At 41.7% G+C, this 53319-nt stretch overlaps 2 protein-coding genes across 3 annotated transcripts; both read right to left on the reverse strand.

The window, feature by feature from the left end:
• Positions 1-2946: 2946 nt before the first annotated feature.
• LOC147321737 (uncharacterized) lies at positions 2947-35557 on the reverse strand. 2 transcript variants are annotated; one of them, XM_086305855.1, is made up of 6 exons: positions 34969-35557; positions 29528-30124; positions 27925-28521; positions 11667-12263; positions 5916-6512; positions 2948-5574 (listed from the first exon to the last, which is right to left on the reverse strand). In XM_086305855.1, exons 1-6 carry the CDS (start codon positions 34984-34986, stop codon positions 4996-4998), a joined length of 2985 nt encoding a protein of 994 aa, XP_086161981.1. In that variant the 5' UTR covers positions 34987-35557; the 3' UTR covers positions 2948-4995. The 2 variants fall into 2 exon arrangements, with proteins under 2 accessions (XP_086161980.1, XP_086161981.1); XM_086305854.1 differs by lacking the exons at positions 5916-6512; positions 27925-28521; positions 29528-30124; positions 34969-35557 and adding exons at positions 15506-15611; positions 18022-18306 and having other exon boundaries at positions 2947-5574.
• An 8444-nt stretch (positions 35558-44001) lies between these two features.
• Positions 44002-53052, reverse strand: LOC147321738 (uncharacterized). Its single transcript, XM_086305885.1, has 4 exons — positions 52898-53052; positions 51316-51912; positions 49741-50338; positions 44002-46651 (listed from the first exon to the last, which is right to left on the reverse strand). The coding sequence occupies exons 1-3, from the start codon at positions 52913-52915 to the stop codon at positions 50306-50308; spliced, it is 648 nt and encodes a 215-aa protein (XP_086162011.1). The 5' UTR covers positions 52916-53052; the 3' UTR covers positions 44002-46651; positions 49741-50305.
• Positions 53053-53319: the final 267 nt, after the last annotated feature.

A 53319-nucleotide genomic window follows, 5' to 3' on the forward strand; every position in this document is an offset into this window, starting at 1 on the left:
AGAGCAGCATATGTTAATCGGGATATCCCTTCAGCTTTAGTAAGTAACACTCTACCTTTCAAAGACAAGTCCCTTTGCAGCCACTGGTTGAACCTTTTTAGGGTTAATTGGAGTGAAGTTTGACGAGCATCTTGATTTTTGGTCTTTGGATATTAACAGTCCCAAGTATGTGACTTCTTGTTTAACAGAGATATTACAGATAGTATTTGCAGGACAGTCTTTAATTGCTAGTAACTCACACTTTTTAAGATTTAGGCATAAACCAGAGGCCTCAGAGAAATCACTAATCACAGTAAGAGCTGGTGGGATTTGGTTTGCATTCTTCAAGAAGAGTGTGGTGTCATCGGCTAACTGGCTGATGATGAGCTCCTTATCAGCTATGGTGATTCCTTGTACAACACTGTTTGAAATATTAGTTGCAAGAATTTGTGTACAAAGTAAAAATAAATATGGTGAAATAGGACATCCTTGGCGAATACCACGTTTCAGGTCAAATCTCGGGGTGGAGCCGTTAATCATTTTAATAGAACTATTGCCATTTGTGTATAAGGTTTTGACAGCTTTACAGAAAAACTTGCCGAAGCCAAATTTTTCCAAAGAGTGGAAAATAAATTGATGTTCAATTGTATCAAAAGCCTTATAAAAATCCAGGAAGAGAATGAAGCTATTGTCAGGTACCAAATCAGAGTAATCAAGTAAATCCAAAACCAGTCTAATGTTATTAGAAATGTGTCTGTTTCTCATAAAGCCTGATTGTGTCTCATCAATAATTGTTTCCAAGACCTCTTTAATTCTGTTAGCAAGTATTAAAGCCATAACCTTATAGTCATTATTAAGCAGGGAGATGGGTCTCCAATTATCAATAAAGAGTAAGTCTTTGTTTGGTTTTGGAATAAGTGTTATGAGACCCTGAGTAAGAGAAGGAGGGAGGATGTTATTCTCTATACTTTCTGTAAAAACCTGCAGTAAAAATGGAGCCAGGAGATTAGAAAATGATTTATAAAACTCTGCAGTCAAACCATCTGTGCCGGGAGATTTATTGGCCTTAAGTGCAGAAATGGAATTACAAACTTCCTCCACAGTCAGAGGGCTGTCACAATAACTTCTATCTTCCACAACAATAGTTTTTAGGTTTTTAATATTATTGAAAAATCCTGTTGAGACAGCCTCATTATATTTTGAGTCGTATAGTTTAGTATAGAATTCGGCACAGAAATGTGAAATTTCTCTAGGATTGTCAGAGACAATGCCATTAATATTTAGTTAATGAATAGAGTTTGTTTTGGATCTGTATTTTTCAAGTCTGAAAAAGTAAGCAGAATTTTGTTCGCCCTCCTCCAGCCACCTCTTCCTGGATCTTATGAAAGCACCCTCAGCCTTGCGTCGATATAAACCGTCCAGTTTATTTTGAAGTTCTAGTAAACTTAATTTATCTTCCTCTGAGATTTCTTCTGGGGACTTCTAGTAATAAGAGGCAATTCTGCTTATTACTTCTTGTTCTTCAGCTTTCCTTAATTTAGCAATTTGACTCCCGTATCTTCTCAAGAATTTGCATGCTTCAAATTTAAAAAGTTCCCAATTGGTACAAAAGGACTTCTCTCTGTTAGCTTTGTTCCAATAATAAACAATTACTTTATTAATCTGCATGTTAACTATTTTATCTTTTAGTAAAGAATTATTTAACTTCCAGTAAGAGAATTTATGAGGTATAGTATCCAGTGTAAACATTTGGACGTTAATGTGAATTGGTCTATGATCAGTGAGGGGGGTGGCAAGTATATTAATGGTAATATTATCTTTATCAATACAGTCAGAAACAAGCCAAAAGTCAACACGTGATTGCCTGGATCCTGTCTTATTGCTCCAAGTAAAGAGTCTATCATCTGGAAATTTTTCTCTCCAAATATCCACAAGATTAAAGTTTGCACTGTATGAAGACTGCTGCCCTGGAGGCCACCTATCAACCGTATTGTCTAAAGCAATGTTAAAGTCTCCACCAATTAAGAGGACTGAATTTGGGTATTTGGAGAGCCAGAAATTAATTCTTTCTTCTAAGGAGTCAAGTAATTTATCATTTTCAGTTTTATTATTGTAACCATATATATTTACTGCAATGAAAGTACTGTTATTGTGTCTGATTAGTGAGCAGAGGTAGTGTCCTAAGGTGTCACAGTCAGAGTGTAACACATCTCCAGAAAAATAATTTTTAAGCGTGGCAACTCCAGCAGAACGCTCAGAGCCATGGGACAACCAGACTTCATTACCCCATTGTGATTTCCAAAAATTTGTATCAGCAGGTGTGGAATGACTCTCTTGGAAAAAGCAAAAATCTGTTTTAAATTGTTTGGCAAATAAAAACAAAGCTTTGCGTTTACATGTTTGTCTTAAACCCCTGGTATTAAGAGAAACAAATGAAAAAGACAAAGTTATTAGAAAAAAGAAAGAGAAAAAGTAAGTTCTAAACTTCTACAGCTAAGAACAGATCTATAGGATAAGGGGACCGGGTGCTGCACAATTTAGGTAGTAGAACAGTAAAAACCCTGAGTGACTAAGCTTATAAAAACACAGTATTTAACTATCTACTGTACTATGGTTTAAATATAGCTTTTCATAGATAAACACACTCTTCAACACAAAATAAAGCTTTAACCTGAGGGTGAAAATATCAAGTTCACCATGTAAACAAGCTTACAGAAATGTCATTTCGGAGACTGAATAAGCGTCTCTATGAAGGAGGGAAAACTTCTGATCCACTGATGAATCCTCGGCCTCCCACGAAATAAGCCGGCTTACCCTCCTTACGAGCTTTGTCTATCATCGGCCACAGTTTGTCACGACGTTCTCTGTCCTCCCTGGACAGATCTTCAGCGAACCTCAAATGATTGTCCTGCAGGTAGGAGGATGTCTTGGCTGCTTTCCATACAGCATCTCTGTAGATTCGGGAGGTGAACTGCACGATGATGCCTCTAGGTCTGGTGCTACCTTGTCGCTTGGCTCCGAGTCGGTGTACGGTGTCGATGACGTCAGGCAGCCTATGATTTTGTTCTGGCAGAACAGACTGGCATATCACAGTCACCTTTCCCCTTACGTCTTCTTTCTCAGCCTGCCAACTGTGCCACGCGTGCCTAGGGTTGCCGACCCCTGGTGTACAGTATCTTATGGATATATTACTCCAGTGTTTTTTCTCAAAGTTTTCTATGAAACTTTGCTGTTGAGGAGTACTTGGTGAGGGCTAGTTCTTTTAGGTTCAGCAGCTAACAAGATGGTGTATCGGTCAGGATACAGGAGGACAACAGGCTTCCACTTTGCTGGATTGTCACCGCCAGCTGTTTTATTGCCACACAATATTGCAGAACATAGACATAAAACCCCAGAGCCTTTTATACATTTGCACTGTCTACTGCTGTAACAAAATACATTTCCCACGCTCGGGACTAATAAAGGTTATCTTATCTTATGCAACCGAGTCTCCCATACTGGCATCCTTACACTGGCTGCGAGTTAAAATGAATTCAAAACCTAAGATTTTATTATGTGTTTTTAAGGCGTTGCATGGGTTAGGACCCTCAAACCTTTCTGATCTTTTAAATTGGTTCGCTCCTGCAAGATCACTGAAGTCTGTGGTTTAAAAGCTCTTAGCTGTCCCAACATCCAGATTAAACACAGAGGATAAGAAAGGTCTGGCCTCTCTTATCTGGAAACAAAATTAACAAAATTGATTGAAAAACCTGTTGCAAAAATTCCTTTTTATTTTGTTTTGTGAAGCTACAAACTGATGAACTAGATTACTGGTAGAATGATGTATAAATTAAACATGGTTTGCCCTCTTATGCATATTGTATTGATGTATCATGACTAGTGATGTGCAATACCACTGATTTACTTTCGGATCCGATACCAAGTAAACTTCAGGGTGGTATCGACGATACCTAGTACAAAAACTTATTTTATTTATTGTATCTCAAATTTTAGTGTCATCATGATAACAGGACATCAGACTACTTGTTCTTATCACATAATAAAGCTGAATTCATCATGGCACCTTTAAGTTCAAGAATTGCTATAATCTCTGCAACGTTCAGCTTTCAGAATTTGTCTTAAACAGCATAAAAGCATGGATCCATCACACCTTGTATCAGGAAAACGTTGATGAACTCTGAACAAATGAAACCACAACTTTAAAAAAATGAGCTCCCAAAATTAATTGTTTCGACATCTTAAACACAAAATCATAAGTTTTAATACCTACAGCAAGTTTAAGGAAAAATAAAAGATTTTAAAGATGTTTCAAATTTTTCTCAAATATAAAACAGCAGATGGAACTTACATGCATCTTCTATGGAATTGTCTAAAAATATCTAAATTCTGGCTCTGCATCAACAAGAAAATGAACTTGATACTAAACTGTAAGATCTGTAAAGATCCGGGTCAATTCTTACCACAGTTGCTGCCTCTGAATAAAAATCTGGACAAAAAGGGATCCACATTATTAAATAAGCTTATGTTTAATGTCAGGAGATGTGTTATTGAACTGGATTATGGAGCAGCCCCCCTACTGTAACTCAGTGTTACAAGGAAACTTCATAACTTTCAGGTCAGATTTTTAATAAGCTGCAGGAACCCTGTTCAGTGTGAGTGGAGAACAGCCAAGTCTCCTCCTCTGATAAACCTCCATCTGTGCCACTGAAAATAGTTCATCTGACTTTGACTGTAAACATGTTTCCATTTGTCACTTCAGCCTTTACTCTGAAATACAGGAAATGAAATCACAGCTCAAACTTCTTCATCCAACTGCTGGAACAAAGCGAACCACTCGACATGAACACTGAAGCAGAACAGTTTAGAAAGCTTAAAATGAGACTAGGGAACCATTTTCATTCATAGTTGCCTCATCAGATCTTTATAGGAGATTCACTCTGAACTCTGTGGAGCCTGATCTCAAGGGTTTTGAGTCTGACCCTGAAACCAGAAGAGGATCTTTCTGTCTCTTCATATTCACTGTGATGGGAGTGATTTCAGCCCTGAGTGATCACGCTGATGTTTGCACAGAGCAGATAATTTAGTGAATGTTTTGGGACATTGGTAACAGTGAAACAGTTTTTTAGTAACGTGGGATCGTTTGTGTTTGGAGTATGAACTGAGATTCCTGAAGCTCTTGTCACACTGGTCACAGCTGTAGTTTCCTTCCATGTGTGCACATTCATGCTTGTTACGATTAGCTGATTGTGAGAATCTTTTGTCACAGTGTCTGCACTTGTATGGTTTCTCCCCTGTGTGGACTCGTTTGTGTCTTTTAAGCTCACCTGCAGTAATGAAAGATGACCCACACTGATCACAGAGGTGCTTTTTTGTCCCACTGTGAATGAGTTCATGTCGTTTTAATCCCCTTAATGTGGTGAAGCTTCTCCCACATTCTTTGCAGTATTTCAGTTCTTCTCCAGTGTGTCTACGTTGATGTGTTTTTAGGTCAGCTTTCCAACTGAAAGTTTTTCCAGAGAGGTCACAATGAAAGTCTTTCCCACCACCACAGTGATGACAGGGTTGAGAACTGGATCCATCTGTGTCGCTCTGCTTCTAAACAAAGACACAAAGACAGTGTAAGTCAGTCCTTCACCATTTTTATCCTGAATGTCGCCTGAAATAAAGAGCAAATAAAAAACAAACAAAATCATAACTGAAATGAAAATCTGAATAATCACTCAGAGCTGCTGAGATTCGGGCATTTCGAGCAAAATAAAATTATATTAAAAAACTCGATTCAGGATTTTAATGAATTGATGTCATGTTATCCAAGCCAGAATCGATTTTAATCGTAAATCGATTATCAAAACCCACCCCTAGCTGAGACAATTTAATGAGCAGAGTTGTTCCAAACAGTCAGGCTAAAATGACAAGATAACAATATAAATACATACCTCACAGTAACTGCACTTGTTGAGTCTCTTTCTGGTGTGGATCTGTTGGTGTCGTCTCAGGTAACGTGGAGATTTAAAAGTCTTCTCACACAGGTCACATTTATAAGGTCTCTCCTCAGTGTGGGTAAACATGTGTTCTTGTAAGTCTCTGTCTGTGACAAACTGTTTGCCACACTGATCACAGCAGTACACATCATGTCCGGTGTGAATGCGTAGGTGTGTATTTCGGTTAACTAACCGGCTGAAAGTTTTCCCACAGATGTCACAGCTGTATGCCTTAATTCCAGAGTGGGTAACTAGATGATTCTGTAAGCTGCTACTGTGAGTAAAAGCTTTGTCACACTGATCACAGCTGTACGCTTTAACTCCACTGTGGATGAGTTGGTGTGTTTTTAGGGAACGCTTCCAGGAAAAAGTCTTTTCACACAAGTCACAGCTGTACGGTTTCTCTCCAGTGTGGATGACCTGATGACATTTTAGTGTAGACTTAGCAGGAAAATCCTTCCCACAATCATCACAGGTGTGTGTTTTCTCTCCCTTTCTTGGTTGAGGTTTGTCGGCCTCCTGAGAGCGCTGACTTCTCGCTCCATGTTGGTCCTGCAGTGACAGAGATACAAACAGAGGCAGTGAGTGAAATGCAGTCGTGGAACAAACTCAACCTTCAAACTCCCTCCATTAACACTAGTTTTAAACCTGAAGGTGGAGTGTGGCACTGAACACCTTAAAGGTCTCTTATCCCCACCTGCTGGTAGTTCTGACACATTACATTCAACCTGGTGTTAAAAATAATTCATGACTTTTCAAACACTCTAAAATATTTTTTCCTTATTTTCCTTACTTTTACTCCCCACACAAAAAGGACTTTCTACTCATTGTATTTTCAAAACAGACTTTTTTACTTTTGGTTTGAGAAATTTGAGGGGAGTTATTTCATCACTAAGGGCATCAAACATCAAACCAATTTGAGCCTGAAAAGTAACACATGAAAGACAATCCTGATCGTGTACTAATCACCAGGGTATGAAACATAAAAAGAGATGAAAGAGGCAAAACTGTGAGTCATAGTCAGGAGTTAAAGTGAGACGTTAGGGCTGCACAATTAATCGTTAGAAAATCGCGATCTCAATTCATACTTATGTGCGATCTCATTTACAAATGACAACGATTAAAAAAAAAGAAGAAACAAAAGATGACGATTGTACCGCATTTTGATCCGGGACATGAAAACAAGCGCTCACTCTTCCTGCTCAACAAATGACATGGGCGGAGCCTTATACCACGTGATACAGAAGCCAGCTTGCTGATGCAGGGGAAAAAACAACGGAGAGCATGTGAGAGATGACGAAGCTGTAAAGGTCAAGAAAGTGACAGGAGAAAATCCGTCCCGGTCAACCACCCAAACATCAATAACGGGAACCTTATACAGCGCCGTCGAACTCCCGCAGGCACAAAGAAATTATGGAGGCTTTCACTTATCACCTGGCTAAAGATATGGCTCCCATCAACACTGTGCAAAACGAGGGATTTAGGAAAATGATCAACACCCTAGACCAGGGGTCGGCAACCTGCGGCTCCGGAGCCGCATGTGGCTCTTTAGTCCTTACAGTGCTGCTCCGCGTGGTTTGGGAAATAAATTAGAAGTATTTAGCTGAAGTGTATTTTATTTATGTTAGTTCTTTGTTAACTTGTAGTTCTAAATTGGAAGATTATTGTGATTGAACTATAAAATAAAATTATATTCTATTTTTTTTCCCCGCTCAAAATAAGCGTCACACTGGCGGAAGCCGATATACCCCCCGAAACGCCGTGCAATTTATCGAGACTTTCAACCCCATGTAGGACAATTATGGATCTTCGGATCCACATTATGTCAGCAGCTGTTCTCCACCGTGAACTATGTTAAAAACAAACACCGCTCATGCCTCACAGATGACAGCTTATAGTCCTGCGAGAAGATGAAAGTGACTTCGTACAACCCCGATCTGCAGACGCTGTGCGCAGAGGTTCAGGAGCAGAAGTCCCATTGTAAACATATCAGGGCAGACCCGACGATGTTTGTACACTCAACAAAAATATAAACGCAACACTTTTGTCTTTGCTCCCATTCCCCATGGGATGGACGTAGAGACCTAAAATTCATTCCAGATACACAATATAACCATCCCTCCCAAACAGTGGTCAAAAATCAGTCCAAATATGTGGTAGTGGGCACATCTGCCATATTGAGATAATCCATCCCACCTCACAGGTGTGCCACATCAGGATGCTGATCTGACATCATGAGTAGCGCACAGGTGTACCTCAGACTGCCCACAACAAAAGGCCACCCTGGAATGTGCAGTTCTTTGCGCTATTGGGGGTCTGGGGACCCAGAACCGGTCAGTCTCTGGTGTGACCACCATTTGCCTCATGCAGTGCAACACATCGTCGCATGGAGTCTATCAGATTGTCAATTGTGGCCTGTGGAATGTTGGTCCACTCCACTTCAATGGCTGTGCGAGGTTGTTGGATATTCGTGGGAACTGGTACACGCTGTCGTATACGCCGGTCAAGCACATCCCGAACATGCTCAATGGGTGACATGTCCGGTGAGTATGCTGGCCATGCAAGAACTGGGACATTCTCAGCTGCCATCTGCCCTGAACAATGTGAACCATGATTCATCCGTGAAGCGCACACCTCTCCAACGTGCCAGACGCCATCGGATGTGAGCATTTGCCCACACAAGTCTGTTACGGCGACGAGCTGGAGTCAGGTCAAGACCCCGATGAGGACGACGGGCATGCAGTTGAGCGTCCCTGAGACGGTTTCTGACAGTTTGTGCAGAAATTGTTTGGTTGTGCAAACCAATTGTTCCAGCAGCTGTCTGGGTGGCTGGTCTCAGACGATCTTGGAGGTGAACCTGCTGGATGTGGAGGTCCTGGGCTGGTGTGGTTACACGAGGTCTGCGGTTGTGAGGCCGGTTGGATGTGCTGCCATATTCTCTGAAACGCCTGTGGAGACGGCTTATGGTTGAGAAATGAACATTCAATGCACGGGCGACAGATCTGGTTGACATTCCTGCTGTCAGCATGCCAATTGCACGCTCCCTCATTGCTTGTGGCATCTGTGGCATTTTGCTGTGAGACAAAACTGCACATTCCAGGGTGGCCTTTTGTTGTGGGCAGTCTGAGGTACACCTGTGCACTACTCATGATGTCAGATCAGCATCCTGATGTGGCACACCTGTGAGGTGGGATGGATTATCTCAATATAGCAGATGTGCCCACTACCACACATTTGGACTGATTTGTGACCACTGTTTGGGAGGGATGGTTATATTGTGTATCTGGAATGAATTTTAGGTCTCTACGTCCATCCCATGGGGAATGGGAGCAGTAACAAAGGTGTTGCGTTTATATTTTTGTTCAGTGTATGAACATACTTTTCAGCATCTCTTTATTGACCACTTTTCACACACGGTTGCTGTACGTATACAGCCGGCTGTAGCTTTTCAGCTCATAGCCCGACACACACCAACACAACAGCATAGAGAGCACAGACTTTAAGGCGGCGAGGCGTGATTGCGGGTCCCGCTCAGATGCATCTGCCTCCCCTGCAGCAGCGCTGCAGACCACGCCCCGCCACACACATTAACCAGGTAAAATACATATTTAGGCAGAATTTTGCAAATATCTATTTTTCATCTTTTAGCAGCATAGTGCTTTTTTCCAGTTATTTTTTTTTAAAGTCAGGTCAAGGCTCCAAAAGCCCAAAGGCGATATAAGGGTGGCGGCTCACAACAGTTTTTCTTTGCTACATGGATCATTTTAGTTCAGCTGGGTGTCTTTCCTTTTGTTATATTTCTTTAAGAGTTCAAAATGTGTTAATTACAGAAATAAAATGTAATTTTCTCTGTAGCACTTCATGGACTTCATAAGCAACACACCTTAGTTGTTCACACAAAGCATAAAGGTAAAAACAATATATACAGTGTTATCTTCATTTGAGATGTCAAAAAGTATTTGCGCCCCCATCGTTTTCTTTTGCGTGGAACCCGGGTCCAAATGGCTCTTTGGGTGTTAAAGGTTGCTGACCCCTACCCTAGTCAAACGCTACACAGTGCCATCCTGCAACTATTTTTCAAATGTTGCACTACCTGCTGTATACACGCAGTGTCGAGCAACGGTGGAGACGAAATTGTTCTTATGTTCAGTCTCAACTATTACGAAGTTGATGTGCAGTTAATAAGTGTAATAAATATTTATATTAGAAAAGAAAATCGTGACAGAATCGTGATCTCAATTCTAAGCAAAAAAATTGTGATTCTCATTTTATGCAACATCGTGCAGCCCTATGAGACGTTGTTCTTCTTTCTTTTTTGCACAGCACCTGAACAAACAGGTAATTTCAAATGCAGCGTTTCTATCAACAAACATCAGCAAACACACAAACTGTTCGTGTGCAGTTTGTCTCACAGTGTGTTGCTGGCTAAAGGTCCAGCTGCTGTACATCACAGGGAGAGAAAAGAAAGAGAGCTAACTTCACTCAGAGATGGAGAAAGATAAGACACACAGGACAGGAGAGGAAGAAGAGAGGTTAGATTTAAAGGGAAGGACTGCTCAGTGGGATTCGATCAACTGGAGATTAAAGCTTACATGTAAGTCCTCATGTGTTGAAATCAGATATTGGGTCTGTACTAGAGATGGCACGATACCACTTTGTTATGTCCGATACCAATATCATAAATTTGGATATCTGCCAATACCAATATGAATCTGATACTGTGTGTTTTTAATCAATAAAACTGACCACCACTGGTGGTGGTCAGAGGGCCCGGTGGCGCCAGTGTCCGGCAGCCTCGCCTCTGTCAGTGCGCCCCAGGGTGGCTGTGGCTACAATGTAGCTGCCATCGCCAGTGTGTGAATGTGTGTGTGAATGGGTGAATGACTGAATGTAGTGTAAAGCGCTTTGGGGTCCTATGGACTAGAAAAGCGCTATACAAATACAGACCATTTACCATTTACATTTTTTAATATCATGCTCAAGTAAAAAAAACAAACAAAAAAAACACAAATGTATTCTGTTATACCTGTATGCAAAAAATACACTGCACCCAAAATATTTCATAGTTCAGCAATACTGACCAATCTAATGAATGTAAACCTACTCCATCCTCCCTATTCTGGTATTTTAAAGAGTAAGCAACCTAACTAATAGGGCTCTAAAACTCCCAGCAAAAAAAAACAAAAACAAAAGGCAACCACCCACCCTCCACCTCATGATACTTGCAAGGAAATCAATTATTTTTCAAGAACATTTAAATAGATTCAACATCTTCAACAGATTTGCAGACTGCACAGATGGGACCTTCCCAAAGGAAAAAGTACTACAGCTTACTAGGGTATATTAGACTTAACAGTTACTATATACAGTAATGAACTTCTATACATTTTACATCAGATTAAAACTTTGGGTGTAAGCTTCGTATAATTATTTATTAAAAGATAGACATTTTAAATGAGAATAAGAAGGAAAAGCATGTAAGTCCTCATGTGTTGAAATCAGATCTTGGGTCTGTACATGTGTCATTATGTCTTTTTTTTCAGATTATGAAACATGCTGCAAAACAATCTGAGGCAGATTAACTGTGCCGCCTCAGATGCAGCCTTTTCCAGGCAGTAGAATTGCTAACATGCTAACACAGTTTAATGAGCAGAGTTGTTCCAAACAGTCAGGCTAAAATGACAAGATAAAAATATAAATACATACCTCACAGTAACTGCACTTGTAGAGTCTCTTTCTGGTGTGGATCTGTTGGTGTAGTCTCAGGTAATGTGGAGATTTAAAAGTCTTCTCACACAGGTCACATTTATAAGGTCTCTCCTCGGTGTGGGTAAACATGTGTTGTTGTAACTGTGAGCCTGTTGTAAACTGTTTGCCACACTGATCACAGCAGTACACATCTTCTCTGGTGTGAATGCGTAGGTGTGTATTTCGGTACCCTTTCCGGCTGAAAGTTTTCCCACAGATGTCACAGCTGTATGCCTTAATTCCAGAGTGGGTAACTAGATGATTCTGTAAGCTGCTACTGTGAGTAAAAGCTCTGCCACACTGATCACAGCTGTACGCTTTAACTCCACTGTGGATGAGTTGGTGTCTTTTTAGAGCAACCTTCCAGGAAAAAGTCTTTCCACACAAGTCACAGCTGAACGGTTTCTCTCCAGTGTGGATGACCTGATGATATTTTAGTGACTCCTTCAGAGTAAACTTCTTCCCACACTCATCACAGCTGTATGTTTTCTCTCTCTTTCTTCTGTGAGGTTTGTCGGCCTCCTGAGAGCGCTGACTTCTCGCTCCATGTTGGTCCTGCAGTGACAGAGATACAAACAGAGGCAGTGAGTGAAATGCAGTCGTGGAACAAACTCAACCTTCAAACTCCCTCCATTAACACTAGTTTTAAACCTGAAGGTGGAGTGTGGCACCAAACACCTTAAAGGTCTCTTATCCCCACCTGCTGGTAGTAGAAACACATTACATCCAACCTGGTGTTAAAAATAATTCATGACTGTTCAAACAGTAAAATAATTTTTTCCTTACTTTTACTCCCCACATTAAAAAAAAAAGGACTTTCTACTCATTGTATTTTCAAAACAGTCTTTTTACTTTTGGTTGGAGGAATTTGAGGAGAGTTATTTCAGAATCAGAATCAGAATACTTTATTTATCCCTGGGGGAAATTATTTTTTGTTACAGTGCTCCATTATAAACCAACATTAAGACAAGACAGACAATATGCTAACTAAGAATAGTACAATATATACATATACATACATACATACATACATACATACATACATACATAAGTCACTCATAAATAAATAGCTGGAAAAGAAGCGTGTAGTTGTAGCAGTAACCAGTGTGTTAAGTGGATGCGTTGTACAGGGAGCCACAGGCAGGAAAGATTTCCTGTGTCGTTCAGTGGTGCTTTTCGGTAATCTCAGTCTCTCACTGAACGAGCTCCTGTGACTGACCAGCATGTCATGGAGTGGGTGGGAGGTGTTATCCAACATTGTCTTTATCTTGGACAGCATCCGCCTCTCCGACACCACCTTGAGGGAGTCCAGCTCCATCCCCACAACATTGCTGGCCTTACGGATTAGTTTATTAAGTCTGTTGGCATCTGCGACCCTCAGCCTGCTCCCCCAGCATGCAACAGCATAGAGGATCGCAATGGCCACAACAGACTCATAGAAAATCCTCAGCATTTTCTGGCAGATGTTGAAGGACCTCAGTCGCCTCAAAAAATAGAGACGACTCTGGCCCTTCCTGTAAAGTGCTGTGGTGTTTTTAGCCCAGTCCAGTTTATTGTCAATGTTTACTCCAAGGTATTTATAGTCCTCCACAATGTCAACACTGACCCCCTGGATTGAAACAGGGGTCAAGTGTTTCCTGGTCTTCCTGAAGTCCACGATCAGTTCCTTGGTCTTTGCCACGTTGAGCTGCAGATGATTCTGCTCACACCACGTGACAAAGGAGTCGACCACAGCCCGGTACTCTGTCTCATCATCCCTGCTGATGCATCCAACCACCGCAGAGTCATCAGAAGACTTCTGAAGATGGCAGGTCTCTGTGCAGTGGCTGAAGTCTGTGGTGTAGAGGGTGAAGAGGAAGGGGGAGAGGACAGTCCCCTGTGGTGCCCCTGTGTTGCTAATCACCTTGTCAGACACACACTGTGGGAGACGTACATATTGTGGTCTTCCTGTCAGGTAATCAACAATCCAGGACACCAGAGAAGCATCCATTTCATCACTAACTGTGTTATTTAAAGACTGCATGAAGATCCTCTGCAGGTTAGTGCAGGATAAACAGGTTCGTTTGCTGAACTGTGATGGATTTAAAGTAAAGAACAGTGTGTGACTGGTGCACAGTGACTGTGGTGCTCATGTCACAGTTAGATTACATCAAGTGTAGCAGAGATTCATTTAAACTGAAGCTCATGATGCTGACATTCATTCACTGAGTTCCACCTTCATACCAACAGTATAGTGTCTAATATAAAGACAGTGTACTGTCAGTGTAGAGGATGGAAATCAGCCAGGACAGCTCATGAAACATCTGCTGACATCTGGTTGAATTCAGTTGTGTACATCCACAGAGAGCAGCAGGTCAGCTGATCACAGCCTGTACTTTAAGAAAATCTACTGGAGCTCTCAACAGAAATTATTGTGAGCTGTGATTCTTTTCCCCACGCTGAGCCACTACAGCTGATTTTAGGGTTCCCACCTGCTCAATCCCACTTTAACCTCCTCCCTGCTCATGTTCCTGTTTAGAGGCAAAGTCACCCTCTACAATGTAGGCAACAGAAAATACACATATGTTTTATTTTCCTTCATTTTCTACTTAACTGATTCAAACAGAGAACCTTTATTAGAAATAAATAGTTTGTATTTGATCTACTAATCTTATTTTATTATTACATTAACAAAGCACAAGGTTCAGTTAACTTTGGATAAAAACATGTGGTTAAAAAGTTCTTCAAGGAGCTACTTTTACTTTTTTACTCTGATTACATTTCAGAGCATTTTTTCTTTTTCACTGTTACTTAAGTAAAGAAGGTGAATGAATATTTTTACTGAAGTATTTTTAACACTAATATCTGTACTTCTACTTAAGTATAGAGTAAATGTACTTTTGCCTCTGATCAATTCTATAATATTATTTATATCAGTGATGGCCAAATGAAGCTTTCTGAAACACTGAAGCTTGTATTGAAAAAGGTTCATTACTCAAAGCTTTTCAACACAGTCCTCTTTGGTGACATCTGCTGGCCAAAAATATGAAGAGCAGCTTGAATCTACAAATTATAATATAGAGCTTCATTATAATTGCCCTCTCTACAGAGCTCAGCTGAGAGCTTCTGTCTGATATCGGGCTGCTGTTGTGGTGCTTTGAACGTGTATTTTTTGGGGTCATGAAAAAACTGTTAGGTTTAATGTATGTGTTGTAGGTTGCCATTTAAAAAGCTACACAATGCCATTTAGAAAGCTAGAATGCTTCTGTTTGCTATCTAGGTAACCCACGCATATGACTACGTGCATGACATTGATAAGGGGAACAAGCAGCCTTGAGAAGAACAGATTCTACCAACAACAATCTGGGAGAGCTGCACTCTCATCATATAACCACACACAATGTATAATCACGTTTGCACAGCACAATCACTTCGTAACCAGTTATAGTAGTTTCTCATAGGTAATACAGCAACAAGCTTTATGAATATTCATGTGTGTAACCAATAAAAACAACCTGCAGGGGGAAAGCAAGTTGAAGTGGGTTGAGACAACTGCTTCCCCCTCGCGAGTGAAAACTTGAGCTCTGTGTGACCTCGTTCCTGAGTGAGTTTCTGTTTATCCAGCAGTATCAGGGGTAAAACTCTGACAAATTTCCATTTGATTATTAATAATGTTGATGAATAAACCTTCCTGATTTTAACATGTGCTGTGGTCTCTAAAAAACAACATAATATACAACACAGTCATATAACAGGTTGGGAGGATGAGAGTTTTAGACGTGACTGATTATTTGGTGAAACTGTGATATTTTCCTCACCTCCTGTGTTGAGCTCATTGTTTCCTCTGTAGTGACTCAGCTGAGTCCAGATGGCTGAAAATGTTCCTCTGCTGCTCCGTCAGACTCTTCTCCTCCTGCTGATCAGCTGGGACACAAAACAGATCTTTGTTAGGCTCCACACTGCACTGAAGAGTCAAAGTGTCTCATATGTTCATCTGACAACACAAAGTACAAGTTTCACTCTGATTGCTTGTAGAAATCTTGTGAGACGTGTTGTGCTGCAAAGTGAGGAAACTCTCTCACTCACTTATACTTCAGGAGGAACTTTGTGACATTGGCTCTAATATTCTAAGCAGCCCTTTACTATGACAGGGCCAGAAAGTCCTATTTGAAGGTTTGGGAGAAGGACCATGTTAAAGGTGGATTGGGGTTTATACACTTTGTTATGATACAGGTAAGGCTGTAAGAGCCTGAGGTGGTGTCCTGAATGAACCTCTAAAACCAGTTTTCAGCTAACGACTCTGCTTCAGTCTGGAAAACAGCAACTACAAGTTTAAAGACTCCATCAACAATTCACACCCAGCAACAGCCTGAACAGCTCCTCCTGTGGTTTCCACAAACAGGGACAGACCTGTTACTCCCCCACCCCACACTTTCCACACCTTCAGTCCCACCACCTCCACTATTCCCCAACAACCACTGATTAAAGCTCATTGATCAAATGCTGTGATTGCAGCGACTCACTCACTGTTGTCGGGATGAAATATTATTTACTGTTACTATTCATAATCATTAGTAAAGCGCTATATAAAAATACAGGCCATTTACCATTTACAGGCCATTATTATTATTGTTGCATCATTTATGATTTATCATTATCACTTCATTGACACATTTATTGAAACTGTTGATGTTATGTTAAAGTCTGTATTTCAGGTGTTAGTATAACTACATTATAATCTTATATACACATATAAGCTCGGTCAAGTTAATTAATGGTTTGAAGCTACAGCCGGCGCGAGTTCGACTGATCTATGGAGCAAAGTTCAAGTTGAAAGAATTGCCCTACATGTTTACAGTACAATTTACCACATATTGAAGGCTGGTGTGTATGCTCAGCAGCCTGCTGCATTGAAGTTTGCCTGGTAATAGATGACTCAAACGGAGTCAGGAAGTATCCGGTTGTTCAGTCTGACGTCACTAGCCGTGTCTGGGCCTAAACTCCGCTGCAGGTCCATATATCAAATGATCACTATGGCATTACTGAGAGTTGAAAAACTGTCTAAAGTCTTTCATCTTTAATAAAATGATCAGCGTTCTGCTCTACCAGGTGTAACAATTGAGTTTAACATCCAGGCATCCATGAAAATGGAATTTATGACATTTAACGGAGTTAGAAGTTAGCAGGGACTTAGCTCGCTAGCTTCTATCTAAATACAATATAGCATGTCCTGACTGTGGGGTTTTGGAAACAAATTAAAACGTACAGCTCTGTTATCACTTCCAGCATAAATGAAGACAGAAAACTAAACAGCAGTGACGTTTGTAGGGTTACTGAAGTTGGGCTAGCTGGTATATAATGACGTGCTACGTGACCGCTAGCAACACAGCTATGTTAGCATAATATAAACAAGCTAACTTTTTTTCCACTCGATAAAAGTTAACGTGAGTGTTCTCGGTGGTCAGGAACAAATGTAATCGCATGGCAGGATGCTGTAAAAGGACCAAACTTTTTTAGAATATGTCCTCGCTGGAGTTACTGGAACATGCATCTGCGGTGACGCATATTACAAGTATAAATATCACACCCACCTATTGTTCGCGGGAGATCGAGGCTGATGTTTTGCAGAGCCCATCTTCACCACATATATGTGTTTTAATAAAATCATTTGTGTTGACCCACTATGGACTTTCAGTCGTATGTCTCTTCTCAAATTCGAACCACAACACTGAACGGTAATCATGTCCATTGATTAATGAGCTTTGATCAGTGGTTTAAGTGCTTTCCTTCCTGCTTTGACTGCAGCTGTGTTTGACACAGGAAGACATTTTTACATTCTTCATGATTATACTTTATTCTTTTTGGGGGAAGTGCAGCTTTAAACCTTCACATGATTCAAGTCAACCCAACAAATCAATCTGAACGATCACAAGTGGGAAAAACTTCTGTAGACAAAATGAAATCAAACCCAACATTCAATCCACAACATGATTAAAAACATGATTCTCCCAAATCACAAAGAGCTGCACATTAACCAACACAATATATTTTTATTCTCTGTGCTTTCAAATATGAACACTGTTTACTTTCATCTCTGTTTCATTAGTTTTTGTTAACATCTTCCTGTGAATCACTTTACAACAGCCACACTCATTAAAATGAGACTTTGTAGGAGTTCACTTCCTCTCATGTGTTCATCCACAGCAGCTGGACTCTTCTCTCAACGTGTTCACAATAAACTGTGAACAGACACCGAGGAGAGCAGCAGAAGACCTCATTCAGGAGCTAAACTCAACATGAACTGAACTCACAGTAAAGTTAGCTCGGTGCTTACCTTTAGATGAGCCCACAAACCGAGAGAAACTCCGCGATGAAGCTGCAACTCTTTCCAAACACAGGAAACAGATCAGGGAGCAGAGACCCACGTGGTTCACGCTGATCTCAGCTACGATCCAGGAGACAAGGGTGGGCAGATCGATGCAGATATCGATCCAAACGGTGGTTTAGTTTGTTTTATCATCCAAATTCCCTACTTTACTCGCTTAGGACGAAACGGTAGCTCCGTCTGTGCAAACTGTGTACGGCATATGATCCCGGAACAGGCTTCTTCTTCTTTATATTGTTTGCACCATTTTGTTGTTTGGCGGTTGTTAAACAACAAAATGGTGCATTACCGCCACCAACTGCTGTGGAGTGGAACGTCGACACACAAATCCTCCCTAAATGTATACTCTGTTTTAAAAACTGGAATAAGACCTTAAAACGTTCACTTCTTGAACCCTTTTGCAGTAAACTTACATTTTGAACAGCGGGCGCGTCAACATTATCCCCCTATTCAGCTTCTCGGCGACTCAAAGGTTTGACAGTCACCAATACTAGTGATCAAACCAATATTTCCAAATCTTATTCCAGATATGACCACCTCCTCTCTCCTACTCGTTCCTGTGCTTCTCATTTCTCCTACCCTCCTTAAATTTCTTTCTCCCTCCCACTGTTTTTGTTATGTTTCCTTTATTTCTCGCCTTATTATACTCGTTATCTGTCTGACAGAAGTTAATAGCCAGTTCAGTTAACCCCATGTTTTGTGGCTTTCTTCACAACTCTGTCGTTTCATTTCCTCTGACTCCATAGTGAGCTGGAATCCATAAAAAGCCAACTATAAGTCCCATCATGTGTATTTCGTTAAATGTTTGCTGAACCTCTGTTAGTACATCTGCTCTACTTTCTGAGTGGCTACACTGTAAACTGGCCAATGAAGAGCTTCAGTCTGAACAAATGCCTGATTGTAACGGTCACATGTCTTCTACCCACTGAACAGCTGACAGTACTGGAAGCATTTCTCCAGTGTGTACTGACGGTCCACCATTGATCCTTTTCAGGGACTACAAATGCTACCCCGGTTTGACTGGCTGTATTCTTTGATGCCAGCCCCCAGGCCTCTGGTAGAGGACCTGAGCTTGAATGATAAACCACCTGCACGGGCGAGAGGGGAATTTATCATCTTTCTGTCTGGTTGGGGTTTTTTTTAGCATCTATTTTTTATTATTTGGTAAGAGTGAATTCTGGTCCACACTAGTTAGTGGTGGCAATGCCCCACCTCCTTATTTGCAAACCGTCAAAAAAAGTGAGCATGCACCAGGAGAGGAAGACTGTGTCCAAATTCAGGGGATTGATACTTGAAATGCCGTATTTGTAGGCAATTATGTCACAGTGATGCGATGAAGGCTTTCCAAAGTCGAAGAGTCCTCCGAATGTGGTGACGAACGTGTCCTACTTTTCCACACATTTCAAGGATGGGTCTGGTGTATCCTTTGTGGCCCACCATATCCGAGGATTCACTGCGAGTCATACAGGAGAATTTTTCCTCATAAGAATAGCAGACAAAGTAGGAGTTACTGCTGGAGAGGAATACACTATTAAATGAAGTATACGAAAATCTGGTCGTATAAAAGTTACATTTTTGTAGTGGTTGTGTTGTTAGACTTTGGGCATTTGCATATGGTTTTTTTTTTAAATTAATATAATCTTTGTAAAAACTGCTCGTAGACTCGCTTGTATGGTGGGTCCTGTGATTTTTCATGTATTGCCGCTAACACACAGCTGATTTAGATTTTTAGAATTAACCTTTTTGTGATATGCTTTGGTACCAAAGAGCAAACGGCTCAATTTATTAAAATCAGGCAATAACAATAACCTCTTCACTGGGGTGAAGAATCCAGCCACTGTGGCATGGAGGTAAAAGAATAAATCAATTTACACATCATATTGATTTGGGTACGGTTTATTAACCCTCATGCTGTACAGAACCTGTGGTGTCCAGATTGTAGATGGATTTAGGGATAGATATTTGATGGCACCTGTGTGTGAAGTCCAATAGACTTGGACATAGAGGATTGGGTCAGGGTCCGAGGATTCGTGCGATCTAAGGCAGGATCAATAACACAGTTTAAGTAACCACCCAATATTAAAAGATGGCGAAGGACCTCATTGAAAGCCACACGGGCCCGCGCTGTCTTAGCAGTGTGGTTGGTGAACACAGAAATGGTCATATTATTTATCTGAACCGTCTGCAGCTCCCTGGCCTTCTGGAGAATCCTAGCACAGTCCGCGTAATAGTGCAGCTTCACAATCATAGCGCGGGGACTGTTCCATCTCCGTAACTGTGCTTCTGAGGCCAGCGAATTCCTGCTGCATGGTCATTATGTCTGAGGAAAGGTCAGTTTTTAGTTGCTGTATGTTGGACCTGATAGACGTGAGATTCTCTGCAAATGCTGCCGTCAGTTCCTTTTTAAACAGTGCTGAAATTTCTTTACGAAGTTCAGAGAAGAGTTCAGCCTTCGTGAACGTCTCCGTATCGACGAGCAGCGTGTTGGGCGACCCAGGCAGTGGCGAAGTTTTACCATGAGGCGGGGATGCAGTGTTAGCAGCAAGCCGCAAGTTTGACTGAGAGGTGTTTGCGCTCTTATTAACCTTACGCGACATTCTAAACGCAAAAAGCAAAAACATTCTTGTCTCGGAAATATACAAAACAGTTGATATATCAAAAAAACCCCAAAAAAACGTCAAAATGTACTTGGAAATACTCGATAATAACTAGACTCTGTAGGAACTACTAGGGGAGGTAGGATCTAGATTCTGTGTTTTTAACAGAGGGGTTACCTCAGCATGTTTAAAATAGGACGGAACACAGCCTTGCCTCAGTGAATTGTTGATGATGGATAGTAGTGTGGGACCATTGCTGGTGAGAGTCCCAGACAGGACAGAGGGAGGTAATATATCTAAGGAGCATGATGAGGATTTCATTTTACCTATTACTGCAATTAAGTCATTGAGTGTGTTTGGAGAAAAAGAAGTAAATGACCCGGGACAACAAGGGGCATCTTCATAAGGGGAGGCACTTGAGGAGATTTTGGATCTCAAGTCCATCAACTTATTTACAAAGTAATTGAGGAAAGTGAGGTTGATCTGATCACAACCTGGTGCACCTTGTCCCTGTGTATAAGCCCTTAGTGCACAGGGAGCCACCAGCCACCCGCACAGTGCAGAGATGGTCAGAGGAAAGCGAGGAGGCTCTTAATGACTGTTTTGAGTCTACTGTGTGGGAGGTGGTCTGTGAAACCACGGAGAGGACATCGACAGCCTGGGGACATGCATTACAACAAAACAATGTTGGCAAAGTCTGGAGAGGCCTCAGAACCATCTCAGGGTACAAACGTCAGAACTCTCTGCCTGGCAGGGATGTGAGGTGGGCAAATGAACTGCATCATTTCTTCAACAGGTTTGATTCATCCATGAGGCAGTCTCCAACATCGGCTGCAGACTCACCCACACCCACTGCTGCTGTTCCACCTCTGACACCTCAGATACTTAACACCTCCTCTACTCACCCTGGTCACTCCTCCCCACCCCCAACAACAGCATCCAATACACACTTAACACAAGGCTCCAGCCTGCCTCTCTCAACCACCCAGCTTAGGAGGGAAGTGAGGAGGATTAAAGCCAGGAAAGCTGCAGGTCTAGATGGCATCAGCTCAAGGGTTGTCATGTCCTGCGCAGACCAACTGTGTGGGGTGATGGAGCACCTCCTCAACCAGAGCCTGAGGCAGCTCTGGAAAACCTCCTGTGTTGTACCAGTGCCAAAGACCTCAACAGCTATGGGCCGGTGGCTCTGACATCCCACTTGATGAAGACCCTGGAGCGGCTGGTCCTGGCTCAGCTTCGGCGCCTGGTGAGCTCATCACTGGACCCACTTCAGTTTGCCTAGCAGCAAAAACTGGTTTGCAAAAAGGCTGCAACTTCAGTGGTGTGGCTTTGTTCCGTCAGATACACAACAAAGCACTATTTTTGGTAGCACATGCTAGCGGGCCGTCGTTATTACCGTGTTTTTTTGGAAAATACGGCACACTTAAAATCAATCCTTTGATTTTTCTGAAAATCAACAGTGCCACTTATAATCCTGTGTGTCTTATGTATGAATTCTGGTTGTGTTTACTGACCTGGAAACGATTTTATGTAGTACACGGTGCTCGAAAAGGTTTTAGTATGACTTTTCTAAGCTACGAATCCGCACCGCTTGATGGATTGTTGGAGCATTACGGCTATCGTAGGCAGGAGCCTCGCGGGGTGATAAAAACTGTGCTTCAACATAATATTACCGTATTGTGTGTGTATAACCTCCTTTTAAGTTTTGTGGATATTCTACATGGTTATGCTGAAGATATGTTGGCCATTTTCCACTGGAAATGCCTTTTGGTTAAACTGTCAGCAAGGAATTAGCATTTGCACTGTTAATTTTTATATAACTGTAATGCACATAAAAACAGCTGCTTGTTTATGTGAAAATACATTGATGGGGTTTTTTGCACTAATAAAGTTGTAAAGTATTTTGTCTCGTGTCAATGATATCGTCAGTCACCTGGATTTTAGACTACCTCACTGACCGACCACAGTATGTGAGAACTCAGGGCTGTGTGTCGGAGAGGGTCGTCTGCAGTACGGGGGCCCCACAGGGAACCGTTCTGGCTCCGTTCCTCTTCACCATCTACACTGCAGACTTCTCCCACAACTCCACCCAGTGCTTCCTGCAGAAGTTCTCTGACGACTCTGCAATAGTCGGCCTCATCACTGATGGGGACGACAAGGAGTACAGTACAAAAGTGCATCACCCCATCACTAGGAGTCCCAGGCTTCTACCTTTCTACCTTTAAAACCCGCCTTCCAGCCAAATGAAGCTTTAGCTTCAGCCAAGTGGAAGCTAAATTGGCTAGTCATTCATATGTAAATTAGGTTGTTACCTGGGAATTCTGGAGGGAGGGGAGTGGGGGTGTGTGATTGAGGGGGTGGGGGAGCTGCTAAAAGCTGTGAACTTCCTTTTGTGTTCACTTTGATGCATTCTCAATCATCCATGGAAATAAATCTCCAAAAGTCACCAACTTGGAGTGTTTCAGTTTGCCATCTTAGGGAGAAATCAACACACATGGGTGTATGTCCTTTGTTGCTGAGATTTATTGATAAAAACAGTACAAAAAACCAACCATTTATACACATATTTACAAATAATAATAAAAGGTGAGTGAGTACATTTCAACATTTTCAACATTATACCAGTGGTCTGATTGATGCCACAATGGATTGCCCTGAAGAATTCTGTGGTGTACGGACCTCCTCTCCAAGGAAAGAAAATGCAGAGAAGACTCACCACTCAGCAGGCCTTGGAAATGATCCTGAGGGAAGTCGACCCTTGTGACTCGGATGGAGAAGACCTAGAAGTTCAGCCGGATTCGGACTCAGAGCTGTCTGATCAGTCTTCCGGTTAGTTTCATTTCATGTTATTTCCTAATACATTTCAAACAAGTAAGTGGATGTAGTTAGTAAGTAAGATATTTCAGACATTATTCTGATACAGAGGAGGAGGAGATACTGGAATTATAATTAGTATCTATTAGGGATGGGTATCGAAAACCGGTTCTTGTTGAGAACCGGTTCCCACTGTTTCAATTCCTTGGAATTGTTTGCCATTTTTGCAAACGATTCCCTTATTGATTCCAGTCGCCCCGAATGACATCACCACGTTGCGGAGCGTCATTTACCTGGCAGGAAACATGGCGGCTCAAACGCTAAAAAGTTTGATTATACTTTACGAGAACGGATGACAACAGGGCAACTTGCAATACTTGCCAAGTAGATATTTCATTTAAGGGAGGAAACACTACGAATATGCAAAAGCATTTCCTCACAAAACACGCGATGACCTTAAATGAATGTCGTGTTTTTAATTCCGCTCCGGACTCGTGAATCTCAACCCAGCAGCAGCGGTAACGTTTGCACGTCCTCTCCCGTTAATGCGGCAGGTAAATAATCAACTAACAGTGCATATTATGTTAGCGCGATCTGCCTTATTACAAAACCTGCCATTACTGTGCATTTAGGTGACCGTGATGAGAGAGACAGAGTCTGGCTCAGATGCTGGCAGTTCTCGCTGCAGTCTACCGGTAGCGTCTCCTTTCAGGCCAGGATAGACGAATGTCACCAAGCAGTGACTCAGTTTGTGGTCAAAGGCTTGCACCCATTTGCCACAGCAGATGCCCCCGATTAACGGTAAGTGAATGTGTTTAATTGTAGGCAGGGACCTGATCTGCTCAGTTCTTATATTTGCTTTTATACTTTTATGACTGTTTATGTCTAAATTTTATCTGCCATGTTTGCTATATATACATTTTTCTTATGTTTTTTTATGGTATTGTTTACATGTTACTGTAAGTTGACCTTGATGGTCTGAAAGGCGCCTATAAATGAAATGTATTATTATTATTATTATAAAAGAGGAGTGACTCAAGGCTTTGTGGACTGGTGCCAGCAGAACTACCTCCAGATCAACACTAGTAAAACCAAAGAGCTGCTGGTAGACTTCCGCAGGCACTAACATCCCCCACTGCAACCACTGAGGTCCAAGGTATGGACATTGAGACTGGACATCTACAGGTACCTTGGTGTTCATCTGAACAATAAACTGGACTGGACTCATAACTCAGACGCCCTCTACAGGAAAGGGCAGAGCAGGCTGTACCTGCTGCGGAGACTCAGGTCTTTTGGAGTGAAGGGCCCACTCCTGAAGACCTTCTATGACTCTGTGGTCGCCTCAGCCATCTTTTACGGTGTGGTCTGCTCGGGCGGCAGCATCTCTGCTGGGGACAGGAAGAGACTGAACAGGTTGATCAGAAGGGCCAGCTCTGTTCTAGGATGCCCTCTGGACCCAGTGGAGGTGGTGAGTGACAGGAGAATGGTGGCTAAGCTGTCATCCCTGTTGGACAACATCTCCCACCCAATGCAGGAGACTGACGGCACTGAGGAGCTCCTTCAGTGGCTGCGGCACCTACGATGTGGGACGGAGAGATTTCGCAGGTCTTTCCTCCCCACTGCTGTCAGACTCCACAACAAAGACTTCAACTGACTAAGCACACACATCCACACATGTGCAATACTCTTTCTGGCATCGTTGTATTATACTCAATTGTAAATAGTATTTGTATTCTATTTTATTCAATTGCATGTATTATTTCATTCTATTCTATTGTGTACAGTATCTCATGGATATATTATTCCAGTGTTTTTTCTTAAAATTTTCTATGCAACTTTGCACTGCCCACTGCTGTAACAAAACAAATTTCCTACGTGTGGGACTAATAAAGGTTATCTTATTTTATGCAACCAAGACTACATATCTCCCGTACTGGCATCCTTACACTGGCTGCGAGTTAGGTTTTGAATTCATTTTAAGATTTTATTATGTGTTTTTAAGGCGTTGCATAGGTTAGGACCCTCAAACCTTTCTGATCTTTTAAATTTGTTCACTCCTATAAGATCACTGAAGTCTGTGGATCAGATGCTCTTAGCTGTCCCAAGGTCCAGATTAAACACAGAGGATAAGAAATCTCTGGCCTCTCTTATCTGGAAACAAAATTAACAAAATTGATTGAAAAACCTGTTGCAAAAATTCCTTTTTATTTTGTTTTGTGAAGCTACAAACTGATGAACTAGATTACTGGTAGAATGATGTATAAATTAAACATGATTTGCTGTCTTATGCATATTGTATTGATGTATCATGACCAGTGATGTGCAATACCACTGATTTCCTTTCTGATCCAATACCAAGTAAAATTCAGGGTGGTATCGACGATACTGAACCAATACCTAGTAGAAAAACGTATATTTTTTTTTATTGTATCTCAAATTTTAGCGTCATCATGATTACAGGACATCAGACTACTTGTTCTTATCACATAATAAAGCTGAATTCATCATGGCTCCTTTAAGTTCAGTAATTACTATGTCCTCTGCCTCATGTAATTAGGAGTTGGTGTGTAGGAGCCATTTTTCTTATTTCCCTGTCTTTAACACTACTAGAAGGTTGTATTTCATTTTATGTACTGGTTATGGCAGAGGTAGGTACGGGGTTATTTAAGGTCAAGGGTAATTCTGTCCAGGTGTTGCTGATGAGAAGGGGAAAACCATTTCCTACTGTGCTTAGTCTAGTTACTTGTTGTCTGTGTTTAAATGGAACTTTAAATGGACGTTGCAAAGGAAATAAAAGTCCCCTTAGGCCCCCTCCTTGATTCAGAGTCTTTCCCTTTTGACGTAAATGGTCTCCTTGACTCTGGTCTCAAACCGGCGTTCCTCCCTGTCCAGGATGTGTACTTGTGTTCCTGGAGGACAGGCGGGTCCATGGACCAGTCCACAGCTGGACACCGTACTTGGGTTAAACTGCCAGTGAAACTGAGGCCACAGCTCAGGACAATAGAAGATTGAAAAATGCTGCCTGGTCTAATGGGTCTCAATCTCTGCAACGTTCAGCTTTCAGAATTTGTCTTAAACAGCATAAAAGCATGGATCCATCCCACCTTGCATCAGGAAAACATTGATGAACTTTGAGCAAATGAAACCACAACTTTAAAAAATGAATTCCCAAAATTAATTGTTTCGACATCTTAAACACAAAATCATAAGTTTTAATACCTACAGCAAGTTTAAGGAAAAATAAATTTTTTTTAAAGATCTTTCAACCTTTTTTCTCAAATATAAAACAGCTGATGACACTGACATGCATCTTACTATGATGGGAGTGATTTCAGCCCTGAGTGATCACGCTGATGTTTGCACAGAGCAGACAATGAAGTGAATGTTTTGGCACATTGGTAACAGTGAAACAGTTTATTAGTAACGTGGGATCGTTTGTGTTTGGAGTATGAACTGAGATTCTTGAAGCTCTTGTCACACTGGTCACAGCTGTAGTTTTCTTCCATGTGTGTATGTTCATGAAGGTTACGATTAGCTGAATGTGCAAAGCTTTTGTCACAGTGTCTGCACTTGTATGGTTTCTCTCCTGTGTGGCCTCGTTTGTGTCTTTTAAGGTTGGTTGCAGTAATGAAAGATGACCCACACTGATCACAGACGTGCTTTTTAACCCCACTGTGAATCAGTTCATGTTGTTTTAATCCACTTAATGTGCTGAAGCTTCTCCCACATTCTTTGCAGTATTTCAGTTCTTCTCCAGTGTGTTTACGCTGATGTACTTTTAGACTGTCTTTTCGACTGAAAGCTTTTCCACAAAGGTCACAAACAAAGTCTTTCCCACCACCACGGTGATGACAGGGTTGAGAACTGGATCCATCTGTGTCGCTCTGCTTCTAAACAAAGACACAAAGACAGTGTAAGTCAGTCCTTAAACATTTTTATCCTGAACGTCGCCTGAAATAAAGAGCAAATAAAAAACAAACAAAATCATAACTGAAATGAAAATCTGAATAATCACTCAGAGCTGCTTTTTCATGCAGTAGAATTGCCAAAACATCAGAATCAGTGAGCTGCAAACTTTCAGCCCCGACTGTGTCCGTGCTGTCAGGTGAGAAAGGCGACAACTCACTGATTCTAATCCGCAGGTCTGCGGTTTGTGCATAATCCGTGTACCTCCTCTAGTTTACTGTTTGAGCTGTTTGGTGGTTGTCAAAATTTTGTGAGGTTTCACCTGAGATTCGGGCGTTTTGGGAAAAATAAAATTATATTAAAAAACTCGATTCAGGATTTTAATGAATTGATGTCACGTTATCCAAGCCAGACTCGATTTTAATTGGTAAATCGATTATCAAAACCCACCCCTAGCTGAGACAGTTTAATGAGCAGAGTTGTTCCAAACAGTCAGGCTAAAATGACAAGATAAAAATATAATATAAAAACATACCTCACAGTAACTGCACTTGGAGAGTCTCTTTCTGGTGTGGATCTGTTGGTGTCGTCTCAGGTGATATGGAGTTTTAAAAGTCTTCTCACACAGGTCACATTTATAAGGTCTCTCCTCAGTGTGGGTAAACATGTGTTGTTGTAACTGCGTGTTGGTTATAAACTGTTTGCCACACTGTTCACAGCAGTACACATCATGTCTGGTGTGAATGCGTAGGTGTGTATTTCTGCTCTCAATCCGGCTGAAAGTTTTCCCACAGATGTCACAGCTGTATGCCTTAATTCCAGAGTGGGTAACTAGATGCCTCTGTAAGTTGCTACTGTGAGTAAAAGCTCTCCCACACTGATCACAGTTGTACACTTTAACTCCACTGTGGATGAGTTGGTGTGCTTTTAGGGAAAGCTTCCAGGAAAAAGACTTTCCACACAAGTCACAGCTGAACGGTCTCTCTCCAGTGTGGATGACCTGATGCTGTTTTAGTGAATCCTTCCCAATAAAACCCATCCCACACTCATCACAGGTGTGTTTTTTCTCTCTCTTTCTTCTGTGAGGTTTGTCGGCCTCCTGAGAGCGCTGACTTCTCGCTCCATGTTGGTCCTGCAGTGACAGAGATACAAACAGAGGCAGTGAGTGAAATGCAGTCGTGGAACAAACTCAACCTTCAAACTCCCTCCATTAACACTAGTTTTAAACCTGAAGGTGGAGTGTGGCACCAAACACCTTAAAGGTCTCTTATCCCCACCTGCTGGTAGTTCTAACACATTACATCCAACCTGGTGTTAAAAATAATTCATGACTGTTCAAACACTCTAAAATATTTTTCCTTTTTTTCCTTACTTTTACTCCCCACAGAAAAAAAAGACTTTCTACTCATTATATTTTCAAAACAGACTTTTTACTTTTGGTTTGAGGAATTTGAGGGGAGTTATTTCATCACTAAAGGCATCAAACTGATTTGAGCCTGAAAAGTAACACATGAAAGAATCCTGATCGTGTACTAATCACCAGGGTTTGAAACATAAAAAGAGATGAAAGAGGCAAAACTGTGAGTCATAGTCAGGAGTTAAAGTGAGACGTTGTTCTTCTTTCTTTTTTGCACAGCACCTGAACAAACAGGTAATTTCAAATGCAGCGTTTCTATCAACAAACATCAGCAAACACACAAACTGTTTGTGTGCAGTTTGTCTCACAGTGTGTTGCTGGCTAAAGGTCCAGCTGCTGTACATCACAGGGAGAGAAAAGGAAGAGAGCTAACTTCACTCAGAGATGGAGAAAGATAAGACACACAGGACAGGAGAGGAAGAAGAGAGGTTAGATTTAAAGGGAAGGACTGCTCAGTGGGATTTGATCAACTGGAGATTAAAGCTTACATGTAAGTCCTCATGTGTTGAAATCAGATATTGGGTCTGTACATGTTACATTATGGTTTTTTTTTTTCAGATTATGAAACATGCTGCAAAACAATCTGAGGCAGATTAACTGTGCCGCCTCAGATGCAGCCTTTTCCATGCAGTAGAATTGCTAACATGCTAACACAGTTTAATCTGCAGAGTTGTTCCAAACAGTCAGGCTAAAATGACAAGATAAAAATATAAATACATACCTCACAGTAACTGCGCTTGGAGAGTCTCTTTCTGGTGTGGATCTGTTGGTGTAGTCTCAGGTGATGTGGAGATTTAAAAGTCTTCTCACACAGGTCACATTTATAAGGTTTCTCCTCCGAGTGGGTCAACATGTGTTGTTGCAAGCTTGAGTCTGTTGTAAACTGTTTGCCACACTGATCACAGCAGTACACAAGATGTCTGGTGTGAATGCGTAGGTGTGTATTTCTGCTCTCAATCCGGCTGAAAGTTTTCCCACAGATGTCACAGCTGTATGCCTTAATTCCAGAGTGGGTAACTAGATGCCTCTGTAAGTGGCCACTTTGAGTAAAAGCTGTGCCACACTGATCACAGCTGTACGCTTTAACTCCACTGTGGATGAGTTGGTGTGCTTTTAGGGAACCCTTCCAGGAAAAAGACTTTCCACACAAGTCACAGCTGAACGGTCTCTCTCCAGTGTGGATGACCTGATGACGTTTCAGGTGACACTTGGAAATAAAACCCATCCCACACTCGTCACAGGTGTGTGTTTTCTCTCCCTTTCTTCTGTGAGGTTTGTCGGCCTCCTGAGAGCGCTGACTTCTCGCTCCATGTTGGTCCTGCAGTGACAGAGATACAAACAGAGGCAGTGAGTGAAATGCAGTCGTAGAACAAACTCAACCTTCAAACTCCCTCCATTAACACTAGTTTTAAACCTGAAGGTGGAGTGTGGCACCAAACACCTTAAAGGTCTCTTATCCCCACCTGCTGGTAGTAGAAACAAATTACATCCAACCTGGTGTTAAAAATAATTCATGACTGTTCAAACAGTAAAATAATTTTTTCCTTACTTTTACTCCCCACATTAAAAAAAAAAGGACTTTCTACTCATTGTATTTTCAAAACAGTCTTTTTACTTTTGGTTGGAGGAATTTGAGGAGAGTTATTTTATCACTAACTGTGTTATTTAAAGACTGCATGAAGATCCTCTGCAGGTTAGTGCAGGATAAACAGGTTCGTTTGCTGAACCGTGATGGATTTAAAGTAAAGAACAGTGTGTGACTGGTGCACAGTGACTGTGGTGCTCATGTCACAGTTAGATTACATCAAGTGTAGCAGAGATTCATTTAAACTGAAGCTCATGATGCTGACATTCATTCACTGAGTTCCACCTTCATACCAACAGTATAGTGTCTAATATAAAGACAGTGTACTGTCAGTGTAGAGGATGGAAATCAGCCAGGACAGCTCATGAAACATCTGCTGACATCTGGTTGAATTCAGTTGTGTACATCCACAGAGAGCAGCAGGTCAGCTGATCACAGCCTGTACTTTAACAGGGCTCTAGAGTGCGACCAATCTGGTCGCAAATGCGACCAAATTTTTCAGTGGTGCGACTAAAAAAAATATTTGGTTGCACCTGTGCGACCAACTGTTCGGGTAACAAAAATAAAATAAAAATCTCTGCAACTCTCTGTGTGGTCAACAACAGACACACATTATGCCCCTATCGTGGACTAAACTAGAGATGGACCGATCCGATATTACGTATCGGTATCGGTCCGATACTGACCTAAATTACTGGATCGGATATCGGAGAAAAATAAAAAATGTAATCCGATCCATTAAATATCACGAAAGCACCTCACAAAACTTGCAACACGCCGTAACTCACCTCAGAACGTTAGCACGTCGGAGCAGTATGCATCACGTGATAGAGCGGCTGTGGCATGCGGGACCTGTCGGTGGTCTGGATAGCATGTGGAGCTTCGCTAGCAACCTGGCATTTCATCTCCGACAAAGTTATCCCGAGAGAAGTAAAGCAAGTGTGTAAGTCCATCTCTGAATGTTTGTAAAGCATTCCTGCGTTAAGCTTAACAAACGATATATGGAGCGACTGCCTCTCCTGCTGCTACTTCAATCGTGAAACTGCTTAACGATCAGCTGATCGGCTTTTCTGTCGCGAGTCCGTGTCTCTTGTTTGTTTTTGGCCCACTTTGCACCAGAAAGAGGAAACCAGCGGCTGAACAACAGCAGCACGTTTAAGCTTGATCAGCTGTTGTTAGAATTTATTTAATATTACTTTCTACACCAGGATCTTTTTCTACGTAGCTGACGCTGGTAACTGTGCAGGGGCGGATCTAGCAAAGTTTAGCCAGGGGGGCCGATAGGGCATTAACAGGGAAAAGGGGGCACAAAGACAGACTTTTCTTTCTTATTCTCATTTAAAATGTCTAGCTTTTAATAAATAATTATCTGACACCCAAAGTTTTAATTTGATGTAAAATGAATAGAAGTCAATTACTGTATATTCTGTCTCTGAATTTAAAAGTCTTCTTAAAACATATTTATTCGCTGAAGCCTTTGGCATTGATTAGAGGGGTTGACTCAATTTGTTTTAACATGTTTTAATTTATTGTATCTATTTATTTTATCGTATCTCATTTTAATTTTCTTTACGTATGCTATTAACATGTACAGCACTTTGTGAAACCCTGGTTTTATGTTAAAGTGCTTTAGAAATAAAGTTGGTATGGTATGGTATGGTATATAGTGACTATTAAGTCTAATATATATACCCTAGTAAGCTATAGTACTTTTTCCTTTGGGTTCAAGGTTCAAGGTTCTTTATTTGTCACATGCATAGTTATACAAGTATAACACACAGTGAAATGTGGGAAGGTACCATCTGTGCAGTCTGCAATTTTGTTGAAGAAAGATGTTGAATCTATTTAATATTTCTTGAAAAATAATTGATTTCTGTGCATTTTTTTTTCACACTGCATCAAATTAAGGTTGATTACGTCGATTAAGCATCATGAGGTGGAGCGTGAGGGGTGGTTCCCTATTTTTTATTTATTTATTTTTGTTGTTGCTGGGAGTTGGAACCCTATTAGTTAGGTTGCTTAATATTTACGCTAAGTACTCTTTAAAATACCAGAATAGGGAGGATGGTGTAGGTTTAAGTTTATTAGATTGATCAGTATTGCTGAACTATGAAATATTTTTTTTTTGCATACAGGTATAACAGAATAGCTTTAGTGTAGTTGTTGTTTTAAACTTGAGTATGAACTTATACAAAATGCAGCAAGATATTAAAAAAAAAACCAGTTTTGTTGATTAAAAAACACTATCGGATTCATATCGGTATCGGCAGATATCCAAATTTATGATATCGGTATCGGTATCGGACATAAAGTGGTATCGTGCCATCTCTAGACTAAACCAATCAGAGATAGTAAGGGCCGGGACCTCTCTGATTGGCTGTGGTCCAGTTGAAAGTGCAGGTGGAAGTGGGAGGTGAGTAGCTTGAATAAAGCGATATCGATTCATTAAATCCTGAATCGACTTTTAAATATAACTGTGTTTTGCCAGAAACGCCAGATTCTCAGATTAAAGCTCACAAAACCATTTCAACAACCACCAACCAGCAAATGAGAGCAGGTACACGGATTCCACACAAAGACGTAAACACAGACCCGACGCATCAGAATCACCTTCGTCTTTCTCGGCTTTCTCACCCGACGACCCGTAGACGGACAGGCTGTCGGAGCTCTGTGTTTACGTCTTTTTGCGCTGATTCTGAGCTGCAGGTTTTGTCTCTCCAACCAAAATTCACCGAGCCAGCAGCAAAAGAAGCAGCAAACTGCGCTTCACATTTGATCAATGTCATCATGAATTTTGCTGTTTTGCTTCCACGACTATTAAAATCACACTTCATGCACAGCTCTCTCTCTCTCTCTCTCTGTACTTCAAGAACAGTTTCCCGTCTCCAATCTCTGTTTTCTGTATTAATCATTCGTTTATTACCCAGCAGTCTACCGTTGTTTACAGCGCTGTCTTTTTCTTTTTTTTCACTTAAATGACCTCGGACAAGAAAGCCTAATTTTTCTGTTGTTCAATACTGAAGTAATTTAAACTTTATATGCAGAATATTGCAGAATATTTTTAAGGTTATCTGCTATAAAAAGCCAGACCAGAAAAATCTCCTTCATGTTTTTCTGTGTTTTATTCTCAGTTACTTTGACACAAAGGCATCTGCTGTGATGTTCACAATTCTGATGAAGTCTCACATGTATCAGTACTGATAAATGATCAGAATTATAATATTTCTGACTGTCTGAGGCTAAGTTGAATCGAATCGGGACTTTGAAAACCGGAATCGAATGGATTATAGAAATCAGTGATGATACCCAGCCCTAGTGAGCAGCCTAGGCACGACAGAAGTGGATGTAGCTGTAATAGGAAAAGAAGTATTGATAACTTTTCTGCTAAGTTAAGTTTAAGGCCTGATCCTTCTGAAATTCATAGCCAGTGCTCTGACATGGTGTCATCAATCTTTGAAAGCTGAAAAAGCACAGTGTATCCAGAAAAACACATTATATTATATCAATTATTATATAATTTGTATGCGCCTAACTTTTGTGCCGGTACGCCTAACTTTTTAAAGTTAGGCGTACCGGTACGCCCATGGCAAAAAGTTAGTCTAGAGCCTGTACTTTAAGAAAATCTACTGGAGCTCTCAACAGAAATTATTGTGAGCTGTGATTCTTTTCCCCACGCTGAGCCACTACAGCTGATTTTAGGGTTCCCACCTGCTCAATCCCACTTTAACCTCTTCCCTGCTCATGTTCCTGTTTAGAGGCAAAGTCACCCTCTACAATGTAGGTAACAGAAAATACACATATGTTTTATTTTCCTTCATTTTCTACTTAACTGATTCAAACAGAGAACCTTTATTAGAAATAAATAGTTTGTACTTCATTTACTAATCTTATTTTATTATTACATTAATAAAGCACAAGGTTCAGTTAACTTTGGATAAAAACGTGGTTAAAAAGTTCTTCAAGGAGCTACTTTTAGTTTTTTACTCTGATTACATTTCAGAGCCTGTACTTTTTCACTGTTACTTAAGTAAAGAAGTTGAATGAATACTTTTACTGAAGTATTTATAACACTAATATCTGTACTTCTACTTAAGTATAGAGTAAATGTACTTTTGCCTCCTCTGATCATTTCTATAATATTATTTATATCAGTGATGGCCAAATGAAGCTTTCTGAAACACTGAAGCTTGTATTGAAAAAGGTTCATTACTCAAAGCTTTTCAACACAGTCCTCTTTGGTGACATCTGCTGGCCAAAAATATGAAGAGCAGCTTGAATCTACAAATTATAATATAGAGTTTCATAATAATTGCCCACTCTACAGAGCTCAGCTGAGAGCTTCTGTCTGATGTTGGGCTGCTGTTGTGGTGCTTTGAACGTGTATTTTTGGGGATGATGAAAAAAATGTTTTGTCTATTTGATTATTAATAATTTTGATGAATAAACCTTCCTTATTTTAACATGTGCTGTGGTCTCTAAAAAACAACATAATATACAACACAGTCATATAACAGGTTGGGAGGATGAGAGTTTTAGACGTGACTGATTATTTGGTGAAACTGCGATATTTTCCTCACCTCCTGTGTTGAGCTCATTGTTTCCTCTGTAGTGACTCAGCTGAGCCCAGATGGCTGAAAATGTTCCTCTGCTGCTCCGTCAGACTCTTCTCCTCCTGCTGATCAGCTGGGACACAAAACAGATCTTTGTTAGGCTCCACACTGCACTGAAGAGTCAAAGTGTCTCATATGTTCATCTGACAACACAAAGTACAAATTTCACTCTGATTGCTTGTAGAAATCTTGTGAGACGTGTTGTGCTGCAAAGTGAGGAAACTCTCTCACTCACTTATACTTCAGGAGGAACTTTGTGACATTGGCTCTAATATTCTAAGCAGCCCTTTACTATGACAGGGCCAGAAAGTCCTATTTGAAGGTTTGGGAGAAGGACCATGTTAAAGGTGGATTGGGGTTTATACACTTTGTTATGATACAGGTAAGGCTGTAAGAGCCTGAGAAGGTGTCCTGAATGAACCTCTAAAACCAGTTTTCAGCTAACGACTCTGCTTCAGTCTGGAAAACAGCAACTACAAGTTTAAAGACTCCATCAACAATTCACACCCAGCAACAGCCTGAACAGCTCCTCCTGTGGTTTCCACAAACAGGGACAGACCTGTCACTCCCCCACCCCACACTTTCAACTCCTTCAGGCCCCCAGTCCCACCACCTCCACCATTCCCCAACAACCAATGATTAAAGCTCATTGATCAAATGCTGTGATTGCAGCGACTCACTCACTGTGAATGGTAATCATGGTCATTGATCAGTGGTTTAAGTGCTTTCCTTCCTGCTTTGACTGCAGCTGTGTTTGACACAGGAAGACATTTTTACATTCTTCATGATTATACTTTATTCTTTTTGGGGGAAGTGCAGCTTTAAACCTTCACATGATTCAAGTCAACCCAACAAATCAATCTGAACGATCACAAGTGGGAAAAACTTCTGTAGACAAAATGAAATAAAACCCAACATTCAATCCACAACATGATTAAAAACATGATTCTCCCAAATCACGAAGAGCTGCACATTAACCAACACAATATATTTTATTCTCTGTGCTTTCAAATATGAACACTGTTTACTTTCATCTCCGTTTCAATTGTTTTTGTTAACATCTTCCTGTGCATCACTTTACAGCAGCCAGACTCATTAAAATGAGACTTTGTAGGAGTTCACTTCCTCTCATGTGTTCATCCACAGCAGCTGGACAATAAAGTTTATTGTGACCCTGATACTGCAGCAGATCGCTCTCATTCATTTCCTGTTATCACTTCAAATAGAAATGAGGCTGTAGAGGTTTGGTGCAGGCAGAAAAACAGCTGCAGGGACAATGAAAAGACTTTTCTGCTCCAACTTCTCCCAGCATGCTGAGCTAATGATTAGCTGGTGTTTTTCTCCAAACACTCTCTCACTCTTCTCTCAACGTGTTCACAATAAACTGTGAACAGACACCGAGGAGAGCAGCAGAAGACCTCATTCAGGAGCTAAACTCAACATGAACTGAACTCACAGTAAAGTTAGCTCGGTGCTTACCTTTAGATGAGCCCACAAACCGAGAGAAACTCCGCGATGAAGCTGCAACTCTTTCCAAACACAGGAAACAGATCAGGGAGCAGAGACCCACGTGGTTCACGCTGATCTCAGCCACGATCCAGGAGACAAGGGTGGGCAGATCGATGCAGATATCGATCCAAACGCTGGTAGTGGTTTATGATCGATACTTTAGTTTGTTTTATCATCCAAAATCAGGATTTTACTCGCTTAGGATGAAACGGTAACTCCGTCTGCGTAAACTGTGTCCAGCATGTGATCCCGGAACAGACTTCTTCTTCTTTGTATTGGTTATTAGCGGTTGTCAAACACCAAAATGGTGCATTACCGCCACCATCTGGTGTGGAGTGAAACGTCGATACCAGAATCCTCCCTCAATGTATACTCTGTTTTAAAAACTTTCACTTCTTGAACCCTTTTGCAGTAAACTTACATTTTGAACAGCAGGCGCGTCAACATTATCCCCCTATTCAGCTTCTCGGCGACTCAAAGGTTTGACAGTCACCAATAGTAGTGATCAAACCAATATGTCCAAATCTTATTCCAGATATGACCACCTCCTCTCTCCTACTCCTTCCTGTGCTTCTCATTTCTCCTACCCTCCTTAAATTTCTTTCTCCCTCCCACTGTTTTTGTTATGTTTCCTTTATTTCTTGCCTTATTATACTCGTTATCTCTGTCTGACAGAAGTTAAAAGCCAGTTCAGTTAACCCCATGTTTTGTGGCTTTCTTCACAACTCTGTCGTTTCATTTCCTCTGACTCCATAGTGAGCTGGAATCCATAAAAAGCCAACTATAAGTCCCATCATGTGTATTTCGTTAAATGTTTGCTGAACCTCTGTTAGTACATCTGCTCTACTTTCTGAGTGGCTACACTGTAAACTGGCCAATGAAGAGCTTCAGTCTGAACAAATGCCTGATTGTAACGGTCACATGTCTTCTACCCACTGAACAGCTGACAGTACTGGAAGCATTTCTCCAGTGTGTACTGACGGTCCACCATTGATCCTTTTCAGGTACCACAAATGCTACCCCGGTTTGACTGGCTGTATTCTTTGATGCATCTGTATATATTTGTACATAATTATAATACTGATCAATGTAAGTCTGTACTGTATGTAAGTTTAAATTAAATTCCCTATTCCTGTTCTTCTTCTCATGTAATGTGAAATCTACTGTGGCATCAGTATATTTGGCTCCAGGGGAATTTATCATCTTTCTGTCTGGTTGGGTTTTTTTTTTTTAGCATCTATTTTTTATTATTTGGTAAGAGTGAATTCTGGTCCACACTAGTTAGTGGTGGCAATGCCCCACCTCCTTATTTGCAAAACGTCAAAAAAAAGTGAGCATGCACCAGGAGAGGAAGACTGTGTCCAAATTCAGGGGATTGATACTTCAAATGCCGTATTTGTAGGCAATTATGTCACAGTGATGCGATGAAGGCTTTTCAAAGTCGAAGAGTCCTCCGAATGTGGTGACGAACGTGTCCTACTTTTCCACACATTTCAAGGATGGGTCTGGTGTATCCTTTGTGGCCCACCATATCCGAGGATTCACTGCGAGTCATACAGGAGAATTTTTCTCATAAGAATACCAAACGAAGTAGGAGTTAATGCTGGAGAGGAATACACTATTAAATTAAGTATATGAAAATCTGGTTGTATAAAAGTTACATTTTTGTAGTGGTTGTGTTGTTAGACTTTGGGCATTTGCATATGGTTTTTACAAAATTAATATAATCTTTGTAAAAACTGCTTGTAGACTCGCTTGTATGGTGGGTCTTGTGATTTTTCATGTATTGCCGCTAACACACAGCTGATTTAGATTTTTAGAATTAACCTTTTTGTGATATGCTTTGGTACCAAAGAGCAAACGGCTCAATTTATTAAAATCAGGCAATAACAATAACCTCTTCACTGGGGTGAAGAATCCAGCCACTGTGGCATGGAGGTACAAGAATAAATCAATTTACACATCATATTGATTTGGGTACAATTTATTAACCCTCATGCTGTACAGAACCTGTGGTGTCCAGATTGTAGATGGATTTAGGGATAGATATTTGATGGCACCTGTGTGTGCTGCTTGCCGTCAGCTGTTACCTGCTTTGTTTTTGCTAGCTTTGTTTACATCTGTTTTCTTCAAAAATGTCTGTACACTTCTGGTTTATGACTTCCAATCGCTACTAAATATCAGAGCCACTGAGGTAGAGCAATTCCGACTGGCCCAAGGACGTGAAGATTTTCATATCCCACCTGTGTTCGAGACTGTACCACTGTTCCTCCGGTGCGATCCACAATGCCATCCCACCAGGAAGAAATGTCAAAGAAGGCGAGGGCAACAGGGCAGTGTATTGGTAAAATTCAAAAATTGCATGGCTGCTTCACCAACGGCTAATCCTTACGCTCTTCTGAACAAATTTGCCCATGAAGTTGTTCATCTCCGGGCGATCCCTGGAATTGGTGCACCTATTGGAATTGGCCAGCAACCCTGTATTAGCTAGATTGACTCTGGTTAATGCGAGGTGCTAAAAAAAGATAAAACCTTTATTTTGAACGACTTCTTCACCACTCATCGCTTAAATCTTCTTCTGGTGACGGAAACTTGGCTAAACTTGGGTGAGTTAAGCTCGCTTTCGGATGTTGTCCCTCCAGGCTGTGAATATCTGAAGTCGCCATGAACTACTGGCCAGGCTGGAGGGCTCGCCATAGTTAATAAAGCTATTTCAACTGTCAGCATTGGAATGCTCTTCTGCTAGATTAGGGGATACATTGTCCTCAAAAACCTAAATTTTTTGTGGGGTTCCCCAGGGGTCCATTCTTGGCACAGTTCTCTTTTCAATTTATATCCTCTCTATGCGCTCAATTTTTTAAAAAACATGGCATCTCACACCATTGTTATGCAGACAACTCACGGATTTACCTGCCACTGAAACATAAATCTGTGAGTCCTTTGAAGGGATTGCTGGATTGTTTGGAGGATGTTAAGGTGTGGATGGCTTTAAATGTTCTCAGTTTAAACGAACAGAAAACAAAGATCATTGTGTTTGGTCCCTGTGACCACTACGACTTTGGGCCCTTAGGAATTTATTTTGAAAGAGCCCTTGGGAGGAACCTAGGAGTGAGCTTTGATAGTAATCTAACATTTGATAAACATATTAATGCTGTCATCAAGACCAGTTTCTTTCATCTTCAGCTACTTGCAAAGTGAAGCCAATTCTCTGTTTTAGAGACTTTGAGATAGCTATTCATGCCTTCATTTCATCTCACCTCGACTTATGTAATAGTCTTTACTCTGGTGTTAGTCTGTCATCAGTTAGCCGACTGCAGCTAGTCCAAACGCTGCAGCACAGTTACTAACTGACACATGGAACTACTTTGAACACCGGCGCCCCCGTGCGTGGCAGCTTGTTACAGCAGCTCCGCTCATTCTCAGCTTCTTTCTTATCTCCTCTTTACTTTTGCCATTTTTTTTTTGTATCTAAAGTTTCAGCTGTTAGATTCTGCAGTCATGGACTACCGTTTTGTGCTAGTCTTGGTTGTCTTTCTCTGTTTTTTTTTTCAACTTTTGTTGGCCGTGTTTGGGAACCCGGCACATGGATATGGATCCTTTGTTTAGTGTAGGTATCAGCTGTTACCGCTGCGTCCCGCAGCAGAGCTGCCGGTGGACAAACACGACATTCCCAGCAAGCTGAGAAGGACACAACGTGGGTGTCGTGCTGGGAGGGAGCGCTGTCGGCAGAGAAGGAGACGCTACAGACCATCTGCCCCTTCTGTAATCACTGGAAACGTAAGATCTTTACCAGGCACGTTCAGAGGGGGGGCGCAAGGGGCTTGAGCACCCGTCCCTTTCCTGATGGGAGCCCAAAGTGCCCGTTTGTTGAGGCATTTTTTTTTATGTGTGTGTACTTGTGGAGTCCTGTCTGTGCCCCTCAAAAATAATATTTAACTATCAATCATAGTTTTTGCTAAATAAAAGGATCTGACTTGCATCAGTCACATGATCGCCATTAACCAATGATTGCCCTTGATGGCAAAACGCTCTGGTTACGAGCGTTCTGCTACATGGACCAGTTGTTGGAGAGGTATTCCAGTATAAAAATAATAATAAGCACAATTGGAATGTTTTGCTGCTGTCAGAAATTTATTATAGATTAAGTGCAGGAGTTGTTAGGTGTGGATAATTACATAATAGTTAATTGCAATAGCAAGTTGTGCCTTGTTCTCAAATGGACACCAAGTGGAGAGTGATAGATGAGATGAGGGGATGTCATATACTGGCATGAATTCAAAATTCTGCTCCTCACATACAAGGTCTTAAATAATCAGGCCCCGTCTTATCTTAATGACCTTGTAGTACCATATCACCTTATTAGAGCACTTTGCTCTCGCACTGCAGGCTTACTTGTTGTTCCTAGAGTATTTAAAAGTAGAATGGGAGGGAGAGCCTTCAGTTTTCAGGCCCCTCTTCTGTGGAACCAGCTTCCAGTTTGGATTCGGGAGACAGACACTATCTCTACTTTCAGTTCTGTTCTAGGATGCCCTCTGGACCTAGAGGTGGTGAGTGACAGGAGAATGGTGGCTAACATTGAAAAGCAGTTTCTCAACAGCTCAGTTACTTCTTAAAACAGAATAACTGCTATGATGCCTTCCAGTCAGGTTTTAGACAGAACCACAGCACTGAAACCGCTCTGACCAAAGTGTTCAATGACATATGTCTGAATACAGACAGTGGAAAAATGTCAGTCTTAGTTTTACTGGATCTCAGTGCAGCATTTGATACAGTTGACCACAACATATTACTCAAACGACTGGAGAACTGGGCAGGTCTTTCAGGAACTGTACTAAACTGGTTCAAAACATACTTAGAAAACAGGAAATACTTTGTATCAATAGGTAACTTCACATCTGAGCAGACAAGTATCACATGTGGAGTTCCCCAAGGTTCCCTCTTGGGACCCCTTCTGTTTAACATTTACATGCTCCCACTGGCACAGATTATAAAGCACAACAAAATAAACTGTCATAGCTATGCAGATGACACACAAATATATATCACAATGTCACCAGGAGACTGAGGCCCTGTACAGGCTCTTGGTAAATGCATTGAGGAAATTAATGACTGGTTGTGCCACAATTTTCTCCAGCTAAACAAAAACAAAAGTGAGGTAATAGTCTTTGGTGCCAAAGAAAAACGATTACAGGTCACCAGAGAACTTCAATCTATACATCTAAAAACCACAAACCAGGCGAGAAATTTGGGTGTAGTGATGGATGCAGCCCTACACTTAGGAAAACACATTAAGACAATAACAAAATCAGCTTACTATCACCTCAAGAATATTTCAAGGATAAAAGATCTAATGTCCCAACAGTGCATGGAAAAATTAGTCCATGCATTCATCTTTAGTATGCTTGATTACTGTAACAGCATCTTTACAGATCTATCTAAAAAATTCAGTCAGACATCTACAGCTCATTCAGAACTCTGCTGCTCGAGTCCTCACTAGGACCAAAAAAGTGGACCACATCAGTCCAGCTCTGAGGTCTTTACACTGGCTGCCTGTCCGTCAGAGGATAGACTTTAAAGTCCTGATGCTGGTCTATAAAGCTCTGAATGGTTTAGGACCAAAATACATCAGTGACCTCCTGACCCAGTATGAACCTTCCAGATCCCTCAGGTCATCTGGATCCGGCTTTTTATCAGTTCCCAGAGTCAGAACCAGACACGGAGAAGCTGCATTCAGCTTTTATGCTCCTTATATCTGGAACAAACTCCCAGAAAGCCTCAGATCAGCTGAAACACTCAGTTTATTTAAATCCAGGTTGAAGACTCACCTATTCTCAGCTGCATTTGAATAAAACACCAAATCCACACTTTTAAGCTTAAATTTCAATACTTACATTTTAACTACTGATTTTATCTACTGTTCTGATTTTATCGACTGTTTTTTAATCAATTTTAAATCATTCTTTTTATTTGTTTTTGTTTTTGAATGTCTCTGTAAAGCACTTTGAATCACCTTGTTGTGGAATTGTGCTATATAAATAAACTTGCCTTGCCTATAAATGAAACATGGTTTGCCCTCTTATGCATATTGTAAAGATGTATCATGACTAGTAATGTGGGATACCACTGATTTCATTTCTGATTCGATACCAAGTAAAATTCAGGCTGGTATCGATGATACTGAACCGATACTGATACTTTGTACAAAAAATTATTTTATTTATTGTATCTTCTATTGTATCTCCAATTTTAGCATCATCATGATTACAGGACATCAGACTACTTGTTCTTATCACTTAATAATGCAGAAGTCATCATATAATAAAAAAACTTAAGTGGTGCGCTATTTGAACACTTTGCCTGCCTGCAGCATTAAAGGACTCCGCGAGAGACGTCTGTCTTGCCCTAGCAGCACCTGTCCTCTCCACTTCAGTTCGCCTCAACATACACTCATCATATCCTGCGATATGATTTACTCTCAGGTGTTTGACGAGGTTAGTGGAGCTGCCATGACACCTCACTTTCTTACCACATGAATCGCAAACCATGTCTCGGCTGTTTGTGGAGATAAAATACGTCCGCAGATGACCCCAGTTATGCTCAGCCATTGTTGTGAGTGCGCACGCCAGGCTCTGCGACACATTTATACAGCCGTATTTCAAACATGACTATGAAAGGCGGAAGAGGAAGTAGTTCCTTCCAGTGTAGACGATCCAAATGGTATTTCTTTATTTTCTTTCCACTGTGTTCCTCTTAATGATGAACTACAAATTTACCCTAAATTACTAAAATATCGATATTTTAATATGAGAATCGATTCTAGAACATAAGTTACTGGTATTTGAGGAATCAATATTTCAGTATCGATCCACGCATCACTAATAATGATTTATTATGCCTCCTTTAAGTTCAATAATTACTATGGCTGTGTCCCAATTAAGAGACTGCACGTTTGAAGTACGCGCACTACGCGTACTACGTACGGTGCGTACTATAAGTACGAGAAGTGCGGAAGTGAGAGGCTTGTGAAATGGGACGGTATACGCTTCGTCGCGCTGTTCAGGTTGCCTAGCAACCATAATACTAACCGCGAGACACGTTACATACAGCTTTGTTTGACAGAAATGAAGGAGTACAATGTTTTGTTAGTCATTCATTTTTGTCATGACATCACTTTGATTAGTTGAGTATCTGAGGCTGAGACCACGGGACTGTAAAACATGATTGTTGGGCTTCATTTCTGTGCTGAATAGTCATTTAAGATTAGTTAGTAAATAACAATTAGTTAATGTTGTTCATGAGACTAAAGCCATCTCACTGTGGTAATGTAAATATAATATGGCCAATATTATAGTATTGTCAGATTATTATATATATATATATATATATATATATATATATATATATATATATATATATATATATATATATATATATATACACACACACACACATATACATATATCACTGACTTTCAGCTTGTTGTGTTTGTGCATATATGACTGACTTTAATTATTAAACATTCGCACATAAATAAGTGACGTCATATTCAGTACTTTTGACAGTTCATTCTTCGGCCGCTCCATCTTATTAGGGAAATTCCACATACATAAATGTAAATTTCAAAACTCAACCCCATCATTTAATTTGTTTTTGATTGAAATTGAATATTACTCAAACTCTCTTAAATTAACTTCCAATAAAAAAGGTTTATCATTGATTGAAATTCATTCAGAAATGTTTAACGAATGAGCTGTCACAACTTTCAAGTACAAAGTTGTTATGAAGTCTGTCACATTCCCCCCTTTTTTTTCTTTTTTTTCCCTTTATTTATTTATCCTTCTTATTTCATTGTACTGTATATTGTTACTCTTATTTGCCTTGCATGTCTACTGTACAAACTGAACTGGAATGACTGACTGTTCGCTTTATGATTTCATTGAAGTTTGGAAAAAAAAAAACAACCTCTTCGGCCGCTCCCTTCTCCCGTATTTTGCGGCACACTTCTCCACACCCACCGCCGCGCTATGAATTGTGGGATATATGGGACCACGAAGCGTGCACCGGACCACGCTTGATATTTGGGGAAATCGACGGCGCATTTGGAGTATGCATTTGAAGTACACTTTGAATTGGGACAGCCGTCGTCGCGTGGCGGTGACGTAACTGCACTTAAAATGCGTACTTCAAGCGTACAGTCTCTTAATTGGGACACAGCCTATGTCCTCTGCCTCATGTAATTAGGAGCTGGTGTGTAGGAGCCATTTTTCTTGTTTCCCTGTCCTTATCACCACTAGAGGGTTGTATTTCATTTTATGTACTGGTTATGGCTAGTTACTTGTTGTCTGTGTTTAAATGGAAATTCAAATGGATGTTGCAAAGGAAATAAAAGTCCCCTTAGGACCCTTCCTTGATTCAGTCTTTCCCTTGTCATGTAAATGGTCTCCTTGACTCTGGTCTCAAACCGGCGTTCCTCCCTGTCCAGGATGTGTACTTGTGTTCCTGGAGGACAGGCGGGTCCATGGACCAGTCCACAGCTGGACACCGTACTTGGGTTCAACTTCCAGTGAAACTGAGGCCACAGCTCAGGACAATAGAAGATTGAAAAATGCTGCCTGGTCTAATGGGTCTCAATCTCTGCAACGTTCGGCTTTCAGAATTTGTCTTAAACAGCATAAAAGCATGGATCCATCCCACCTTGCATCAGGAAAACATTGATGAACTCTGAGCAAATGAAACCACAACTTTAAAAAAATGAATTCCCAAAATTAATTGTTTCGACATCTTAAACACAAAATCATAAGTTTTAATACCTACAGCAAGTTTAAGGAAAAATACAAGATTTTAAAGATGTTTCAAATTTTTCTCAAATGTAAAACAGCAGATGGAACTTACATGCATCTTTTATGGGATTGTCTAAAAATATCTAAATTCTGGCTCTGCATCAACAAGAAAATGAACTTGATACTAAACTGTAAGATCTGTAAAGATCCGGGTCAATTCTTACCACAGTTGCTGCCTCTGAATAAAAATCTGGACAAAAGGGATCCACATTATTAAATAAGCTTATGTTTAATGTCAGGAGATGTGTTATTGAACTGGATTACGGAGCAGCCCCCTACTGTAACTCAGTGTTACAAGGAAATTTTTCATAACTTTCAGGTCAGATTTTTAATAAGCTGCAGGAACCCTGTTCAGTGTGAGTGGAGAACAGCCAAGTCTCCTCCTCTGATAAACCTCCATCTGTGCCACTGAAAACAGTTCATCTGACTGACTGTAAACATGTTTCCATTTGTCACTTCAGCCTTTACTCTGAAATACAGGAAATGAAATCACAGCTCAAAATTCTTCATCCAACTGCTGGAACAAAGCGAACCACTCGACATGAACACTGAAGCAGAACAGTTTAGAAAGCTTAAAATGAGACTAGAGAACCATTTTCATTCATAGTTGCCTCATCAGATCTTTACAGGAGATTCACTCTGAACTCTGTGGAGCCTGATCTCAAGGGTTTTGAGTCTGACCCTGAAAGCAGAAGAGGATCTTTCTGTCTCTTTAGATTCACTGTGATCCAGTGATGGGAGTGATTTCAGCCCTGAGTGATCACGCTGATGTTTGCACAGAGCAGACAATGAGGTGAATGTTTTGGCACATTGGTAACAGTGAAACAGTTTATTAGTAACGTGGGATCGTTTGTGTTCGGAGTATGAACTGAGATTCCTGAAGCTCTTGTCACACTGGTCACAGCTGTAGTTTCCTTCCATGTGTGTCCGTTCATGATAGTTACGATTAGCTGATTGTGAGAAGCTTTTGTCACAGTATCTGCACTTGTATGGTTTCTCTCCTGTGTGGACTTGTGTGTTTTAAGCCCACTTGCAGTAATGAAAGATGACCCACACTGGTCACAGATGTGCTTTTTAACCCCACTGTGAATGAGTTCATGGCGTTTTAATCCACTTGATGTGGTGAAGCTTCTTCCACATTCTTTGCAGTATTTCAGTTTGTCTCCAGTGTGTTTACGTTGATGTGTTTTTAGGGTGTATTGGTGACTGAAATTTTTTCCACAGAGGTCACAACGAAAATCTTTCCCACCAACACAGTGATGACAGGGTTGAGAACTGGATCCATCTGTGTCGCTCTGCTTCTAAACAAAGACACAAAGACAGTGTAAGTCAGTCCTTCACCATTTTTATCCTGAACGTCGCCTGAAATAAAGAGCGAATAAAAAACAAAATCATAACTGAAATGAAAATCTGAATAATCACTCAGAGCTGCTTTTTCAAGGCATCTTCCTTGGGGGGCTCAACCCGGGGTAGCGGTCATGTCCGGTTGGGGGCTCTGTTGGCTCTCAGGTGACTGTTTCCTCGCGGCTGCGTGCAGCGGGGCTAGGGGAGGGTCTGTGCTGACGGACGTGGGTTACTGACCTGGTGGCCTGGCTGCCCCTGGGTGGGTCCGGGATGGGCGTGAGGTTCTGGGGGCGCTCCGTCTCCGGGCTGGGGCCCGGGCCGGGCCTCGGGGGCTTGGGTCCTGGTTGGTGTTTTGCCGGGGTTGTGGGCGGGTGGGTGCATGGGGGCCCAGCCCTGGAGCAGGGTGCCGCCGGTGCGTCGAGCCACCTGGGGGGCTCTTCAACTGGTGGGGGAGATGGTCACATCTGCAGGAGCTTTCCTCTCTTCAGGGACTCTCTCTGCAGGAGGGGGAGATACAGGAGAGGTGGAGGAAGATCTCAGCCTGGGCGTTTACTGTCTTATGTAGTCTGGAAGATGAGTGGATGGTGGGGTGGGTGCAGCTTTTTCTGTGGTGGGGTTGGGTGAACTGTCCCGGGCTCTGTGGGGCCGGGAGGCGCTGCTGCACTGGGCCCCGGTCTGGATGGGCCTGGGCCCTCTTTCTCTAGCGGGTCGCGGAGTGTGGGAGTGCCTACTGGGGTCAGCGGGGGAGCTGGCCCCAGGGAGGGGTTACCTGCCCCTCCCTTCCTTCCCTCCCCATCTCCAGCTGCCTCCCTCTTCCCGCTCCACCACAACCACCCACACATGCAGGGCCTTGGAGTAGGGGTATGTCACCAGGGTGCAGAGGAGGCTACCCCCCCGTCCCCTTCTGGCTGCCTCTGCCTCAATTTTATCCCACAACTTAGACATTCACATTATTCACACTCTCATTACACATACATATAGGATCTTAGGGGTGGGCACAATCACGGAGTCCATATTACCATCAGGGTGTACACCTCACCCCTGGCGTCGTTGCCCACCTCTCAATTTTAAATACACTTAGACATTGAGGGCTATCAGGAGGGACTATGCGCTTACCTGCTGCTCTCTGGCAGGTAGCTCCATGCCCTCCTGGGTTTTAATTGCACCTTAGAACACACATGCATCAACACTACAATGAGCGGGTGGAGGGAGGTTTGGAGTCTTCTCCCACCCCCATTCTCTGCGGCCTGCTGGAGCGGGAGGGCTAGGAGGAGGAGTTGGCCGTCCGACTGCGGTCTGGAGTGTGGGGCCTCCCTGCTGCTACGGAGTCGGGGTGGTCTGCCTCTCCCCACCGCAGGGAAAAGGGTAACACCACCTGGGTCTGGGTGCAGTTCCCCCCTCCAGGGGCAAGGGTACCTAGACCCGGTTTGTAGAGTACGCTTGGGGAGTGTGATCGTGTGTACAGCATCTCTTTATGTCTGTCTGCACGTCGGTTGAGTGTGGAGTGAGTGCATATGAGAGCATGAGGGGGGGAATGGATGTTTGTGTCTGTATGTGCCTGTATGTCTGTGTCTATATGTCAGGTTGGGTATCAGACACCACCTCTCTGGGGACACCTCAGGCCCTCCAAGGTTTGGAGGCATATCTCCACCCACCACCACTTCCCCTGCCAGTGGCGGACTCCCTCAGACATCGGTGCGTTGGTGGTTCTTTGTGTCTGGGGGTGGGCGCCCAGGTACACACCGGCTCACTCCTTGGCGGCCGCTTATCGGGGCCTGGAACCTGGGGCTCGCTTGGACCACTTCGGAGGTGGGGTGCCCCCGGCCTCTCGGCCTGGGGCTCGGTCACTCAGGCACAGCTGGCTGCCGGCGGAGCTCACGGGCGCGTCACTGCAACTCCCCCTGGCTTCTGCTCCGCGGCTGCTGAGTGAACCCTCATCTGGGACTCTCCTCAGCTCTTGCTGGGACAGTGGCGCGGCTGCCCCTCTGTTGGTCTTCCATGGTTTCTTGTGTTCTGGGGGCCTCTGGATGTCTGGAGTTTTGATCTCCTCCATACCTGCTTCATACCCTGGAGGACGGGGCTGTGGCCCCCCCCACACTCCCTAGCAGATCGTTACATGGAGAAACCTTTGGAATACAAGCACGCTGATCCACACAGGTATGCACACGGGTGTTCACTGCTCGTAGACTTAAATTACACCTTTCTTGGCTACTACTTCGAAGCACATCTGTCCTGCGTGCTGCACAACAACATTGAATATTTAGTATTTACTGCTGTTTACACTTAGCTATATTAATGCGATGGTGTTGTGTTTAGTATGTTGCTTTGTTTTTTTTGTCTTTTTTTGCTTGTTTTCTATTCTTCTCTCAACAGGTGATCCAGGAGATTTTTATTTTTTTTCTCCCCCCCTTTCTCACTGTCCCTCTCCCCTTCTGTTTTTCCTTTCCTTCCTCTTTCTTTCTCCCTTTCCTATCCCTCACTGATGTCTGTCCCGTCTGTAACATCTGAAAATAAAATATAATAAATAATAAAAACAAAGATCGACCAAATGGACCAATACGGCAATGCCACGAAGATCCATTTGGCAAAGTAAATCCACTGGGTATCCTTGTTGGTCTTCAGACAACAATTCTGATGGCTAAAGAACCAAATGGGACAGGCAAAAAAAAAAAAAAAAGCTTTCAGCCCCGACCGTGTCCGTGCTGTCAGGTGAGAAGGGCGACAACTCACTGATTCTGATCCGCGGGTCGGCGCTTTGTGTTTACGTCTTTGTGCAGAATCCGTGTACCTGCTCTCATTTACTGTTTGGTGGTTGTCAAAATTTTGTAAGGTTTCAACTGAGATTCGGGGCTTTTCGAGCAAAATAAAATTATATTAAAAAAATCGATTCAGGATTTTAATGAATTGATGTCACGTTATCCAAGCCAGAATTGATTTTAATCAGTAAATTGATTATCAAAACCCACCTCTAGCTGAGACAGTTTAATGAGCAGAGTTGTTCCAAACAGTCAGGCTAAAATGACAAGATAAAAATATAAATACATACCTCAGAGTAACTGCACTTGGAGAGTCTCTTTCTAGTGTGGATCTGTTGGTGTAGTCTCAGGAAATGTGGAGCTTTAAAAGTCTTCTCACACAGGTCACATTTATAAGGTCTCTCCTCAGTGTGGGTAAACATGTGGCGTTGTAACTGCTTGTTGGTTATAAACTGTTTGCTACACTGATCACAGCAGTACACATCATGTCCGGTGTGAATGCGTAGGTGTGTATTTCGGTTCCCTAACCGGCTGAAGGTTTTCCCACAGATGTCACAGCTGTATGCCTTAATTCCAGAGTGGGTAACTAGATGACTCTGTAGGTGGCCACTTTGAGTAAAAGCTCTTCCACACTGATCACAGCTGTACGCTTTAACTCCACTGTGGATGAGTTGGTGGTTTTTTTAGGGAATCCTTCCTGGAAAAACTCTTTCCACACAAGTCACAGCTGAACGGTTTCTCTCCAGTGTGGATGACCTGATGAAGTTTCAGGTGACATTTGGAAATAAAACCCTTCCCACACTCGTCACAGGTGTATGTTTTCTCTCCCTTTCTTCTGTGAGGTTTGTCGGCCTCCTAAGAGCGCTGACTTCTCGCTCCATGTTGGTCCTGCAGTGACAGAGATACAAACAGAGGCAGTGAGTGAAATGCAGTCATGGAACAAACTCAACCTTCAAACTCCCTCCATTAACACTAGCTTTAAACCTGAAGGTGGAGTGTGGCACCGAACACCTTAAAGGTCTCTTATCCCCACCTGCTGGTAGTTCTAACACATTACATCCAACCTGGTGTTAAAAATAATTTATGACTGTTTAAACACTCTAAAATCATTTTTTCCTTGTTTTCCTTACTTTTACTCCCCACAGAAAAAAAAGACTTTCTACTCATTACATTTTCAAAACAGACTTTTTACTTTTGGTTTCAAACATCAAACTGATTTGAGCCTGAAAAGTAACACATGAAAGACAATCCTGATCGTGTACTAATCACCAGGGTATGAAACATAAAAAGAGATGAAAGAGGCAAAACTGTGAGTCATAGTCAGGAGTTAAAGTGAGACGTTGTTCTTCTTTCTTTTTTGCACAGCACCTGAACAAACAGGTAATTTCAAATGCAGCGTTTCTATCAACAAACATCAGCAAACACACAAACTGTTTGTGTGCAGTTTGTCTCACAGTGTGTTGCTGGCTAAAGGTCCAGCTGCTGTACATCACAGGGAGAGAAAAGAAAGAGAGCTAACTTCACTCAGAGATGGAGAAAGATAAGACACACAGGACAGGAGAGGAAGAAGAGAGGTTAGATTTAAAGGGAAGGACTGCTCAGTGGGATTTGATCAACTGGAGATTAAAGCTTACATGTAAGTCCTCATGTGTTGAAATCAGATATTGGGTCTGTACATGTGACATTATGTTTTTTCTTTCAGATTATGAAACATGCTGCAAAACAATCTGAGGGAGATTGACTGTGCCGCCTCAGATGCAGCCTTTTCCATGCAGTAGAATTGCTAACATGCTAACACAGTTTAATGAGCACAGTTGTTCCAAACAGTCAGGCTAAAATGACAAGATAAAAATAAAAATACATACCTCACAGTAACTGCGCTTCGAGAGTCTCTTTCTGGTGTGGATCTGTTGGTGTCGTCTCAGGTAATGTGGAGATTTAAAAGTCTTCTCACACAGGTCACATTTATAAGGTCTCTCCTCCGAGTGGGTCAACATGTGGCGTTGTAACTGCGTGTTGGTTATAAACTGTTTGCCACACTGATCACAGCAGTACACAAAATGTCTGGTGTGAATGCGTAGGTGTGTATTTCGAGTTTCTTTCAGGCTGAAAGTTTTTCCACAAATGTCACAGCTGTATGCCTTAATTCCAGAGTGGGTAACTAGATGCCTCTGTAAGCTGCTACTGTCAGTAAAAGCTCTGCCACACTGATCACAGCTGTACGCTTTAACTCCACTGTGGATGAGTTGGTGTGCTTTTAGGCCACTCTTCCAGGAAAAAGTCTTTCCACACAAGTCACAGCTGAACGGTCTCTCTCCAGTGTGGATGACCTGATGACGCTTTAGTAAACACTTCTCAGTAAAATCCTTCCCACACTCGTCACAGGTGTGTTTTTTCTCTCCCTTTCTTCTGTGAGGTTTGTCGGCCTCCTGAGAGCGCTGACTTCTCGCTCCATGTTGGTCCTGCAGTGACAGAGATACAAACAGAGGCAGTGAGTGAAATGCAGTCGTGGAACAAACTCAACCTTCAAACTCCCTCCATTAACACTAGTTTTAAACCTGAAGGTGGAGCGTGACACCAAACACCTTAAAGGTCTCTTATCCCCACCTGCTGGTAGTTCTAACACATTACATCCAACCTGGTGTTAAAAATAATTCATGACTGTTCAAACACTCTAGAATATTTTTTCTTTACTTTTACTCCCCACAGAAAAAAAGACTTTCTACTCATTATATTTTCAAAACAGACTTTTTACTTTTGGTTTGAGAAATTTGAGGGGAGTTATTTCATCACTAAGGGCATCAAACATCAAACTGATTTGAGCCTGAAAAGTAACACATGAAAGACAATCCTGATCGTGTACTAATCACCAGGGTGTGAAACATAAAAAGAGATGAAAGAGGCAAAACTGTGAGTCATAGTCAGGAGTTAAAGTGAGACGTTGTTCTTCTTTCTTTTTTGCACAGCACCTGAACAAACAGGTAATTTCAAATGCAGCGTTTCTATCAACAAACATCAGCAAACACACAAACTGTTTGTGTGCAGTTTGTCTCACAGTGTGTTGCTGGCTAAAGGTCCAGCTGCTGTACATCACAGGGAGAGAAAAGAAAGAGAGCTAACTTCACTCAGAGATGGAGAAAGATAAGACACACAGGACAGGAGAGGAAGAAGAGAGGTTAGATTTAAAGGGAAGGACTGCTCAGTGGGATTTGATCAACTGCAGATTAAAGCTTACATGTAAGTCCTCATGTGTTGAAATCAGATATTGGGTCTGTACATGTGACATTATGTTTTTTCATAAACTGAAAGATGCTGCAAAACAATCTGAGACAAACTAACTGTGTGATTGTATATATACTAAAATACAACACAGTCATATAACAGGTTGGGAGGATGAGAGTTTTAGACGTGACTGATTATTTGGTGAAACTGTGATATTTTCCTCACCTTCTGTGTTGAGCTCATTGTTTCCTCTGTAGTGACTCAGCTGAGTCCAGATGGCTGAAAATGTTCCTCTGCTGCTCCGTCAGACTCTTCTCCTCCTGCTGATCAGCTGGGACACAAAACAGATCTTTGTTAGGCTCCACACTGCACTGAAGAGTCAAAGTGTCTCATATGTTCATCTGACAACACAAAGTACAAATTTCACTCTGATTGCTTGTAGAAATCTTGTGAGACGTGTTGTGCTGCAAAGTGAGGAAACTCTCTCACTCACTTATACTTCAGGAGGAACTTTGTGACATTGGCTCTAATATTCTAAGCAGCCCTTTACTATGACAGGGCCAGAAAGTCCTATTTGATGGTGAGTTACAGTTGTCTGCAACTCCTTTTATTGTATTGATGTTCGTTCCTCACTAACGGTTTCAACA

This window comes from Aulonocara sp. 'chitande type north' Nkhata Bay, linkage group LG9, assembly GCF_057382095.1.
Source record: "Aulonocara sp. 'chitande type north' Nkhata Bay isolate Kocher_YH1m ecotype deep benthic linkage group LG9, A_spYH_male_GT1.1, whole genome shotgun sequence".
Classification (NCBI taxonomy): domain Eukaryota; kingdom Metazoa; phylum Chordata; class Actinopteri; order Cichliformes; family Cichlidae; genus Aulonocara; species Aulonocara sp. 'chitande type north' Nkhata Bay.

What these genes read in the sequence shown, in the direction of transcription:
- LOC147321738 (XM_086305885.1), bottom strand. An exon ending in CGAAGCGCAGTTACTGTGAG is followed by an intron (nt 50,339 to 51,315) that starts GTATGTATTTTT and finishes CTGTCACTGCAG; the next exon opens with GACCAACATGGAGCGAGAAG.
- LOC147321737 (XM_086305855.1), bottom strand. An exon ending in CCAAGCGCAGTTACTGTGAG is followed by an intron (nt 28,522 to 29,527) that starts GTATGTATTTAT and finishes CTGTCACTGCAG; the next exon opens with GACCAACATGGAGCGAGAAG. An exon ending in ACAAGTGCAGTTACTGTGAG is followed by an intron (nt 5,575 to 5,915) that starts GTATGTATTTAT and finishes GTCTTTGTTTAG; the next exon opens with AAGCAGAGCGACACAGATGG.